Here is a 72,089-nt window from a genome sequence, read left to right on the forward strand (position 1 = left end):
TTCGGTGTAATAATGTGTTTAACTTTTAAAGTAATACTGTTTTTAAATAGGCCTACTACTCAAGTATAGTATATAGTTTCCATTTATTTTTACTAATATTATATGTATACATTTTTTCCCAAAAGAAAAAAGCATGTGCTAGGGCTCTGTGTTTTAAATGTGTCTACGTGATGACAGGTGAACTCCCTGTCCCTTATCCCTCTGGGGAGTTCTCCATGGCGGTGGATTAGTGTCCGCTAACCTGTCAAACACACAGAAAGGCAGCTTATTCCTGCATCACCGCTGGAGCTACGGCCAGGCACCCTGGCTGACTGACTGTTGATTGACTGAACACTAGGAAGGGCAAAAGCTTTAGAACAGAACATGACACAGTTCGGGGACGGAGGGCGAGGATGTCAAGGCCGCAGATGTCGGTCAATGCCGGGGGAGGGGGGGCGTGGTGGCTATGGTGAAGGGAGGTCAGGGTGCTTGCTGTGTCGGTTCATTGTGTTAGCTTGTTTGTTAATCGTTTAATAAATAACAAGAACCACTGCACCCATACCCAAATTCAAGAGAGGCATGTTAATGCGTGCATAAAAACGGGCACTGTTCTCCAGTGTAAGATGGAGCTGGAGTTGGAGCTAACGGCTAACAAGCTAACGGCTGTGCACTCGTTAAGACTCGCTGACTATTTCATTAACGAGAAGCCGTGCCAGATGGTTCAGTTTAAGGGTCGTGGTGGGACAAGAAAGGAACTTTTGAAATAAAGGAACTTTAAAGATGAGGACACACTGGGAACACAGCCTCGCACTTCATAATAGCGTTCGATTGTTTAGCACCTGCTGATGGAAACTGACATTTGATTCGCTTGGGTCACCGGCTGCTATATATTGCTGTAATTCACAGTTGTATGTGATTGGTTTTGGTTTAGTATTTTCAATTCTTGCGGTAGAAACACATAAAACTACATTTTATATTTATTTGAGATATTGGCTTGCTGATGGAGTTTGAAATTCCCGATGAACCCAGCAAGCTGCCTCTGGTTGATGCATTCAAACTCATTCCTACAAAAAGTTGATAAACATACGATTCCCAATTGCTGGCCTAGTCCTTTGGTTCTTTTGTTGTATAACTTGCAGAAACCTGTCCTGTGTGTGTGTTATTTCTAACCCCATTCAATACATCTGGTGTAGGGTTAGAGATATCCCGTCTTAAATGTTTTGAGAGGCAGATTGTGTTCACATCTCTATTGCTACATGAGGTTAAATTACTCAGATCCACAACACATTATTGACTCAGATCCTTCCTGTTGTAAGAGGTCAAGACGCTTAAACCATCCAATCAGCAGGAAGCTGGGTTTCTGTGAAGCTAGTAATGGTGGCATAATAATTGCATTCAGAATGTTAAACTTTACGCTGTAAAGTAACGCAAACCGTATATTTCCCCAGCAGAGATGACGTGCATACCTTTTAGACATTAAGCTGTCTGTTTATATGACTCTGCAGGGTTGGCGGTATCAAACTACCTAAAGCCAGTAACAGCATCTGTTTTAACACAGTTAATAAAAAATCCATTTCCAGGGAGGAAAGAGGGGTAGTGAGTCAGAGAATAATTGCATTTTGGGAGTAATTGGAGTCAAGGCTTTCGACTAAAAGCCCTTTTTTAATTGATTACCCTTGATGCTCAGTGAAGTAGCTTAAACACCCTCCTAAAATTAGCTCCGGATCTAGATCCAGAATTAGTCTCCGGATCACTATTTATATTCCCGCTTTCTCTTCTCTTATTATCTAAGATGGTTGCCATTAAATTGCCTCTCATACCTTCTCTCTCTCTCTCTCTCTCTCTCTCTCTACCCCTCTCCTTCTTCCCCTCTCTCTCTCTCGCTGCGCTCTTTCATCGCTCTCTCCCCGATTCTCCCTGTCTGCCTACCCCCCCTCCCTGTGAAATATCCCATTGATCAGTTCCCCCTCGATATACCAGAAGCCCAACCCCCCCGTGCCCCTCTCTTGCTAGGTGTTTTTCTCTGGCGATAGAAAGGTTGCTATAATGTATTGGATGGCTGGATGCTGGTGTGTCTGCAATGCTGCTGACACACTGAACTCTCTTTACTGATGTCTTAATTATCAGGGTAGCCCCCTCCCTACACACACACCCCTTCACTTACCTCTGCCTCTCTGCCCCGCTACTCGCTTGACTCTCTATCAACCCCCCCCACACACACACACACACACACACACACACACACATGGAAACTAAAACCCTGAAACCCTGAGACCCACTGACCCTCTTTAACTTGGAAGTAAAGTCCAGTAGCACTTGATTGAAGCCCGGTTCTCTCATGGTTCTGCTGTCCCTTGGGGATTAAATTTCCAATCTGCAATTGGCGGCAATGTTGGCAGTTTTTCACACCTTTTCCTGGTTTCATTCTCTTTGTCGCCCTACACCTGGCACGGCTTCCACTTTGGACGTTCCATTCATCATCATAACCAGTGTTGAGTGTACATTTATCACCTAGCATTAGGCCAGTGTTTTAGTGTTGCTCCTAATGCTGAGGGCACACACTTTTTAATGGCCCGCTATGCAGGCCCATGGTAATGAGATAAATAAGAACAAAAAAAGTGTGATGAAAGGAAAAACATAAGAAACTTGTCTGACATCTCCTGGCTCCGGCTTTTAAATTATTTTCAGACTCCAGCTGTGACTGAGGATGCCTAATACTGTAGGTGTAGTCTTTTCATTTTTTATTTTATATTGCTCTGTATAGCAAACCATAAATGCCATGCAGCATTGCAGGAATTTCCAATGCTAGAGCTATCTTCCGGGTGGGAAATATCATCTGTATTCATACTGTATTCTGTATAAAAGTTATCAGCTCTCACAAACTGGCACAGGCTCACTTGCTCTGCCCTCGCTTTCTGTCAGCTTAGCTCACTCTCTCAATCCTCTCTCTCATTCTGTTTATCAGGCGTTCCAACTATGATAATAAAAATGGTGAAACACAATTCCAACCAGCCTTATCTGTAATGCATCTGAACGTTGGAGCGTTTCGGGGGACAACAACGAATTTGGTTGGTTTTATAAATGGAACCGCCCTGTGTTTCACGAATGGATTTGGGTTCTGATAAATTAACAAGGTGCAAAGGTCTGCGTTTCTGTCACACTGAAGAATGAGACGCTCTGGAAGGTTGGCTGTGTGTAATTCCGCTCCCTCCATACTGACCGAGATGAAAAACTAGTCTAACAGGTTTGATGGAAAAGAGACCCAACCTGAGGAGCAGGGTGACTTCTCGAACAACTCTTGGAGCTGGAAGTGATTCAATTGTTACGAAAGGCTGGGCTCTCGTATTGTGCTGCAGTGTTTCCTTTGTTAATTGAATGCCCTGTGTGCATTGTGTCGTGTGATTATATGTTTTTTTGCCTGATATTCGGCTGTTTCATTCCATTCCGGCAATGTTTTGCAGATGAATTGTTGTATCTCGTTTCTGTGGGATTATAGATGTTTATTGCAGTGTGGGATGGCAAGGAAGATTAAATGGAAAAACTAAATCTTATTGTACTGTGCAATTTCACTGGCATGCATTATTGCCAACATTGCTGAAAGGGGGAATAGGGCCGTAACCTGGCATGTTATCTCACATAAAAACGCATTGTTATTTGAGCGATATATCATTAACCTTGTGATAAGATTGAACCCCTTTCATTGACCTGCTAGCAAATGGACGGCTATGATTACATCCACGCAACTCTGCGTGGGATTTCACGTCATTGGACAGAGACCCTCACATCCCCTTGAGTTTAGAGTAAAGTTGTAATCTGCCCTCCTTTTTTGGTGATGGATCCTAATGATTTTTGAGGTTCATGTCAATTATGAGAATCTTAATGTGTTTTTAATGTTTTAAATAAGGTCGCCTGACATGAGAGTTGGCGGAGAATTTTCCGACTTCTCCGACTATCAACACATTGAATCTCACTCTCGCTTCACCCTCTATATGGAAACAAAATACATTTCCATGGGTAACATGATGGGTACTCGTGTGTGTGTGTGTGTGTGTGTGCGTCTGTGTGTGTGTGTGTGTGTGTGTGTGTGTGTGTGTGTGTGTGTGTGTGTGTGTGTGTGTGTGCGTGCGTGCGTGCGTGCGTGCGTGCGTGCGTGCGTGCGTGCGTGCGTGCGTGCGTGCGTGCGTGCGTGCGTGCGTGCGTGCGTGCGTGCGTGCGTGCGTGGGTGTGAGTGTGGTCAGAAGTGTGAATGACGGATACGGGTTCAGAGTTAGACAACGCTGGAGGCCAAAAAGCCTTGCCTATGTACAGACTCTGCACCACTGCACCATACCTCTCTGTCTCTGTCTCTCTAAAAAGCGTACCGCTGGCCTGAGGCTGTTGCATGCACAGAAGCCGCTGCACCCAGGCGTTAGCATTAGCATACCAACATACAGTACATGCGTTCCCAATTAGTGTGCAAGTGTGTGTTGGGTTCACAGCCCATGGTTTGTGGTGTTAAGAAAACAAAAAACAATCTCACCATGGTGCTGCAACATAGCCTACAGAGGGGAGCAGAGCCCGTATCTCCATATGCTCCCCCCCCCCCCCCCCCCCCCCCCCCCCGGAGCATCGACTTATATTTAACAACATGGTTCTGATGAGCGTCAGATCAGCGGGGAACTTGTTGACTTCGGTTTAGTTCTCCAACATCTCTCTCTCTCTCTCTCTCTCTCTCTCTCTCTCTCTCTCTCTCTCTCTCTCTCTCTCTCTCTCTCTCTCTCTTCTCTCTCTCCCTCTCTCTCTCTCACTCAGATGATAGGAAGAAGTAGGGCACCCGTTGAGTTGTGTAGAAAGTTTCTCGCTGATTAGGCTTTGAAAGTGTTGAGTGAGATCCACCTGGACGTTGGGTGGGCCATGCCCGGATGAGGATAAACGACAGTAGCCTTTCTGAATGATCAAGGGTGCTCATAATGTCAATGAGGGAGGGAGGTACAGTAAAAAGCAAAAGGGCATATTCTGATTGACCTTCTTTCAATTGACATGGAATGCTGAGCTGAGTTTGAAAAGATCAGCCTATTCCTGTTCACCGTGTGCTTATTCATCCTGAGTCAGGGTGTCTGGTTGTGCATGAGAGCGATTGAAGCGCTATTTTCAGTTAATTACATTGCACATAGGCTTTAATATCATTAGTATTTAGATTGGGGATTAATCATACTGTGTTCATACGAGGCCATCATTACCACAAACGTGTTTCTATGTATTTGTCCCGGTTGGCTCCGTGAGAGAACCATGGGAAGCCCGGTTTTCCTCCGTCCCGGGTCCTCGTGGTTTTTTAACTTGAGCTAGAGCGCTCTGCTCTCTGCTCTCTGCTGATACACACCTCTCCTAATGCCTGGCTATCTCTACCAACCGGGCGGCTGGTCCTCCAGGCCTTATCGCCAGGCCTTCTGGCTCCGGCCGCAGATGATGGCGACTCCCGCGAGGCAGGGAGTTCTAGCTGACTGGGGTCTGGGGTACTTTGAACAAATGCCTTTCTGTGAGGACTCAGCGATGGCTGAGAGTTGAGGGAGGGTGGGAGAGGGAGAGGGAGAGAGGAGAGAGGAGAGAGAGGAGAGAGAGGAGAGAGAGGAGAGAGAGAGAGAGAGAGAGAGAGAGAGAGAGAGAGAGAGAGAGAGAGAGAGAGAGAGAGACTGTTTCTATACCTTTTATTACTTCTGTGTCGCTTATTTAAAGTGTGTGGATCTGATGCGCTCCGACACTGCAGTGGTGTTTTTTTTTGGGGGGGGGTTTCTTTAATCATTCAATGGTAACTGTTCAAAGACAGGTCACAGCAATTGGCATTGTTTACACAGTGTGCTTTGTGTGTCCTATTGGTGATGTGCTGGCTAGAATTAAAACATTTGTGAGTTGTGAGTTTAATTATAGGAAACGATTATATCGTAAAATGATGGGTGTTTGGAGTGATCCCATATTCTGGGACAATTCTTATTTTTATTCATGATGACAGCAATTAAACCTAGTCTTTATTATTTTATATATTTATATAGAAACAATAGCTCTTGAAATCTGAAGGGTAAACCACTTTCAAAGAGTCTGGATCTAAATTACATAGATGAAATTACTTTTCTTTTAATTTTAAAACAATATTTTGTGTGTCAGTCACATTAATATTTGTCAAATTAACCCTAACATAATTAGCTTGCTATTCTAAGCAGTCATCAGAATGAGAAGTTCTGTGTCGGTCTGTGTGTTTGTGAGAGAGAAAGAGAAGCTGTGATTGTCACGTGTGCATGTGTGTGATTGTGTTTGTCGCAGCATGGTAGGATATTGCTACTTGGGATTTGTACTCATTTTATAATCTATAATTATGTGTTTCAGAAAAAGTGGAATTGAGCTTTAAGATGATAAGCTTGTGATTGATATTGTTTGGAGACCAAACTTACATGCCCCACGCTGCATTTGAATCGGTGTAGGGAAAACCAGGTATGGGAACGATATACTGAGTTTAAAGAAAACTCATGTTACTAGGTTCAGGGAATTAACATGATAATGGCACCAACATCCCCACAAACGACTACACTGAAACTACACAAACCAAAAAAAACACATTTTGGACGAGAAATGGGAACAGCCTGACATTTATTTTTGGCATTTTCCCACCAATGGACCAAAGAATACCGGTGTGCCTTTAGGCAAGAATAGGCGAGCCATCAAATGATGTGGAATTGAACACTCATGAGTTACTAAGAAAATTGGTGCTATTTATGCAAGTGCCCTTAAGGAACCGTTGTCCATGTACAACAAATTGTGGGGCAACAAGTCTGTGTACAATCGATTTCTGGTCGGGATCGTGCATGGTGGGCCTTAACCCTAAAAGACTTGAAAGCCTAGTTTAGACTCCTAGTCAAAAGGTTGTGGGTTTAAACCCAAATGTCCGCAGTCTACACGTAGGCATGCTTGAACAAGGTGTCACCCCATACCTGCAACATAATGACATGTATCTAAAACACAATCTAAGTAACTTGGAGATAAGTTACATGGTAAAATAGTATACAGAGTTTCATAGTGAAAACATTTTTGATTAAGCCTACTAGACGAGATAGAAGGCATGAATCGTCAAATGGTGAAGGTAAACAATGGTCCTTTGGACACACTAATGCAGCACTTTGTAAAGACGCCTTGATGTGTTCCGATCTGCCTCTGAAAGAATAACATCTCCCTGCCGCTACTGGTTGATGGTTGCTCCTGGAGACCCAGACACGATGGCTTTAATAGCTGGAGGCTTTTTGTTTGTCCGTTTCCACATTGTATATCCAGTGGGCATATCGGCATGGATTTTTAAAGATGCTTTTGGAGTTGGTGAAGCAGGATCCATTTTGTACATGGAACAGCTGCTTTGTTTTCTAAAAAGATGTTCCCTAATAAGCTCTTTCCCTCCCTAACCTTCCTTTGATTGTGAATGAACAGAGCGAGGCAGCTTGTTGTGTGGTTCTTCTCCAGAAGTTTGAAGTGTTCAGACTCTGAAAGACAATGAGCCAATCAGCAAGCACATAACTGACAGACATAAGTGTTGGTTGGGGTAAAATTGAGCAACTGGCCTTAGTGTGTTTATATACTGACCACCAAAGTACCATAATGACTAGATACTTATGGGTTTACTTGCCAGGTTGTATTCATCGGTGCTTAAGTGGGGCAAGATAGTTCAGTATTTAGGGTGTTTGACTCCCAGCTGAAACATTCTCTTTGCAAACCCCAATGGTTAGGATAGCCTAGCCATTGGGGATAAAAGCTTATCTTAACGCTATGACAACATGATAATTTTGTTTATTCAGACAGACAGAATCAGAGTCAACCTTTTTTGTAGACATTACCCCTGAAAGAGATCGACAACAGGAATCTATAATTAACTTCTAATTATGTTGCTAAGGGTTATCAAGGTGTGTATTGAGCGTCAGAAAATAATGTTGCATTTTATCCATTGCAATCTCACGGAATTTAAATCTATCAATTTCCTTCTATTCCTTCAAGACGATTAAATGGGGTCTGTTTACCCTCCTGGTTATGTAGCCAAGCAGGTGACCAATTATCGTACACTTGCATGGCAAAGGCAGTGACTAATTACACTACACTCATATTACAACAAGAGTTCAGCTGAATTAAGCTACTGTGTTGCAGACTGAGAATGTACAAGTTACACAAAGCCCCTATAAACACAAGAGTTATTGGCTGACTTTGAGATATATTATTCAACTTTGAGACATATTCTTGATAATACTTGTGTTTCCCTTTGTAATATGTTCTGGTTATTTTTTGGGCCTTTAGATCCTGTTGACTTCTACCTCAGCATTCTACCTTTTAAGTCAGTGATCAATATGGTTGGAAGAAGAAGCGAATGGAATATCACAGAGAGAGCTCTAACAGCTCAAGAGATCAAGGGAGTAAAGTAGTGTCAGGAGAATCAAGCGATGGTACGGCACTTGGGAAGGGTTGTCAGCTGTGAACCATGGCTTGTGGATACAACAGGTGACACCCTGTCACCCAAATAATGACACAACTGGCCGTGGGCTATTAACGCTACAACTGGCATGATGCAAACAACGGTCTGTTTGGTTATATTTTCCAAAAGTATACACGTTTATTGAACATCATTTAATCTGATTAATAAAACAGGCAGTTGTCACAATAGAGTTAGGGTTAGTTTACCCATCTGTGTGTGCCTCTAGTAGCCAGATGAAAGGCTACTCGGTTTCATGAAAGTCATTCAGGCTCAGGTTAGAAATATATGAGCCCCTTAATCGTCCCAAGTTATGAATGCTTTGTGGTTGGGCCCCCGTTGTTGACTGTAGTCCCTTTTGGAGTCAAAATCACAGATGAATAATACAAATAATTCATCCTTTACCGAAATATAGAAGAAAAATAAATGGGTTTTCTGAAGCAGTTTATAATATCCTGGTTTATTTGGATTTGTGACATGGTCCAATAGAATATATTGAGATTGAAATTTTTTACTTCAATTGCCCAATAATAACTGTATAATTGTGACGCATTTCCTGTAATAAAACACACAATTTGTATTCTACCCCGGCTGAAGTTTTGAAATGAAAGTGATGTGAAGTTTTATAAACGTAACTGTATGCAAATATGCGCCCTAGAAAGTATCTTCGGGCCACATTTAACTTCTACTATTTCCTCAGTGAGTGCTCCTTTCATTTTTATTCCCTTTTAATTCTCGCCCTTGGAATGCCTGCATGCTAGCGATAGGTGCAATCCTCAGGGAACTTAACTTGAAGCCTCTCTCTCTCTCTCTCTCTCTTTCTCTCTTTCTCTCTCTGGGCAAATGCTTTTGTTGCCCCTCGTGCATTCTAGGGGTGATTAGATTAGCATCGATGTTCATTAACACCTGATGCACCACATGTGCATGTGCATGCGACCTGGCTCTGTGCCTCCATAGGAAATCAATGGCACTTTCATTCAACTAGTGCTGGGTCGGGGGAGACGGGCGGAAGGAGGGGACCGGTAGCTGAACAGTTATTACCAGGCCAGGAGAGCCTCGGTAACCCAGTGGCTATGAGGCAACGGCATACCATAACATGATACCGCACAACCCCGATATGATAGGTGTTTCACTAATGTTGTTCGCAAGGGGGCAGTTCTTACATGGATAATTTCTAGATGTATTGAAGAGATAGATGATAGATTAAACAATGTAAACTGAAATGAGGAGCCTGAAGCAGACGGACGGAGAGATGCAGAAGTTGATGACGAAGAGGATAGAGATGTCTCAGTATAGGCTACATGTCAAATAATTCCATTTATTTTTTGCCATAAAGTCCAACCTTTTTATTTCTCTTCTATTACTTATCAGTGAATCCGGGAAAAAAAGAAGATAAAAAAAGACGAGTAAGCCCATTTTCCAGAAACCCTAAGTGGACACCCTTGAAAGTGACGAATTGCTGGGTTAATTGTGCTGGGGTCATGGCCATTTGAGTGGAATGAGCCACTTTATTTGGAGGGAAAATCCATAGGCGGAGTTCATTCCCACTCCCTGCTTGGGAAGAGATGAGGGATGGCCGCAGCCCTCTGGGTGGATGTATACCGGGAAGACATGTACAGTAGATCGAATATATGACAGTGATTAAGGCCAGGCGGGTTTGGAAATCATCAGGGTTTTCCTCATTCCAGGGCCACCACATCAATATCAACCCCTCCCTCCCCCCTGTCAGGTGCATGATGGGAAAGATATATATACCTCATGTCTACTCTCAAGATCAATCCTGTGCTTCCTTATTTTTGTCGTCTTTTTGCATGACGGACGAGGCGAGGCAGACAACCTCATCAGGAAATTATCGAGTTATGGAATTGCAGGGTTTTAACGGATGCAGCACAACATCTGGCCAGCTGTGTCAGACCCTCCCTTGTTTGTCTTTAAGGCCCGTGTAGAATCTACAAAATCCCTATGTCCTTTACTGAAATGAAGCCACAAATGCAATCCACATTTAAATCTACACTGGTGCTGAACTGAACCACTTGTCAATCATGCAAAATAAGAGCATGTACGCCATGAATATATATATTCATATATTTTATATATATATATATAAAATAAACTGCTGGGCTGAATTGAACAGCTTGTTTTGGCATGGGGTCAGCCATCTCCATATTGGGATGCTTTTTATATTTTTTGGGGGGGCTGTTATGATGGATAGAGTGGTCTCTGTATTGCCACCGATGTCGCCCTGGCCCAATCATTTATGCCATTTGGAGATTAGAGGGGAAGAGTGCTTTATTTAACACAGCAGGCTCAACCTGTGATGCGACGGGGGCAGCGATACAGGGGAGGGAAGGAGGGAGAGAGGGAGGGCGGGAGGGAGAGAGGGAGGGAGGGAGGGAGAGAGAGAGGGCGGGAGGGAGGGAGAGAGGGCGGGAGGGAGGGAGGGATAGGGTAGACCTGATGTCTGCTGCCTTGCTGGCTTGTTTGTTTGTTTGATGGAGGTTTGAAAGATGGAGATAAGGAATCTTGTTGACATGGGACTCTTATCTGCAGCGGAAGAAAGAAGGATAAAAAGAAGATAGCGTGCCTTCTTTTTTGTCTTCAAGCGTACACTTCAAAGATGGTGGAGGTGCTGGTGGGGGGGGGGAGGGGAAGTTGATGCTGGAAGTGCGCAGGGGGGAACCCTCGCGGGACATTGGTTTTTGCATCTCCTATCTGCCTCGCGCTCTTCTTCCCCTCTCTCTATCTGTCTGTCTGCCTCTCTCCCTGGCTTTGTCTAGCTCAACCCCCCCACCCCCTCCCCCCAAGGAACCTCCGAGCCAGTGGAAGGTTGAGGAACATAATAATAATATAAAGGGGAGGCCAGGTGTGTGCGGGTGCGTAACTGGCCCTGAGGTGTGGCTCCGAGGTCAGACACACAGACACACAGACACACAGACACACAAGTGTGTGACAAAAGGAATAAGCTTCACTGGCTAATGACTCCCAATGGGTGGGCCATCTGCTCAGCTGTTGCTTGAGGTTTAGACACGCACCCGCAACGGGTTAGTGCAGACACACACACACACACACACACACACACACACACACAGAACCACACACGTTATATCTCTCTCTTTATCACTCACTAACACACACTCTCACACACACACAAACACACAAACATTTCTTCAATAAATCGAATGACACCAAACCACATCGTCATGCTCATAGATACGTTCTCGCAGCATCTCTTCTCTGCTATTCTTTTTCTCGGTTTGCTAGCAGCTCTCTCTCTCTGTCTTTTTCTCTCTTTACTCTCCTTAAATAACTAATTTTTATTCCTCACGTCGCCACCCCTATCTCTTTCTAAAACTTGTTGTGAAGGTGTCCTGTCCTCACACGGTGTCCTGGGAGACTGGAGAATGGCTGCAGGGTGTGCTCCGGCCCCTTCAGATGTTAAATCCCACCTTGCCAGTCACTGAGCTGAACAAGGGATTGTTTCGACCCAACAAAGCAGCAATCAATACAATATCTGGCCATAATCCATCTGCCGGGGCTGTCGAAGCAGAGCATCAGCAATGCATGTGAGCCCTCTAGTGTTGCAGTACAAGCCCTGCTGTTTTCTTTTTTTTTGAATCCGTCGGTGCGGGGGTGGTAATGTGGGAATGGGGATGACGATTTTCTGGGCATTTAAAATGCCACGCATGGAATCCCTGACAGCACAATATACAAATTACCTTTCATGACATTTGGCTGAGAGACATTGACAACATAGAATACCCAATCGTTTAGAATAAATAATCCAAATCTGAAATGAGCTTTAAGGCCCAGGCTATGCCCCATGAATAATGTGATATTTAGTTGATGTGACATTTAAAGCAGCGTTTTGAAATCCTAACATTGATCAAACGGCATGCGATAGGGATCACAACCGAAGTTAATGGCTTTCTCGGAGGTCCGTAGGTTCTCTAAAGCTCTCTGTACACATCTTCGGTACAGTATGTTCTACATTGACTTGTTCATCTGCCAGCCCCTGTGTGTAGTATGACCAACATCTTGATATATGGCAAAGAGGGGATTAGGCAAATCGTGCTTGCGTAATGTCGGTGTCCATCAAGCAGGTGGGGGGGGGGGGGGGGGGGGGGGGGGGGTATGGAATACATTGTTGGTTCCCGATGAATGTACTGCATACAGCATGATCTATCACTGCGATTTGAATTTTCTTTACGCCAGGCAGCTTTGTTGGTGCTCGGAAAAGGCAAAATGGATTATCAATTTGTGTGTCACAAGATTCAGCTGGTCTGTTGGAAAGCAATTACTCACATACATTTTTTTAGAATAAGTAGGCATGATGGATTCTGGTCTTTTATCGCACAAAAAAATTGAAATAGACAAGGTTTTAGATCACCCCGAATTCGCCCCATATCCCCCCTTCCATACCACATAAGAATGGGTTCGCCAGATTCATTCAAATTGTTGAGCAGGGAAACCCCGAAGGACCCTCTATCATCTCTGTGTTACGTTTAGTGTGCATCTCATGGATCAAAGGAATGTCAAAGAAAAAATGGATCCCTATACCCTCAAGACAAATTGCGTCGGTGAAACATGAAAGACGTATAAATAAAAGATGTGCGAAGATAAAAGTTGTTATGCGTTGCGTCGTTGGTCTGAGATACAGTGGCATATTATTTTACTGGGTCTAAAGTGCGCTGATCATTTTCAAGTGGTCCTCAAATCTTCAGAAGGCAAAGAGGGGCTGGAAATCTTTTGATAGAAGCCTCGTAATTATTTCAACTTTGTCTTGTAATTCTTAAGGCTCAGACTTACTTTTCGCACACCTGTGGCGCGGACACAGCCACAGTTCCATCCATTCTTCAAATTGAGGGTCTGCATTGCTTACTCCATGCTAGTTGGTGGTGGGAATGCAGTGTAGCGTTGTTTACATTAGCGTTTCCCAAGAGTTCAGCAACATTTGCCTGTCTGTATTATTTCGTAAATTCTATAAATGTGGGTAATGGCCAGTGGCGGTCTTACCATAGAGGCATAGGCCACGGCCACTTGGCGCCCCCATAGTAGGCAATGCAAATTGCAACCTCACTCACACATACAAGGTAAATTATTCATATTGGCAATTTTTGTGTATATGGCTGTTTGTGATGTTTTGCTAAGTATATGACTGTTGGTGGTGGTTTACCCTGACTACTTGTCTTGCTGGTTACATCGATATTGATTTGATCTTCAAAATAAGAATTAACAGTGCTAATTTTCCTGGCACTTTGGCAAAGACAAGTGTTATCTGAAACCTTATTCTCTTTTGCGTTCCATTGTGACTATTAGTTTGTGTATTGCTACACTTTGTGTGTTCTCTGCTTTCCATCTTCATTTTTGATTAAAGAAGTGTATGCAGTGTTTAAAGGAATTTTTTCTCATCTCCAACCTTTCTCTTTGTAAAACTTGCATCCATTTTGTTATGTGGAACATACAATGGGTTGCTATGCCTTCAGTCGACACAGTCACAATTTTGGGCTGCGCGAGGTAATCAACGTAGAGGTCCACTAGGGCCTCTATCTGACATGGTGGATGAGGTCATCTACGTCATGCCAACCAGTGCGTGAACGGAGAGTACGGATCTGTATATAATCCTCGATTCAACTTTAGGAATTTAAATCTGGACATCAAAGTGAAACACAGCATTTGTTTAGCAACGTTCACCATAATTTCCGTCTAATCAACTCACATCCACCATCATTTTCCAGGAATAATTAGATCATAATGCGCCCAGTTACTTTTTTAACGTTTATAGAAATAATATTGCTTATCCGCTGAGCCCCATTGGCAGAGCAGATTTTAAACCATAAAACTCCAACTGGTCCGTACTGCTCTGGTTGCCATGGGTGACCAGCTGCAGTACCAACAGCCTGACTAGTGTTAGTAGCTTTGCCAGGCCCTCCGCTGTGATTGGTTAGATGCGATGTGAATAAAAAAAGAAAGTGGCTCATCAGCATTCTATAGGAAATCCTCATAAAAGCCTCAACACCTCAAGGGTGAAGGCAGGAGGGTTGGACAGGAAAAAGTGTCAGCAAGGATGCATCCTAATGGAGCAATAAAGTATTAAGGTGTTTTCCCTTTTATAAGGTTCACCCTTCCTTCCTCATTTGCAATCCTAATCCACCCCCCTGTCCTCCATTGCACCCATTCTTTTTTATTTAGAATTGCTGGCTACAATGTTTGCAGTGATCAAGGCTAGCTATCTAGCCTCATCTTTCAAAGTTCTCCAGGTGAGCTCTCTGAACAATGAGTCGGTCTAGCTTGTTAAGTATTTTAAGCACATGTGCTACCATACGTAGCCACTAGGAAGTAGGATCGAACACATTAGCTGTAATTACTATACATAGCCACAAGGGGGGCACGACCCGACATATAAGCTGCAATAACTATTCCAGCCACAGATGACAGCACCTTTAGACAGGTGAGGAGGGCGAAACCAATACGTCACATAGGCCACGCCTACTCGGTATTAAAGCAGGGCCTGAAGCCAACGAGATCAGAAACATCCGGCAGTCTATACTAAGGAGTTAGATACAGAGGCCTGCTGTTTGTCGCTCACACGCGTGTCCATACAATTCCCCTCCTTTTGCTTCATAGTTACCATACCGAAATACTTTAACAAATAAAGTGAGTTAAAAGCGATCCGAATTAGACTACTTTCTTCAAGAACACAACAAGCTCACTAGCCTACATAAACAGCAAGCCAGCTGAGCTAACTTTGACAGCGAGACAGTTTAGCCTGTTTAAAAAGCATTTAAAAAATAATCATGCCCTGCTAACTAGAAAGCTTAAAAAGGCAAACCAGGCTAGTTGACTTTAAGAGTGGGTCAGTCTAGCCAAGGTTTTGCTGCCATAGTTTAATATTTTTGTGTCAATTCAACCTCTATCCCCACATTTTAGCCACCACAACAGCGTCTGGAATTGGTACAATCCTAGTGCTGTTGTCAGTGAATTCTGCCCACATCCCTCTCCATGGAGACGGGGCTGTTCTATGTCTCTCCGTGGCTCTTGACTAATACTGGCAGCAGGGAAGAGCACACCGATGTGGGTAGAGACATAACAGGCTACAATCCTCCAAATCCCACCAGGAAAGTCACTGCAAGATTAATGAGTATTGGAAAGCTGGCTTGCTGCAACGCTGGAGTCTCTGTAACGTACGAACACAAATCTACTTTAAAGGTTGGGTGGGGGGATTTAGTTTCTGCTCGACATCTAAGGGAAACACTTATATTGTTGTCACCAAAGGTGGATGTTTTTATTTCTGTTAATTTTGAACAAATCTAAGTGTCTGAAGTTTCAAAACACCTAAAGCATTTTTCATCTACATCGCTCTATTGTCAGAAGCATTAATGTTATTAACGAAGGGGTTGGCTTGGGAATGCACTTTGCACCATTAAATTTGTTTTGTTTTATCGCTCTGAGACGATCATGTTGCCGAGAATGACATTTATGATTTTAAAAACATATAATCCCCCCGGTAAGTTATCCAGACGGGCATCCTGTCAGTGGAAATGCAATATAGAAAACAGGGCAGAAGTGTCCGTCCAAGGGAATATGAACCGTGGTGTGTATTGCCTTTAGAAGATAATGCATTATGCTCCCAAATCTGTTTACCATATCTCACTCTCTCTCCTCTACCTTTCCCCCATTGCTTTAATACGGTAGTGACCTTTACCATGTGCACACATACACACTCAAATGGACTGAACTGAATCCAATAAGGAAGTCAACGCACTATGTGACACGACATCTCCAACTGAAGGACAGAGACTGTTGCAAAGGTGCTCTGAATAGAGCACAATTGTTATGTTTTGTATTAGGGTCCAGATCCATTCCCCACAAGTAGATCACCACACAGCAATTTATCATAGCTAGGAGGGTGACTTTTATGTGACCATTTTCTGTGCCATTCTGCTGTCATCTCCGTTCTGTCTCCCACAGCCTGTAGTGTGTCTGGAGTTCCCCTCCATCGGGGGCCTAATGGTACGATCCGCCCGCAGATGATGGTGCGATCCACAGGTCATTCAGCACAGCGCCTGAACAAAGCAGCCTCTCTCATGGCCCATTACAGCCGTCCTAACGACCAATATGATGACCCAAACCCTGCGGTCGGCTGTCCTCAAGTTGCCCATTGAGAAATAGTTAAATACATGTTCCTCCATTTGCCTCCGAAGGTTGTAGTCACGTTGTGAGGGGAACACCAATAAAAATGGTGGAGTTTGGATGATATTCAGCTTCATTTAAGGTTAATAATCTCTCTAAAAGGGCTCTTCTGTTACAAATTATGGATAATGATTCTAAGTTGCTCTTATTTTCTCAATTTTTATTTTACTGTGGACAAACTGTGTCACAACTATTTTTTTACTTCAGACTATCCATACGCCCACTCATGCAGACACACACACACACGCACGCACGCACGCACGCACGCACGCACGCACGCACACACACACACACAAAGACATGCATAGATCATGGCTATTGGAAGGATCTGTGTGCTTGTGTGTGTGTGTGTGTGTGTGTGTGTGTGCATGTATACGCGTGTGTGTGTGTGTGTGTGCCTGTGTGTGTGTGTGTGTGTGTGTGTGTGTGTGTGTGTGTGTGTGTGTGTGTGTGTGTGTGTGTGTGTGTGTGTGTGTGTGTGTGTGTGCCAGTGGGTGTGCATGTATGTCAGTGTGCAGGCCAGTAGAAGTTCAGCCCAGCTGTTCTTGCAACCTGAAGGGAGCCTATAGGGAAGGATGGATTAAGGCCATAACGGACCGACTGCAATGTCTGCTCTGATCTCTCCTTTGACAGCTCCTGGCGTATACAGTCACATCTATCCCTTAAAAGAGAATTGCATAACCGACTAAGTTGTTCTAAAAATAAATGCTTGTGTCATAATTTGTGAGGATTGATGTGCCCGTGTATATTTCTGAGTTTCACATTTGATCCGCATATTCCCAGGGGTTACATATAGTTACAGACAAACAGACACACACACACCCAATAAAGTAGATTGTCCCATACCAATTTGTGATGTGATGTTTTCAACTATGCATAACACTATGCAGAAAAAACACAAACCATTATGTTTCCATGAAATATGGTAGGATGTCTTGTAGCATTAGTAAAGCCACACACCCCAGCTCGATCCCTCCGCTCAACTACCTCAGCTGGACATCTGGTACCGCCATCGCTAAGAGCAAGCAAAGTTCGATCAACGAAGTCACAACTTTTCTCTGTTTTGGGACCTCAGTGGTGGAACAAACTCCCTGCCGATGTCAGGATCGCAGAGTCGCTCACCAGCTTCCGCAAAAGACTCAAAACTCACCTGTTCAGAGTTCACCTCGACTCTGCATAGAAACCAATGCACAGCCACAATTGAATGTTGTACGTCCTGGCACTTGTACATTGCACTTATTCAAGGTACTTAATTGTGTAGCATCTACAGTAGCTGCTATCATTGCTTTACACAGGGAATGGGTTAGCCTAGCGATTGTAATACTTGCACTTGGTTCTATGAACATCTTTACTGTACCGACAGCGATATATTGTTTCACTTCTTATGACAAATGTACTTATTGTAACAAATGCACATTGTAAGTCGCTTTGGATAAAAGCGTCTGCTAAATGCCCTAAATGTAAATGTAAATGTAAAATGTCTTGTGCATTTTATTAGCATTTTTATTATTTCATTACTATATGAGTATAAGGATGAAATACTGTTCATGAAGATATGCACGTACATGCCTGCACGTTCATTTGATAAGATCATACATTAATGATCGTAAATATTTTAATGATAAGGGGACATATGGGATGTGTGTGTGTGTGTGTGTGTGTGTGTAGGTGTGTGTGTATGTATGTGTGCTTTTCTTTCACAATTCTAACTTTTAATTAGATTTAAATCACAGTGGGAAGCAGTTTCTCAAAAAGCGGTCTGCTGATTGTTTTTCGGCCTCTAATAGGACTGCGCCTTTGTAAAAAATATAATTGTTAAAGTGTGGAGGTGGCAGCAGCGAGGAAAGACAGTCACCACTGTGACTGCGTAAAAGTTGCAGCCAAAGAAAGTTCACTAATAATGGGCAGATTCACAGCCAGCCAGATTCAACTGTAGCTTCTATGGTTCTCACACCATTGCTAGATGCATTTCATTTTTTTTTACACCTTTCTCCATGCGACCACAACCTTATTTTCTCTTTCTTATCTCTCTCTCTCTCTCTTTGTCAATCACACTCTCGCTAAAGCTCTCTCTCCCTCAATAGATCTGTCTCCTGCTAGCTACCAGGCTATTATGATATCCAGCCTTCTCTTGCGGTGACTGAAAATGACTGATGATCTCGTTGATTAAGTTATACAATCATAGACACAGGGTGTGGTGCGGGAGGCAAAGAGTGAGAGAGCGAGAGCGAGGGGGTGAGAGAGAGAGATAATTGAAGGGAAAAGATAAATAGATCGACTGACGTAGGAGAGTGAATGTGGTTATCTTAATTCACTGTGTTCTTCTCACCCCTCTTCCTCCCCCAAAATACTAATATTTATAGTTAACTTGTGTATAATTTAGTGGCATCAGTGGAAAAGACCTGGCAGAATTGGAATCTTATATTCGGAAGTATGTTTTTAATTAGTGTATAATCCCATGAAAATAGTAATAGTTGTGTTATCTTTACCTTAGAATGCAGCCTTTATATCTTGATAGAGAGCTGTTCCTCTTCCACAGAGCCCTCTATGTTGAACATCCATGTCTACAGTAGCCCAGACTCTTTCACCATAAGGAAAAACTAACAATGACATTCGCTATTTTACTTGCAAACTAACGTTTTACAGACTAGTATCTAAATGATATGTTTAAATCTATCAAGGAACATCATCACTTTTTTGGAAGTACCTACTGGCATCTTACAGGCCAATACAGGCCACCATTTTCCTACGTTATAGATGAGTAAAACTAAATCCTACACACAGCACCTTTAGACACCATCTGCAGTAATGGAGCAGGAATCCATGTCCGACCCCCACATTTTCGGTTTTTAATTCATGTAAAATTGTTTATGGGTGTGGTTGCGAACAATAATCCCCCATTGAAAACAGCCTCTGTTGTATTTTTGACTATGGTAATATGGCAAAAAAACGGAATGACAAACACACAGAAGCTTAATCTAAACCTATCTGGCTGTGGAAACCTCAGGGTGTGCAAACGGTTTACATGTTTTCCTGGAATGGACTCATTTCAGTGAATAATGAAGCGAAGGGCCCAGCCCCACCTTAAAAACCAATCCTGCCTCCAATATTTCTAAATATAATTCCGTGCAGGTACACTCTGTGAACCGGCAAAACAATTTGTGCCTGAACATTTATGTCTGGAATATTAAAATACAGTTTGACTCTGAACTCGGGGAACATGAGGTTCCTTATCCATCTTCAACCATTTTATTTTAATGTGTATCTATCTTTTTATTATTTTTTAACACACCCGTGTGTGCAAGGAGGAATGCATGGGCACTGTCTTTGGGCAACATGTAAGCCTACATATGCTTAAATTAACATATAAGTTCATTGATAACTTGTTGTTTGTTATATTTGTATTTAAATATTTTTTGTATTAGATATAAAATGCAACAATTTGAGAATGGAGTTTGAGATTGATTGACTGTTTTGGTACGCTAGACGGTCCATCAGTCGAAATCTGACCCTGAAGGATTTGTGTCCATTGGTGCACAATTTTTTGGACGACAATGATGAAAAAAATTCATAAATATGTCAAAACAAAAGACCCCATGTTGTAGTCTGGTATTTATAAGGATGTGTGTTTTGTTTTGTTTTTGTTTTCCTTCATGTCCAATGGGGTTGTGTTGTGTTGTATAATTGTAAGCAGGTTGAGGTAATTGTGTGTGTGTTCAATTGACCACACCCACATTCAAGTTTTATTTGGAGTAGCTATTTGGGGCCACAAGCGGGCCTGTGAGACTCTTATGTCCCACCCCAGGAAGCCAGCCCAGTTCCAGTTTCTATCACTTTCATGATTAAAGGATTAGTTTGTAATTAAGAACCCAATGTTCAATTCATGGATTCCTTGTTGTGATACCTTCAAATGGAGAACATCAACTCTAACCCTTGAATGCTACAGTTTGGTTGCGGCTTAAAACTAAGCAGCAGTGAAACCTATTGGTATACTTAAGTGTATTCATACCGGTGTCAATATGTTGTACAGAAAGAAGAGATGGACACAAATAAAATTAGCAGATGTGTTCTTCGACAGTTGCATCTCTCTGCTATTCAGTTACTCTGCTTGCACGCAGGGTTTTTTTTCTCTGGGAGGGGGAATAGTATATTTTTTATAAAAGTGAACGCTTGCTATCCAGTAACTCTTTTTGTTTATCAGTTGTATCAATCTTTTAGTCACATAACAGTTTGAAGAACTGAACTTTAAAATTGCAACCGAATGCCGACCAAACCTGTGCTGTGTCCAAAGATTAATCTGGATCTTCTTGGGCGGGTGCAACAGAACACATGGACTTTCAGGCATTTATAAACCGGGCAGTTGAAGAGACCTTTTATCACAACCCCCAAATAAACTGTAAAAAACCTATGCCTGTGGATCAAAAGGTAATCTATTTGTAAAGTAAGTGGACCCAGCTAGCTGTGTTGGGTAATGGCAGTTGTACAGAAGGCCTTTTGGAGCTTTATCTCTGATGCCATCTGAATGGGTAGCCTCTCTGACTACCGAAACACCTGATGTATATTTATATTGCGCCCTAAAGGTTCTATCCTATTGGCTTTTATGAACTCTGCTTCTCGTGTTACAAAGTAAGCAGCAAGTATGACATGGGGGTTATAGTGTGTCTATTACCAATAGCCTTCGAACTAGACTATTGGAGTGTAATTTCATTAGAGCTAGTAACATATTGGATATCCGTTGTCTTCTATAACAACCCGACAATGCAGACTGGTTGCCTGCTCTGTGGTGGTGCCGTTGACACTGAAGTGGGAGAGGCTACCATGGATGGTTCTTCCCAGCTGCATAGTGTGAGCCATCAGAGAGAGATCCCCTTTCCCCATGGCACAGTACAGTGGTCCCAAGGAGGCAGAGCGGGCGGCATGTGAAATGCTCTAACTTGTTAGAAACCCTCCCAACAGCATAGTGAACCAACTTCAAGTAGAGCAACGGCAGACGCTTTGCAACACTGTGACAGAGTTGAACCTTTCCTCAAGTTGACTATAGCTTATGTAAACATTCATGACACATAATGCCGCTTTTAGCATATGTAATTATAATTCTAATGATTTTTTATATTTGTATCCAGTTGTATTTGACTCCTTAGACTCCTTTGACTCCAAGCTGGGTTTTTCTATTTATTAAAGCAATTAAAACAGAATGTTTATTCTGAAAAAGCAACATATTTGATACAATTTATTCACAAGAACATTACAAGCACAGTAATGGGAAGTAATAGGAAATAAAATGAATGTGCACCTATTATGCTCCCGGCTATCAGCCATCTTCTTCAACATCACCCTTGAATCTTAAGCGTCTTTTGTCCTCTACTTGTTGCTCAGGTGAATGTGGCAAAATATAATGTAAGGAGGGCTTGGGGGAGCAGCACTTGGGAGTCTGGATCGTAGAACTTAACACTCTTGTGCCATCCTCTGCTGAGGACCCGTTCCACCAGGTCTGTCCGCAGGGCTTGTGAGTTGGCCTCATAAAAACCAAGTCTTTAGTTTGCTTCGGAAAGACATTCTCCCTTAGATCGCCAGAGGAGGAGACACCGTGCAACAAAAAAGGTCCCAAAAGTTATAATATTACATAATAATGTTCTAGGTGTACACACCAAATTGTCAATAACACAGAATGTTCTTATCATACCCTGCTTGAATGAAATCCTGATGCCTGCCAACTGTCGTTGTTCAGAATGGTGAGCTGTGCGTGGGCCCACATACTGGGCTACTTGAAAAAGAGTCACTTTTGTGCATATTTCAGAATCACACTACGGTCGACGTCAAATGCACTTATTCAGATAGTTATGCATAATAATTACCTATTGCAAGAAAGCTCTGATCACTCAGGTTTGAAATACATCAGTTTATCTTTATATGCAAGAAGTGTGTTTGAAATGTGACGGAATGAGGTCTAGGAGGAATATCTTGTCCAAGATAAATGACAGCAAAGCCATGTTTGTGAAATGTATTCAATGCCATCCTCCTGCCAGCAATAGAACCCACAGATGTGGTGAATAAGAAAAGTCCCCCCAGAATTTCTGCTATTACAAAATACAAATGCTGGAACTGATATTACCTGGAATATACAGGGTTTTTTTTTAAAAAAAGCCGAAGCTTTTATCACGATTTTCTGAAAAAAAATCCATTGCGGACTATACTATGGCGAAGGTTATTTGTGGTATTTTTAAGCATACAACCCCAAATTACCCCCAAAATTGTTGTAAACCCATAATTGCATATATGAATTAACTGGATAGCTATCTAATTGCAGCTGAGTCTGTTATCAAGTTGTCTAAACATTACCTTACAATTATTTCTAAAGCAGCACCACTGCCCCAAAACAGTTCTACCTGTAATGCACCAACACTTCAACGCTATAGAAGGTAGTACTTGATTTGGAAGAAAATAGGTCTGATTGTCCAAGAACAAATCGGCCGATTTACTTCTCTGTTTGGGGAATTTTTTTTATACCTCCATAGCAACCTATTTTGAGGCTGCAATGGAGACACAACTGTGGAAAAGCTTAACTGGAGCAATCTGAGTTCATGTTCTCAATTTGTAGGTATTACGACAGGCAGATTAGAACCAAGGGTTCTAAATAAAGAACAAGTCCTTTTAATACCTAGTAGGAACACAGCAGATTCTAGGTATTTCAGAATCAGACATTCAGACCAATTAGAGAAGGTGAAAATAGTATGTTTGCACTCAATAGACTTGAAAGCCGATTCAGATATTTGAACGTGGTTGTGATATACTTGGTAGTGATTTTCTCCAAAGGCAAGTACATGTGATACACACTTTAAGAAGTTGTGATGAGAATCAGCCTTCTTCTGTCATATTAAACATCAAGTGTCTTGACCTAATCTAACCTTCTTTTTCTTCCAGAATAACGTTGTAAGAAGGCAACCCTTGTCGTACACCTACCAGGGCCTCTCTAATTAAGTCACTATAGGAAATCTTTCTAGAGTTCCCTATTGGGAGTAGATGGTTCAGGGCTGGAACCAAGACAGGGATTGATCATGAATTACACCACAGTCTACTTCCTACCTTCCACTTCTTTATCAGGTTAAGAGGCCTGCTCTTAAGGGGAGCTTAGCATAAGTGTATCCGGGCCAGAGCTTAATTGAATTGATGGCTCTTGACCAATTTTGGCTGCAATAATGAGGGACTGGATGAGTGGAATGGGGTAGAGGGCAAAGAGGTAAGGGCAGGGTGTTATTATTCTGGGATGGCCCTTGCTAAAAATCTCCAAATGCCCACGATGACAATGCACCTCAGACTCCCGTAGATTCACATTTATGAATGTACAATAAATACTGGGGAGTTGTTAAGGATGCAAGGATGAAAAATGTGTGGGTTAATTGTCTTCTGCTAATAAACAGTTACACGGTTCCTGACAAGGTAACCTTGCAGTATCTGTAATGCAACATTTTGAATTCCTTTTACAGAATTACAAATCTATGAATGATTTCAAAAACTGAAGCATCTACAGGAGCATTTTTTATCCCGGCACTATAAACTATAAATTTGGCTTAATTTGCCACTATTTTAGGTTGTTTGTGCGTAAAAAGAACAGCCTACAAATCACAGCCTGCAAATTACTCTATATAAGTCCACTATGGATGCTAGTATTTTTACAGACTGAGCATTGTAGCATCATGCTACAATTCTTGGTCTGTAAAAAAGTGTTGTTATGGCTGGACTAGACACCGGAAATATATGAAGCACAAAAACGCAGAAGATGAAGCAACCTTTATGACAACTGTTTATTAAGCTTGCTCTAGCCAGCCGAGACGATTTCAATAGTCTCACTTGTGTTCCGGAAAGTGTTGAATGTGTTTGAAAGTGAGCCAAGCTGTGTATGATTCAGGCATTTGAAACCTCTCATCATTTTATAGTTATTCACTGCTACATCTGACAATACTTTACCTTGAAAAAAAAACCTTAGTCTCTCTCTCCCTCTCTGTTTGTGTTAATCCCTCTGTTTTTCTGTCTCTCTGTTTGTCTTTCTCACTCTCCCACCGTGTTTCTCTCCTGTCTGTTTGAATATATAAATATATATATATGTTTTTTTGTCTCTCTCTCTGTCTGACTCTCTGTCTCTCTTCTGTGTGCATGTCTCTCTCTGTCTCTCTCTCTGACTCACACTCTGTCTCTCTGTGTGTCTCCCTGCCTCACCCCCTCTGTGTCTCTGTCTGTTCCCTTGAAGCCCCAGGTGAGGAGTTGGCCTGGTTTCCTTCCACTTGGCAGCTTCCTGGCGCGCAGAGCGGCGCGGCTGATGGTTTGATCTCCTCGCTGGGAGTTCGCACACTTGCCAACCCAACCCATGGGTGCCTGCACAGGGTCTGGGCGGGCACCCGTAGTCGTTTGTCGTATGGGTGTGTTGGTTTTGGGGTGATGGTGAGAGAGAGGGAGAGAGAGTTGTATTCGTGTTCTGAGATCTCCTCAGGATAAGCAATGCCACACTGCTCACTGTTGATGTATGTGTATGTGTTTTTGCATGTGTGTCTGTGTGTGTGATTTTTTTCCATTCCCGGCCACAGCAAAGACTGTGAAAACAAAGAAAAATTTGTGACTAACTCCGGGCTTATTGGTCTTTTTATTGGCCTGTGTTTGTGTTATCTTAGCTGTATGTGTATGCGTGTGTTTGTGTCGATATACAAACATATGGCCGCTGATCAGTTGCAGAAGTGATATAACCATCTCCTCACTCAATCTCAACGAATACTTTTAAGGGCATATAAAAACTGCTAACTAAGCAGAGCCTTCCTGAAGTTGGCTTCAGCTGTTCTTTCCTGTGGATCTCTTTCATTTAGTGGTAAAGTTGAATGAGAGTTGAAGCTGGTGTTACAAAATGGCAGTCATGGCAGCAACGCACCTCACCATCCTTGACACCGATCAAAAATCCAAAACGACAACTTGGAATGCGTCAAGGCCGGCACCGTTCCTGATCACTGACAAAATACCTTTCGTCAGGGATCAGAATGAGCGGAAGAAGACATTTGTATTCCCGATGGAAAAACACAGTGACCTTGTGTGAATTGGTGTGATTTTCTGATCTTTCTGACAAGAAACCGAGTGGGATTCATCAACGTTGTTATACTTGGGGAAAACAAGCCAAGATAGTCATTCAGTTCAGACAGAAAGGAAATAAAATTGATCTGATCAAAAAAAAGGAAATGAAGAAGTGTGTGTTTGTGTTTGCGTGCGCTCTGAACTTTAAAGAGAACTCCGAAAACCCCTTTGGAGATTAAGTATTTGAAGTGCAATGAATAATGTATCTACAATGTTCAGAATATCCCCAAATATAGTCCTCACTTTTCCCCTCCCCCCCATCCAAAAACACACACTTAAACACATTCGACACCACTTTTGAGGCTTACCCATTCAGTGATCTGCTGTATTTGACCATCAGGTGAAAGGAACCTCTTTCAAGTCCACCCCCACTGTAAGCGGTCTAATCACACTGTCTACAACACTGTGCCCGAGGGGTAGAGAACGTGGTGACTTTAGAAAAGGAAAGCCGCAGAAGAAGAATGAGAGGGAAAACAAAAAGGGCCAGTCCCTGCATGATTTATTAGGATTTTCATCAGTGATGAGTGCGGAAGAGATAAGGAAAATAGCAAGAAAAAAAATAGTCTAAGAGGTGTGGGTGTGTGTTTGTGTGTGTGTTTGTGTGTTCATGTGTTGGGTTGCTTAATGTCTGCATTGTGTGTAGAGTGTGGCTAGAGCGGCCATAATGCATTATGGATATGCAGAATATTTGTGCGGATCTGGAGTGTGTGTGTGTGTGTGTGTGTGTGTGTGTGTGTGTGTGTGTGTGTGTGTGGTATGTGCACTTAGGATTTTTGTAGACATGCATAAACAATGCGAGAGCAGCACACCTGAGATGGAGTCAACAAGGGGACCAGCAGAGAGGCGGCGAGAAAGCGGGCGGCAGAGAGGTTAACATGATAAATCATGTGGAAAAAAAAGCCAGGGCTACCCATCCATCGTCCTTATCGTTCACTTTGTTTTTTGGTTTATTTTTGGTCAACTTTGTCCATAGAGTTTCACTATAGTCACATGCTCTCTCCATATCCCTCCATTATCCGGTATTGCCTATGAAAGTTACAATAAGGCGGGTTCCAAGACATTTGGTATGGCTTGTATGTTTCTAAAAATGCTGGTTCTGATATTTGATGAGGGCATAGTTCAGTGTCATTAAATTAAAAGTTAGAAAAAGGAGAGAAATTAGAGAAAAGTGATAAGAACAAAACGGTATACCTTGTTGTGCCAAATCTACAATAACTACTATTCCCATGGTACAGCTGAACTACCTTCAACTACATCATATAAGCCTTTGTAAATGTAGACGCTGTCTTGCATTTTTGTGGTTGATTGTAGGAAATTAAATAGTGAGGGGGGAAGTGTTATGTACTTGACTGTAACCAAACCGCTTCGGTATCGAGATCTGCTTCGTTTTGTGTCGCTTTCACACATCTTTCAGAGTCTAAAAGTTGTTTTATTGTGATTGGTCGTGCAAGGGGGCTCTTGTTGTACTAGATATCATGGAGAAAGTGAACATTACAATATAAAGTATGCATTCTTAACATCTTACAAATTCAAAATATCTACATTTGTCGGTGGTAAGAAAGAAAGAATGAAAGAATATTTTCCCTTTTCAACGATTGTGAATCTACATGATCGTTTGACCGTAATTACTGACTGGATTTTCAAATGGGATTTAACACAGTGGCACATCAGGGTCAGACCACACTGCCTATACAAATTACAGCTTCTCAAAGGTGAAATATATATATATATATATATATATATATATATATATAATTGTTCGTAATACAAAGACAGTACTTAAAAAAAAAACATTGACTATTGCTTTAAAAGTGCTGTGTGGGGAAAGAGAGTAAAGGAAACAAGTGAGAGTGAAAATCAAGTGGGATTTCACACACACCTTTAGTTCATCTGAGGAAAGCCCTTGGGTGTTTTTCGATGGACAGTTTTTGAACACGGCTGCAGGATCCCAATGTGAGTCCAGTTATATTTCTTTCCTAACATTAGGACCAAACCCTCCAGAGTGTGAGAGGACAGACTTCTGAATAAGACATAGGACCATTAATAATGTATCTTGGCAAACTTCCTCTCTCTGTCTCTCTCTCTCTCTCTCTCTCTCTCTCTCTCTCTCTCTCTCTCTCTCTCTCTCTCTCTCTTAACATCCCGGTGCATGGTCGGATGATTTTTTTAGGGCCCACCAGTTTAATTACTCATGATAAAATTAAATATTGAACCCCCCCCCCCTCCCCGCCTAATATCCTGATTGCCACAGCGCTAGCGTTAGCACTGAGTTAGCAAGTTTACAAAATGAGATCACGGTGGTGAAGAAGACAGGAGGAAAAAGAGCAGACTGAGGATAACTCACAATGAGGAAGGGACCAGGTATGTGAATAAAAAAAAAATATGGACGCATTGTGGCATTGCAAGGCAGGCACGCTCCGAATATAAATCTCTCACCCTCTTGACACCCTAAAAAAGGGAGTCAAGAAGCATCGGGGGGGCTTAGTACACACTGTTCCCACCCATGATGGATGTCACTCCCAGACCCGGGGTCCATTCGTCACTCGGACCATAAATCCCCCCCCCCGACACACACCCCTATACACGACGGCACGCAGTGGAGTGGGGGGTGTTAGGGTGGTTGTGGTATACCTAACTCTGCATATGACAACTCCCTTCACTGGGACAAGTTGGAGAGTGAGAACCCCCCAAGCCTCCCCCACCATCCCCCATCTTACCTCCCCCGTCATGCGGGCCCCCGAAGAAGGTGTGACAGATTGCGGCGGACATGATCGACTACTTTGCATGACGTGCAAATCCGATAAAACCGCCATCGCTCTGCGCCTATCACGTCATAAATCACCAACGCAGATATGAAGGGAATATGTAGACTCTTTCCCCCATAAATCACCCTTATTCCTCATCTGAGAGTCAATTATCTAATGTGCATGAGATGGTTCGCCAATAACCTTGAAGGCAGTGGGGGTTACGTGCAACTAGGCTACTGTGTTAATTTTCCACATTTGCATGGTAGCTTTAAAAAACTTTTTCTTAATATATTTAGTCCAAACAAACTATTACACCCAGTGGCAATGCCTTTTCTGTGTTCTGGCATAATCTGCAAATGGATCTGTTTATTCCATTTTAGCCCTCATTTGGATGATTACGTTTGCAACGCACAACAGGCAATTGACCCGTTGTTTCGGGAAGAGCTAAGATTAGAATGAAAGGAATTCAAGAAACAAGGAGACACATTTTTGGACAACGCTGGGTCTGTCATCTGCCAGGAAACCATGATCTCATGAAAACCCTTCTTATGTTTGACATTGAAACAAAAAGAGAACGTTTAAAATGGACAAACCCTAACCCTAACCCTAACCCTAACCCTAACCCTAAAGGATTAAGGTAAAGGATAGTGTTATTATGAATTGCTTTAATAATTTAGGTAATAAACGTGGCTGATTCAAAATATTCCACAAAATAGTTATCTAATATACCAACAACATTACTCAAAACAAAGATCACTGAAGTGTTGGCTGAACAAATAACTGATAATAACAGCTTAATAAAAAAACTTTCCAAAGAAACAAAGCCAATCAACAACAGCCGAGTGACCTCAGGCGATTTCAGGTCATTCTCTGTCCGAACAAGGGCGGCCAATAATTGCCGGCGTACAAAAAGGGGTCAGAGTCCAAGCTGGTTCCTTTAGTGCCAGCTCATCGCCGCCGCCGTCTCGTATGAACTTCACAGCGTATGTCGGTCGCCAAGTCTTCCAACGGCGCCTGGCCATAATTGGGTGCTTTAGGCCCCTGTGAACATATGAGCAGGGGGGGAAGGGTGAAGTCCAAAGGCCTTTGGAGATGAAGAAAAGCAACTCAACTCCAGAGTCAATAGGCTGAGGCTGAGGCTTTATTGCTTTATTCCAGCTCTAAATATTGATTCGGCGGATCACACATAGTGCAATGTGAAGGGGTCTGTACTCTTTTGGATCGTCTGTACTTTATGCAGGATTTGGTCGTATTCAGATGGAGCGTATATCTTGTTGGGATGCAAGGGGGCCAAATGACTTGGTCTTTCTTTCAACACTGTGGAAAAAAAGCTAGAAAGGTTTTTAAAGCATCCACTTTTAAAAGTGGAGTAATGTTGAATGATCATATAAAAGAGCTAGTGGGATTTAAGATATGGCTGGCCCTCTTCCAGAGGCACAGGTAAAGATGTCTTTATAGCTAAACACATCGCGTCTCATTCTATTGCTCAAAGATTGCGGGACTCAGAATAATAAGGGGGCAAACATATGTGGGACAAAGCGCAAAGTAGGTTCAGAAGGTTCAGAATCTTAGAAGTAGTTGATACGCTTGGCAGATTGAACCACAGTCTATCTGAGATGAGAGCTGTTGAAAAAAGACCTTGCCAAAATGTGCCGCAGTATAGCTCTGATGAACTGTTGATAACAACGAGAGAAATGTGTTGGTGAGAACAAATTGTTCTTTGTCGTTTGTTGCAAAAAGCTTGTTTGTTTTTTGGACCAAACTGCTGCAATACTTAAGTCCAACAACTCATTTGATTTTCAAATGTTTAAGTGATGGTTACTTAAGCATCGGGGACTGCAAAAGCAAAAGCACCACACTATGATAATCCAATCTGGCATGCCAATTATAAGAAGGCCTTGTTAAATCAGATGTTCATGTATACTTAACTAAATCAATGCTATTTTTAAACACTAGTCATTTTTTATATGGGATTAATTCATCACTGTCTGCCAGGGGGCACACCATGAGATAGCAAGCAAATTATTATTTGTTCTTTGTTTATCTGATAACACATCATGATTTTTTTTATTGTATATCCAATGGTGGCTACATTGTACTTATATTCCCTTCCAACCGTTGCAAATACTCTCCCTTTTGCTCTATAGCAGACTATAAACACAATGTTGCCCTTCGGATAAAAACGTTCAGGAGGATTTCTCACTTAAAGGGTAATTCCGGTGTAAAATGGATTTTGGATATGTTTTGTATGATAATGAGTTGAAACGTTCATTTTGGAGCACAAAAACTGCATATAGACACTTTCTTCAGTTGGCTGTTCTTAGCCGATTCTATCAAAACGCTATAAACTTGGAACGATGGGGGCATTTGTTATGGTAAAAACTTAATCGCTATTTTAAACCACTTAAAAGGCTAAAAGTAGCCCGACACTTCTTTGGTAGTATAATAAGGGTCTTAACATATAAAACGAGGCATTGAGAACTTTGTAAGTGTACAGATTGTTCATTAAAAATGACATTTTATACACAAAATACCGTCAGTAGATCACTGACGGTATTTTGTGTATAAAAATACCGTCAGTGTATCGACGCCATTTTGTTTTTAAGACTCGATAAGTAGATTGGCGAACACAGAGCTTGCGTGTTGCTGACGGATGTCACAATCTCTGTGTTCGTCAATCAACCTATCGAGTCTTAAAAAAAAAATGGCGTCGACGGGTGATCTACTGATGGTATTGTGTGTATAAAATGTATTTTTTAATAAACAATCTGTACACTTACAAAGTTCTCAATGCCTCGTTTTATATGTTAAGACCCTTATTATACTACGACAGACGTGTCGGGCTACTTTTAGCCTTTTAAGTGGTTTAAAATAGCGATTTAGTATTTACCTTAACCAGTGCCCCCATCGTTCTAAGTTTATAGTGTTTTGATAGAATCGGCTATAAACAGCCAACTGAAGAAAGCTTCTATATACGTTTTTTGTGCTCCAAAACGAACGTTTCAACTCGTTATCATACAAAACATATCCCAAATCCATTTTACACCGGAATTACCCTTTAAGGGAAGGGTTCGGATTATTGCCTTTCAGTTGTTGTTGATACATTTGCAATAGTGTGACAAGCAGCTCTCTAAACTTATGAACCCTGAGGGTAAAAAAGAGAGGGGAAAGCAGGAAATAAACTTGGTGGGAGGTGTGTTGTTAACATTCCCTCTGGCTGTTTTTTGTGAACGCACATAGAAGCTTGTTTATTAAGTTTTCATTTATTTGGCGGCTTTGTATATATTTTGTAATATATTTATATACGGCCAAAGCAAGAAATTGTAAGCATGCAATTTAGTTTTTTTTTTTTTTTCAAAAGCAAACCATCCTATTTGTATAGGTCAGAAAGCACCCAGACGACTCTTTAAACATAAATAACCGCTTGAAAAGATTGTTGGCTCACTCCAAAGCATTTTGCATTTCCTTTTCTTCTCCTCCATTTTATTATTATCTCATTCTATACACATGGCTTCTATTTGTCCTCTCCCTGCGACCCTCATTTAGAGCCTTTTTCTGTGCTGTTTACCTTCTGTTTCAGTGGTTTCTCGTCAACAGATCTGCATGCTGGAAATTCTCATATCCTCTCGGACAGGTCTCTACTACTCTCCGGATAAAAATCTCCCTTCCACCCGTTGCAAATAGTTTCTTTCATGGAAGTTTATCACAGATCTCTCTCTCTGATGTACTCTACATTCAAAATAAATAAAAGGAATTCTGCTGCTGCCAGGTTATTACAGTAAGCTGTCATTGGACATCAGTGACCTTCCCATCACTTATGTTATCTGACAAATGACTTTGGTCCTACCTGATGTTTTCAAGTGCGTCTTTCTTTACCTCAGGGAAGCGGGAGACAGATAATACACAATCTTTTAAGTCGACAGGAAGCCGGTACAGGATTTAACAGATATATATGAACAATGTACGGGAAGGCGAGGCCGCGCTTTAAATAGAACAGAGATGTGGAACACCCCACCCCCCCCTGTCAAGATGGTTTGTGGGAAACGTCGGTGAGGGAATGTAGAAAGGCACAGTAGGGTGGCCATGTCATGCACCAGTGAAGTGGGAAATTGTGGGATTGTTGTGTGGCATACAGATGGTGTGCTAGCACCTTCACTGGGTTCCGTGTTCATCCATTCCCCCTGCTCCGGAGCAGCAGAGCCATCCAACATGGTGACTGGACCGCACAACACAGCCCTACTTTACCTACTCTCCCTTTTGCAGCCAAACTCTGGGTCTCTGGGAGTTTGTTTTCTGAACTCCCCCGGTGTTCAGAGAACAGAGGTGGTGGATGGAAACCCCCGAAGTGTGTGTAGATCGACACTGAAGAAGTGGAGTTCTCTTAGCCCTTGTGACGAGCCGACCGAAGACATGACGATTCATTATTGTTGTTTTGTACGTTTTTTCCTGTCCAGCGGACCACAACCACACTCAATCAATACCCAGGTTCTGGATTTGGTGCATGTGGAGTTGCTCCTTGCAGACTTTGAATAGGATAGTAGCATAGGTGCTATGTGTAAATATGGTAGGAAGGGTATTGCTGGGTACACACACCAGGATAATTTCCCCCCTCTGACTCTGCTCTGCAATGCCCCAATTAGTTGATGGTTCTACTGATTTTGATTTGCCAGATTATCCTGTGGTGTGAGGTATGTTAAGATCTTTTTGAACGAGCGGGGCCTCACCGATTTAAATTCCCAAATATTAAATATGTTCAATATTTATGATATCCGATATCCTGTAGTGTTGTGTATTGTGGGGGGAACATCCGAAAGACGATAGCTAATTGGAAGCCGAGCTGATTTAACGCAATACAAACAATTCATTAAGTAATCATAACAGAAGACAAATAAAAGCAAAAGCAAAAATGAGGGTGGTCTTAAGTAATTGAGGAACAGCTTGTAGAGTAAAAAAATATTAAAAGAAATTAGGCAAAAGCCAGCATCCCTATTTATGCTCCATGTCGTAAGCCATATTTGTTTAAACTAAAGGCAATGTTAGGCAGCGAGAGATGGGCGAGTTTTCCAGTTTTGAAAATGGACTGGGTTGTTCAGGACTGGCATGTTAGTGTGTGTGCTGTGTGCTGTGATGGCAAAACCATTTCCTTCAACACACTGAAAGACCAAAACAGTTAAATGTATCTAAATCTATCATAAGCTGTTTAGTCTTTCTCACGTTTTTTAAATTTAACTGTGTAATATGTACTGAGTTACAGCTATATACTTATTGTTTATATGTATTTTATATAATTGGAAAAATAATTGACATTTTTAAAACCTGCATTGTGCATTAACGAAATCCAGGATCAATCCATACCACTACCGTGAAACCCTATGCATCATTTTTTAATCTAAAATCAGATTTGGTAAAGAAAACCAAAACCAATCGCAACATTCCATTAAGGAACTAATTTCCTTTTTAACTAAACTTTTCACAATCCAGATGGCTTACCCTAAAACCCCCCTCCACAAAAAAAAGTGAATAGCCTTCGACAGAAAAAACAAGAGAAATAAACACCTCCGTCCACATAACAAATCTCGGCTCCTCGTCGTATTAACGGCGGGCCCATGGCCGACACGCACTAAGCTCCAAAGCCACTCCTTCCCCCGCTGTCTCGCTTGCTCTCAAGATTCCTCCGCAGCCAAACCACAAATCCAAAGGGGGGCGGTCGATCGTGTTTGCGATTTGAATGGCTCCCCGAGCAGCGGGAGATTTACAGTAAACATCTCTTTTTACTGCCCTGCCGTCGCATCTGCTCCGCCTGGCGTCTCACACCTTGTTACCACCCGCCTCCTGGAGGTGTGGTAAAGTGGTTTCCCCGGCAACCTCCCCTGCAGCTTTAACTGTGCATTGCCCACTGGTGAATATGGATTTTATCGTAAACATTACAAAAAGTGATTCCCTCCCATAAAAGACACACAACTTTGCAGTGAAATTGGGGGTGAAATTTGAAAATGTTTCGCAAGATGAGTCAACACAAAATATTTTTTATTCTTTCGACACATAAAGGGACCTAGGATGTCAAACAAACAAGCTGCCTGTAGAAGATCAATAGCCTTTATTCATTTATTTAACATTCACTTCAAACATTTGCACCACTGCAAGATATAGCTTTAAGAAATTGTATTCACTGTCAAGTGAATACAACTCACATAAGATAATTGTGTTTCTGTTTGTAGTGCATACTGTTCTTGATGTCCTACCCCCCAAAAAACAATCAGCCATGTGACCTCAACCTTGGACAGCCTTTCTAGAACCACAACCGTGGTACCCTGTCGGCATCCATAGCAGCTACAACAGGCCAATTACTCCTGCTACCACTGTCCACGGGTCCAGTCGTCTGGATCCCAAGCCCTACAGCCTCCGAGAAGGTGTCTCATCAGGCCTCGGTATGGGGGTAGATGTGGAGTGTTTGTCTGTGTGTAGCTGTGTCTAGTCGTGCACATACTTGGGGAGGCGGGGGGGTGAGGCGGGGGGTGAAGGCATAAAGGTGAATGATTCTGAAAATATCTCCGGGGTGTAAGAGAAATGGCGGTGTTGTGTTGACGGAGTAACGGATGCGCGTTGATGGAGGGACTTCCCGATCGAAAGGTGGTGTGATGACATTCCCCCTCACCACTCGCCCTCCCCCTCCCACCCTGGTTAAAGCAGTCCTGTATCTGAGGAGGGTTGGCTGTGCGTTGGGGATGGGTCGTTGGGGGGGAGGGGGTTGATGAAATGGGGGGTCTCCTGGAGTCCAGGTCAAAGACTGAACTCCCAAAGCACCCATTTGATCATGACATGTCAAGGATGGGGGGAGGGTGGGAGAGAAAGAGAGAAGTGAGAGAGAGAGAGAGAGAGAGAGAGAGAGAGAGAGAGAGAGAGCGACAGGAACAAAATGCTCATCTGTTTGCACCAGATGGATTGACCCACGGGGAGGAACCAGAAGAGGTGAGCGCAAAATGGTGTATGTGTGTGTGTGTGTGTGTGTGTGTGTGTGTGTGTGTGTGTGTGTGTGTGTGTGTGTGTGTGTGTGTTTTTGTGTGTGCTCGTGTGCGTGCTCCAGCACATGTGCTCACCTCCAGTTGGTGCAGCGCCTCTCACCCATCACTCCTTATGGGCAGGTGGGTGTATTGCTTGGCCCACGGATTTGACGGACGGCACATCCACGGAGCCATATCGATCGATCTGCAATGGCGGCGGGGGGTGGGGGTTGGGGGGGTTGAGGTGGATGTCACAGACAGACAGATGGAGGACAGTATCAGCCATGCAATCTCGCAGACAGGAACCCCGGGCGTGTAGCCGCGGGTCCTTGGGGCCATCCATCTCCCTGCATTACCCTCAGCCACGAGGACATTAAGCCTGGATGGGGCTGGGATGGAGGGGGGGAGGGTTGTAGGGTAAGGCGGGGTGAGCGGCATGTCTCAGGGGTAGGGGAGGGGTGTTTAAAGCTTTGCCTCCTTATCGTCTCTATGAGGACCGCGTAAGGGCAGCTGTGGTGGTGGAGAGGGAGGGGGTCGCCCCTTCGGGATCAGATCCTCATCCTGTGAGAGTGCAGGCGGGGGGAAATGGGGGTTGAGGTGTATTCACGACGGAAATATTAAATCAGATCGGGGGTAATAGAATAACAAAAAAATAGGGGAAAATAGCAACGTGTCCAAAAGCCAGACTTCCACCGTCCAGGAAAGGGAGCGAATGAATATACAATAAGTTCCAGCAGCGGTATTTCCAATGTATCTCCGTGTGTGTATTTATGTGTGTATGTGTGTGTGTGTGTTTGTGTGTGATTGTGACATGTCTAGTGTTTGGATGGCACATGAGAGGGCTCGTTGTGCAATCGATGGCTGATGAATGGGAGCGTTTGGAGAAGAGGATGAGGCTGTATGGAAGAAAGCCGCGCAACACAGCTTCACAAACACTGAAGATGGAGCCTACTTTGTGGAGCTCACTGTGCTTCTGAGATAAACCGAGAAGAGAGTTCCGGCCGCTGTAAAAGTCACAGAAGATGTTTGATCACCAGTGAGAAAGAACGAAAGATGACTTAGACAACAGAAAGTACTTCGGTGAAGTGTCTTTTCATTTTTTTTTGTGGTCAATCAGCAGTTATGGCAGTGAACCGTCAGAGGAACACTGGTGGTAATTCAGCTCTGCAGAAAGCATTCTCAACCACAAAAATGACTTGTGTCTGTGTGGCTTTGTTTGTGAGTTTGCTGCGATAGTTTTATCGTGCGAATCTGAAAAGATTGGTTGGCCACTGACGTGCATATCCCTTTTAGTTGGGCCAAAGAAAAACACAACAACAACACAATAATAATCATCATCATCATCATCCTTCTAGTAAATCAGACAACGATGTCCCGGCGGGCACGGAGGGCTGTGGAAACAAACACCAAACAACGGAGTGACAGATTGGCTGCAAACCATTCTGGTGGGGTTTCATGGCTCACCTGTCAGGATAAGGGGAAGAGATTAAAAAACGTCCCCAACGGGGCACTAAGGAGCCTCTCGGTGAGACGGTGGCATGATAACGCTGGGGCTGGGATGTTTTTTTGGGGCTTTTTTTTACCACCACACTGAAACGTCCACTTGCCAGCCATTGTCTAGGGACATTGAACAAGCAGCTGCAAATCACAATGCCGAGGTGAGGGGGGTTTCGTTTCCAGCTGTCCACATCGAGGATCGAACGATTCAAAGTTGGTTGAACTCTCCGGATTTATGCGGCTGCGTTATTTCATGTTGGATTCCACCCCATCAATCATGCTCACTGATTTTGTACTCTCTTTTTTTCCCCTCGTTTTAACCTGAATTTGTATTCCGGCCGTCAGTGCGAAATTAATGGCCCATCGTGTCACCGCTATCTCCCAGTTAAGTGCTTGCTCCCAGTTTGATCAAAGTAATTTGAATAATCCTGGCATCATCATTCCCGTGATAAAAATCAAGTCTTGGTTTCCGAGTGAAAGCAAGAGCAGCCACACAAACAGCAGCAATATGGAGCGTACATATGGAGCAACTTCATTGACCCAATTAACAAAAAGTTGTGGTGTCTTTAAGATACAGCAGATGCTCATTCCAGGTTAATTGTTATCATAAAATGTGGCCTGTGTTGAAAAGCGGGCAGATTAATGTGTTTATGTGAATAACAATGAAAGTGGGAGTGAAACACTTGGGATTTCACTCGCACCCACCCAAGTCTGTTTGAGTGGGTGGGTGAAGTAAACTTTTGGAAGATTTTTGAGGCATCTCAAGCTCCTGTTTTCTCCAGCTTGAGTTTTTTCTGCTCCCCTGGTCGAACCTTACAGCCGCAAGATGGCCGCCGCCTTAACGAGCGGTTTCCCAAAAATCTCAACAACGTGAATCGCACTGGCCCCGATTGGCTCCCAGCATGCATCTCTCATCTTGAAGAGGGATCCAGGCTTTAACAAGGTGCATGTGTGTGCATGTGTGTGTGTGTCTGTAAGCGTGCGTAGTTGTTTTTGACTTCCATCTTATCTAGTGGTACAGCGCCATCCTATGTGGCAGAATACAACCAAACCACTCTGAAAATAAACTTTCTGTGACACAGATGGGAACATGAAAATTCTCCCTCCTCCTCTTTATCTATAACCCCTCCCCCCCCCCCCCCCCCCCCACACACACACACACACACACACACACACACACACACACACACACACACACACACACACAAACACGCATATCCTCTAGCCACCCCAGTGCACTCTCATTAAAGGCAGACCAGAGACAGCTATCCATCCATTCAATTTCATGGTGGATTCTACCAACTGTGAAGATGACTCAGTGTTGTTTGGATGGCTTTGTGTGTGTGCATTTATGTTTGTCTTTGTTTATGTGCAAGTGTGTGTGTAGGGGTTTGTGGGGGTTTTGTTTTGTGTCTGAGATCGGATCAGTTCAGTGCACCCACTGTGTGTATTTACTGGCATCACACTGTGGTGATATATACACATTTACACACAGATACACCAACACCACACACACACACACACACACACACACACACACGAAGACACACCCACACACACATATACCCATACACACATACATACATACACAGAGCTGCCTATAATGAATATATAACTCAAAATGAGCTCAGTCTTAAAGTCTTAAAATGGCGCTTTATGGTTCAATATCCACAGCAACACCAACAGGTCTACTTTAGAAATCTGAATAAATGGTGGTTGTATGCCATAGCTGAACCACATCCCTGTGTTGGTTTTTCCACATTTGCCATCTCGGAACACACAGGGGGCTCAGCAACAACGAGAGCTGCCAAGTTTTTAATGGGAATATAATCTCCCATTTATTTGTTCTTTCTTTGTGATCTTAACTACGCCAATTTCTTGTTTGCTCCAGCAAAAAAAGGAGAATTAAATTATAACAAATGTAAAGGGAAAATGTGCTTACTTGTGTCTTACAAAATGTTCTACTAATAAGCAAAATCTGCCACCATTGTAATCCCTGAATTATAAAATGCGTATCATTACATTTTTCCTTCCTTTTTCCATTCTGTCTTTTAATTGTATTCATTCTTTGTAGATTTAATTTTTTGTCTTCTCTTCCATGCAATATTGAAGCCAACTGATATGTCATAGGGAATGACTCCTAACCTTCTCCCTCTCTCTTCTCCTCTCTTGCCGGCAGGAGAGCAAAGACCTCTCTGCCAGCTGATAATAACTTCCCCAAAAGGAAGGGGACAGACAGGGAGACAGAGCGATAGGAAGAGATAAAAAGAGGGGGTGGAGTACAGGGAGAAACAGTGTGGGGGTTGGGGGGGAAGAGAGAGAGAGTGAGATAGAGAGACCCTATGTGGGATGGGGGGAGATATTTGTGCTGATAAGGAAGAAAGGCGGTAAGGGCGCATGGACGAGTGCCCAGTCTTTTCTGTGATTAATAATGTCCTACAGTGAGTGGCCATTCTTCCTCCTCTGTTTCGTTTTCCATTCTAGTACCATGGATACACCTCCATCTACTGAAGCTGTGTGTGTGTGCTGGTACATGTGTGATTTGACGCATGTGTGGATAGTTGTGACGTCGGTCTATTAGTGTGTGCATGTGTAGGAGTGTGTGGGCACGGATGTATGATTACGTATGTGCATATATGTATGTGTGTGATTGTGTGTGTGTGTGTGTGTGTGTGTGTGTGTGTGTGTGTGTGTGTGTGTGTGTTGTGTGTATGTGTGTGTGTGTGTGTGTGTGTGTGTGTGCACCTGTGGGTAGGTGCAACGTGTGTCCGTATATTTGTGTTTGTGTGTGCAGCTGTGGAGTCTAGTCACATGCACACACACATGCACACACACACACACACACACACACACACACACACACACACACACACAACAGACTAACCACCGGCTACCACTCCCATCTAGCCAGGAAGCTTTGTCAAACCCGTTGACACTATCTCCATGCTTTTAATGGCTTTAACAGCCCTGGAATTGAACACTCAACGCAACCATTCTACTGGGAGGCGGCGGAGAGGGGTGAGGGGGCGTGAGTCTTTTTCTTTATGGTGGGCGGCCCACCTAGAGCCATCATAGCAGAGACGGGGCAGCCTCTGTATAGAAGGAGAAAAAGAAAAAGAAAAATCTAGCCCTTAGCTGACACCTGGAATTGAGAGGTGATGTACTAGACAAGATAGAGAGGCAGAGCAAGAAGGTAATGGCTTGGAGTTGTAATTTCCAACTCCCGGGGCAGAGACGGAGGCTTTCATATGTCTTCTTTGGCGCCGTCCTTAATATTAATGCCAGGACACTGGGACAAGTGGTTTGAGGCGGTCGCACCGAGGGGGTTGGGGGGGAGACATGACGGACACAGAGAATGGATGGCACCTGCTTTAGGGGGTGTGGGTGGTGGATGGGTGGGTGGGTGGGGGGCTCCTGAGCAGGGATAGGCACTGGAGGTCCGATGGCATGTTTAATGTTGTACATACTGGCACGGGGCTGAGCTGCAGAGCACACAGTGTGCAAAATAGTGGGGGTTCTGGGGGGACTCAAACACCCCTGATTTACCCATGAGACCCCCTGAAAGCCTCAAAAGCAACATTTGAAGGGTTCTCAATTTTTGCTCAAAGATAATATGTATATTTTATTTTCACTAATGGTCACTTAAATGGTCAATCACCATGTCCAGTATTCAGATTTATAACCACATTATATATCACTCGGGTGTTGAGGGGTGAGGCGGGGAGCTGGGTGGCTTTGGGGGGTGAGAATAGTGGTGAATGGTTAAACCCTGCTGAAAGGTGCCATCTCCTCTGTTATCGCTTTGTCTGTGTTTCTCGCAGAGCCGTTGACCCCACATTTGCTCTGTGTTAAAAAGTGCATGCACACACATTGTGAAACATAATTCCAGTGGAACCTTCTCCGGAATAATGTGGTGGCAACCTGTTGGTCTGTTTGCATTTATTTCATTCAAGTAAAACTGTCAACCGTTTTCCTGTATTGGTCTCAATGATTTGCATATTTATCATATCCCCAAGTTCTGGTGTAGTTGATATTGTTTTATTTTGTGTGTTTTTTTGTGAGGCAAGGGCCTCACATTTTGCGGATGTGTGAATCCAAGAGCCAAGGCAAAAACCAAGATAGCTTTATCTTCTTCCGGCCCTTATCTCGTCTGCTAGATAGTTCACTCTTAGGTCCCTGGTTTATTTATGCCTTTTTTGTGACAGCAGGAATACCAACCGTCTCGTGGCTAGGCTGTTGTTTTTTGGGGTTCACCCACAGACTACAGATAACTGCTATTTCTCACACAGCTTCTCCAAACATTGAAAATAACCTCAACCCAAGCTCAGAATAGCAGCGATATCTTTTTTTTCTTCCTCTGTTGGTCTTTAGAACACCATGGAAACATATCATTTACTTCCTAGATTTGAGAGCAGTGATTTGCTCTGTCTGGAAATGTCCGGATGATTTGGAGGGAACAACGTTGATGCCAGACATCCGGCTCCAGTTTTTTTTATTTGAGGGGCTTCCGCACAAAAAGCACCCAAATGTTACCTGTGAAAATGGCCATTTCATTTATTACTATATGTTGTAAATGTTGCATTCCCTTACATTAAGTTTGTGCAAGTTTGTGTTTGTGTTTTTGTGTGTGTGTGCATGTGTGAGTGTGCAAAGAAATATGCCATGCTGCTCATTGTTAAAGTAATGACTTTACTTAATTTGACTTGTGCTATAACTCTCTGATCTTAAACTTTATCCTGGATTCACTGTCCTGATCCCATCCGTACCTTGTTGCTAATATAATGAAGTGGCATCTTCCTAGCACAGAATCGAAAACATTTGATGGCAGCTGAAGATTACTTATTGGGCATTTCCCAAAGGCTATACTTTGCTTACACGTGCAAGAGAGATGAGATGCCACTCTAACAAGGCCCTGTGTATCACCAAATGTTTTAATTGTCTGTTGTTTCTGTGTTTTCCACCAGCTTGATGCTTCATCCTGGGAGATTTGTCTTTTTACACAAGCCAAGCTGCCTAGAAAATGTCGTTGAAGCCGTTCCCATAGTACTCATGTCACCGCCAGACGAATTAGACAAAGAAGAGAAGAAAAGGGACGTTGTATCTGAAATATATGTTAGGTAGCAGACAAAGCTGTGCTCTGTGTTGAGCTTCAGGCGGTGTGGGATATTAAAGAGCTTTGAGTGGCAGAACCTAGCACGGCTCTTGCAAGTGACAGCACAAATTATTTCATGTCCCTCGACACCAACTCAATATGCACTTATTAGGTCAAACAGAGAACAAAGTCTGTACTGAATACAAGAAGACCTCACACTGGGAAGTGATGAAGGAAAAAGTTTAATCTATTTTTATGAACTAATGTGCTGTGTCACTCCGTGATGCCTTGCACTGTGAAGCAGGACTAGCATCAAAAAGATGCTGCTAAGATTAGCAAATGATGAATAGATAACAACTCTTCTAATGTGCCTTTGTGGTATTCTACACCGTTCTGCCTGTGTATGTAAATTGACTGCGTCAAAGGTTGAGAGTCATGCTACACTCTTACACTTTGTATTTGCGCACACTTAGTTGTAAGCCATTGAAGCATGGTGGCTGCTCTCTGTAGTATCTCTCTTTCTCTCCCTTGCTCGCTCGCTGATTGACGCAGTGGCGAGAGACTTCAAAGCGGGCCCGAAAGTATAGCTCAGAGTTGGAAGCCATAGTCTTCAGGCAGAGTTTAGGTTTACCTGACAAGCCTCTTAGAACACCTAATCCTGTTAATTCAGAATGTAAGTCTGCTTGCTGTGCAGTTCTCATCCCCCTTCCGACTCAAAGCTCAGCTCTTGCAGAGTTTGTCTGAGACAGGTTAAGCCGGAAAGCGTACAGTCCAAACTGTATCCGCTGCACGCGCGTGCGTGTGTGTGTGATTTTGGTTCAATGTGTTGCGTCTATTTCCGCACACTGCTCATGCTGGTGTGTGAGCGCGAGACTTTTGAGGAAAGATCTTTTAATAAAAATATCAGAACTGTAGACCCAAATCGTCAAGTATCACCTTGCAAAGGGAAGCCACCTATGAGCTTCCAGACTCTCTACAGACTCTTCTTTTTCGTTTTACTTTGTTGTGTTGCTTTTTTGATTTATTGTTGTTGTATCAAAAGATGATAATGGAAGGCCAAAAAAAAGTCTTTACCTTTACTATCAGTCACAGCGTTTTGGCTCCAAAAATGTCCTTTTCAGTGTCCAAACACTGGGTGGCTAGTCAGTACAGCGAGAATAAATGATGGGAAGGTGAAGGTAATATCCTGTATCAAACATAAATGTTTCCTGTTTTCTCACCACAGGTAGCCATTTATCACAGTGTGAATGTGAACCACGGGCTCCTTCCCTGCTCACCCCCTTCTGTCTGTCGGATCGGAACAAATCACTCAGTCATGGCGGGCCCAGTGTTTTCAGCACGGTGTACATATGGGTGTGTGTTTAAAATCCAGGCTATTTCCTGGATTTTAAAAAAATCTTTTCAGAATTTCTATTTATAAAAAAATGGGCAGTGTGATTTGATTAAATATGAGTATCCCTCCTTTCAGGGATTGGTTAGGAGTGCAATGGGTGCTGTAATTGACATTTCTTGGTGTTACAAATGAACATTTTAAGATTTCAAATGAGCATTGCACATGGTGATTGGGTGCTGGCTGGTGAGCAAGCTGCCCTCAGTCAGGTGGGTTGGCCAGGCGTCCAGTCAGGATCACAGCAACACACTAAAACAGTGACAGCAGGCATGGCTAGGCTGGTGTTGGCTAACAGGTCAATTTAGCTGTAATGAGAGCTGAGGGACATTGAAAGGAGCCAAATGAGGGAGTGAAGAGGACGATTTGTAGTTTGAATTCAAATCCTTCAGCCCAGCCTGCCTTCCTGATTACAGGGGGAACACGGGTCCACCGATACTACGCTAGATTAGAGAACGTGTATCCAGCAAATTTATTTTTATCGTTTGGAATTGATAGACGGCTAGCTCCCGGTGACCGGAGGGGCCGAGAAGGACAATAGGGAATAATGAGGTCCTTCAGGTAGGATGTTATTACTCCATAAAGGATTGTTTAGGTAAGTAACGGCCGTAAAAATCGAACCTGCCATCAATCGAAAGCCAGTGGAGGGAGGGGTGATTAGGAGTAACTAGCTGATTATTCTGGTTCTACCTAGGAGTCAAGCGGCAGTCTTCTGCAAAAGCAGGATCCTTCTCTACACACTTGTGAGATAAAAAGAGCGAGCGAAAGAGTGTGTTTGTGTGTCGGTATGTGTGTGTGTGTGAGTGCGTGTGTGTGTTTGCCTTCCTTTCTACCCGATTGTATTCAAGAAGCAGTCCACCAAGGGTACTTCATAACTGTATCACTGCAGGCCCCTGCCATGAGTTATGGAGCAGAGTGATTCATTGAGCGACTCTGATGAGGTTATGAACGAGCCAAGGACAAAGTTATCTCTCCTTTCAACACAAACATAGAGTGTATTAGCCTTCAAATCAATAGATTTCCACTTGTTTCCCCCCCCGCCTTCATCTATAAGCCCGTGCACACTCTCCACCCACACTTTACCACCGTGTGCTGCCCACCCATTGGCTAGCAGCACAGCACTGCTCAGCGCAGCCCAGCTATTCGGTGGAGAGAAGGCCCATTTTTACGTTGCCTCGGGCTGGGACCCTGAGAAGCTTGACTGTGCAATGGAGCCTGGTCAACTGCAAAGGGTCTTTTTCACTCCCAATCAGAGCTACATTAGCGAGAGGGAGATAGAGGGAGGGGATGGGAGGGGTTGTGGCTTATGGAAAGAGGGATGAGTCCCCTCTTTGCAGAAAAATAAAGTGAATTACAGAATTAGGAGCAATTTATAGGTGTGTGTGTGTGTTTGTGTGTGTTTGTGTGTGTGTGTGTGTGTGTGTGTGTGTGTGTGTCTGGGGGGGGGGAGTGTTTGTTTCACTAGCTTTAGGCCACAAGCCTAGCTTTTTGCCTCTAATTGAATCACTAGGTTGCCTACTGTGGTATTATTCCATCTGAACCCTGGAGATACAAGGTTGTGGGTGTGTGTGTGTGTGTGTGTATGTGTTGACGCATTCTTTACGCAGCAGCCACTACCACCACCGCCCCCTTGGTTGATGGAAAGCACAATAACGGTATTCCGCAGAGCTGTCCAGTAATGTAGATCGCTATCGTGCCCCCCAAACCCAAAATAGACTTGCATGTAGTTCCTCCTACGTTTAGCTAACATACACACACAAACATGCACACACACACACACACACACACACACGCACACACGCACACACGCGCACACACACACACACACACACACACACACACACACACACACACACACACACACACACACACACACACATCTTTACGCAGTCAAAATACCACCACTATCTTGCTTTACCACCTGTCCTAAATCTCTTCCTCTCTTCCTCTGTCTCTCTGTCCCTCTCTCTCCACCTCTCCCTCCCTCACCCTGGTCTCTTACTCAAGGGTAACAATTACCACACACACCATCATGTCTCAGAGGAGGCCAGGGTGCTATATTCTCGACCCAGGTACTCCTCTTTGGGACTAGGGATGAGGGTTGAGCCGCAGTGGGCGGAGTCGGTGGTGTGCTGCCTTCAATTAGAGGGAGTAAGCCTCGGTGGCTGGCAGTCAGGTCTTCATTCAGGCTCTATCGTAGACTTAACTAGCATTTGCGTAGGCATTCTCCCTGTGTAGTAATAATATGCATTCTCTTGGCAGTGGAAGTCATTAAGCAGCATCTCATTGCGAAGGGATGATATTTATTTTCAGCCTAGGCGTTGGCGAGATGCTATTGTCCTAGTTGTTTATTCTGCACGCATGTTATGAGTTCCATTAGCCATTATTCACATGTTTGCTGTGCACTTGTTGCGTGATTCAGCTTTGAGTCCGGGTTTAATAATTATGTTTTTTCTGGTCATTAAATATGGAATTAAGAGCAGAAAGATAGGTATAATTGTAAATCCCTGAAGTGCATGAGGTTTTATTGAATTTGTTCATGAAGGATTTGCATAACCTTTTATTATATATTTTGTAATATTACATTTTTACAATTATTCATCACCATGGTGTGTTTATTGTAATTGTATTATCATTGGTGCTCAGAATGTAGGGATGCAGTTATAGTGGTTATGCTGGCAGTATTGCTGAAGTCAAACTTTTCAAGCAAAACTTCCTGTTGGTCTCTTGTTTCTTGTCGTTATCAGGGGAACAATGGGTTCAGCCTGTGTCAGGTCATTAGGTTTGTAAGAACAGAGACAGACACGATCCCCGGAGGCCAATGTCTCTTGTATTACAAGGCTGATGGGAGACTCATACAGCAAACAAAGTTGTCTAGCAACAAAAAGTACAGCACACATCTTATGACCCTAAACTATGAGAAATCCGTATGCCTAATTATAGTTTTACAAAAGGCTGGTTACATGACAGCAATACTGATGGAGTCACCGCACACAGAAACACACACGCATGCACAGTTGCACACACACACACACACACACACACACACACACACACACACAAACACACACACACACACCCACACATGCACACACACACACACACACACACACACACACACACACACACACACACACACACACAGACAAACGCTCAGGGACACGCAAACTCTCACAAACACATGCTTACACCCACATTGCAAATGTGGGCACACACACAAACTCACACACACACACGCACAGAACTTAATGACTTATCTGCCCAATCTCTTCATCACCGTGACAGTCGGACCGGAAGACTGATGCAACTTCAGGGAAGGGACAAACAAACACATACAGAGCATGTACATTCAACACTCTCAGACACACACGCACACACTCACAAACACGCTGACGAGGCTTGCACGTGCTCGCCAACACACACACACACACACACACGCGCGCACGCACCATGGTCCTGTCGGTACTTCCTCTTCCGTGCCTCTCTACGCCCGTTTGCCCCAGGACAGCGAGGGGAGCGTTCTCCGCTGTCTGGCTTATGAACTCATCGCTTTGCCTCAGACAGGCGGCACAGATGAGGACATTCATGGTGTGTGTGTCAAGTATATGGTCATCATTTTCAAACGTAAGTGATCTGCTGTAGGATGTTCCCATCGGCCATCACCTCCCCCCGTCCTCGCCCTCCTGCCGTGAGACGTGACCTCTCTTGCGGCCATCTTTTTTAAAATGTTTTTATGTCTTTCCCATTGGCCTTGTAACGGAGTGCTTTTATTTATTTATTTTGGCTCCCAGAAGGTTTCTATTGAAGATGTTATTCAGTCATGTTAAGAAATACTATGAATAAAAAGGTTAATAAATGCATGTGCTGAATGTGTTCATTAGCGAGTATTAGCCAAGGGAAAACATGTGCCTGTATGAAAAGGTCATGCAGATGTACGCTACTGAGTTGAGTGAGTGTGTGTAGCAAGATCCATAATGCAACAGCCAACAGATGGGTGATTCGCCCTCTAATTACCTTCCTCCATGGAGGTGTTTGAGACGGGGATGGACAGAAGGAGGTAGCAGCGTCCAACACCACATAATATAATAGTTTCTGTAATAACGTTAACATTTGTCAGCAGGAAGAAGGGGAACTCAATCATTTGGGCAGAAATGGTTTATAGGTAAAAATAAATTTGTTGGACCCTAGTTGTTTTGGGGCAGGGAAAGGTTTTCTTTTTGACTCAGAACATAACGGCAAATGTTCAGATGAAAAGACGAGTGTGCTATCGAGTTTTGACAAATTTTCGTCAGTGGGGAATTCATTGGAGCCATAAATACTGCGTTATAACACAGAAGGCCATGAACTTCAGTTCAGTAACACAATAAAAGCGCTTGGTGTTGCAGAGTCAAGTGGGCTCTCCTCCTCAGTCTTCCTACCACTCCTCATAGAACCTACTGCTACACACTAAATCTGCCCCGTCGTGATTCATTAATTTATTCATAATCTCAATGCACTCAGCCATTGCTTTTTGAGAATCAACGGAGCTCTGAAAAACCCTAAGCTAAAGTACATTGTTTCCCACCCCCTCACCTGTCATCAGGAATATGGATCCTAAGGGACTTCCCGACCCATAAACTACATGGATAGCAAGCCCATCGCAGATAGTGTGGTGGGAAGGTTCTCCCTAGTTGAGGCACAGTTGGTAGTTTGGTGGGGTAATCTGTGTCAGGCATATTAAATGTAGGCTGTCTTTAAGATATTTCGTCATTACTGCAGTGTAAAATCATGAAGCGCAGATTCAAACACTAAGGGAATATTTTATTTGAGGATCACTTCAATTGCCATGTTTGCCAAACAGGCAATGTACAAAGTAGTAAATTTGCATTCACCCTCCTTTGAGGGGCCAAGAAACCATCAATGCATGATTCAGAAAAAAGTTTTGGGTGGGGGAAGAGGGAACTCAGTGGCCGTGTCAAAATCCAGCGAAGACGATGGCTTTTAAATGGCTTTAAATGTAATCTTTGATTCAACATCAAATCTGAGCTGGAGCATTGCAATCTTCTTCAGGTTTCATTCCAGCTGAGTACAATATGTAGTGAACAAGGTTTGGTTGCCTTCAGTTTTATTTTTTTATGTGTTTATCTATCTGTGTGCTTTCCTCGCCCACCTTTCGCCTCCCCTCTGTCTCCATGCCTCTGCATTGTGTTCCAAGCAGGGTGGTGATTCATTAGGTTTGTCAGACAGTGAAGACTTTCCAACATAACTCAAAAAGTAGAACACAAGTCTATAATTTAACACATAGGCACACACAGTGACTGAGCAAGCTCAAAACATAAATAGACTTTTTAAAAGTTATTCTGCATCCTGTTTTTCATTACTTTTTCATTGTCTACTCGGCCTATCGATGGACACAGACAAACACACACACACAGCATACGGGTTTGAAGTTAATCCCGTCCTGATTTACCTGCTTCGACCTTCATAGTGCTGTGGATAAATCCATGTGCCTAATGGACTCGCCACTCATTGATGTGTTGTCATTCATTACCAAGCCCCCAGGTTACACAGGGTTACATTAGAAGCCCCCCGAAGACACATGATCTCATGCCATGGTAGTCCCTCATGGATTAGGCACTGGCCCCCAGTGCGGAGGAGGGTGGATGAAACCCACAGCATTGCAATAATTCTGGGACATCACATGACTAAAAATAAACAATATTGTCTTGGGGCCACAGATTGAATGTTACTTTGACGGGTTCGGACTGACGTGAAAGGACCACAACAAGAGGAACCATGTTGTTGTATTGCAGAATAAGCGACGCCCCCTCCCCTAACCATCCTGCCCCCCCACCCCACCCCACGACCGCTCCATCTGCTCCGCCCATCAGATGGAGATGCATACAGGAAGTGATAGTAATGAAATTGTTATATTAGGAAAATGTCATCTGAAAGGTTATGTGTGTGTGATGCATGTGTGTGGCAGGGGGGGTATGAGCGAGAGCAGGTGTGTAACCGTGGTGTGACATAATAGTGGGGGGGATGGTGGTGCTAACCAGGCAGCTGTTTATCATTCAAATGAAGGGGGGTCCCACGCATGTGCGCCGCTGGGGAGGACAATCATTCGTGAGGGCGCCCGCGCGAGCGCCTGGCGACAACGTCTCCATTTCCGGTCGCTCCGCCTTGAGCTGCCCAGACAATAAGTCACGTGTCACACGCAGGTCTGCCTGGCGGACGCTGCAATTTGTCACTTTTGATGCTATTCTACAGAAGGCCCAACCCCTGACATGCATCCATCATTATTGTTGTCTTTATTATGGGACACACCTGCCTATTCATTAGTACTGTTTTTAAGAATAATTAATTATTAAGTAATAATATTTTTTTTTATTATTTTAGTAATTTTAGATTTTTTTACTACTCTATAAGAGTAGTCACACAATCATAGTTAAACCACATTTTAACATGGCTGATTCTTCATTCAAAAAAAATCCTTTTACCCTAAAGTCCATTATGGGTCTTTTAAGTGCTTGAAGTTAAATCTAATTAATTCTTGAGGTAATTATATTATCTTTTATTATAATATTTAATATATCACAGAGCAATAATTCATTTCAGTGGTGTATTGAAAAAAATGGTTATGACCAGCGATAAAGTTAATGACAAATAAACTGTCTCTGCTCCTTTATGATCCCAGCTCTACCTGCCCAATCTCCACAAGTAGCATGGATCTAAGGGGTCAGGATAGTGTAGTAGAAGGTCCCATCCTCAATGTACTAATGCCTAAAATATAGATGCCTAACCCTTACCTTTTTCTAAATGTCATGTATCTGAATTCACAGGAAGACACTTTGGAAATAAGCCACTGCTAAATGATTAAATAGTAAATCTCAGTGGTTGGACCGGTCACGCCATCCATTCCCTGACATTGACATTTTATTTCTGCCTTATTACACTTAATCAAAAGTCCACCAGTCCACCACTCTTAGTCTAATCTACAGCCTAAATAAAAACAATATTCATATTAAATCATTCACAATTGCAACAAATATGGGGAACAAAATTACCAATATGCTCAGTTTTTCTATTTCATAATATAAATCAGAATTTCCAAAAATTCTAGATGAAATCACGGTAGCAACCACAATGCCAATGTCAAGATATCCCCATTGGCATTATGTACTGAGAGTGTGTGCCTCATTTAGTGACTGATCAGTCCTCGTATTATAAACAGAATCTTTCCATCCGATTGTGTTTGTGAAGTAGACTCTTGTTAGGTAGACTCTGCTTTACATGTTATTGCACCATTTGGAGAATAGTAGACATGAGAAACAATATAGCCGGGCAGGCTAGTGCTAGCACCCCACAGCCACTCTTCATACAAGCCTTGCTTGAACCGTATTACAACTGTGTCCATTTTTTAAGTGCTCATCTTGACCTCAATTTCTTTTACTATTTCTTATTTATTTAGAAAAATATAACAAGCTGAAGTTTCTACAATTTTGCACAGTCATGGTCCTTTTGTTAATTTGCTACAAGGCAAGTTCAAAACAAACCACGACTTTCTTTCTTTAGCGCCTATGGCATATGGCCAGCACATCCACTAAACACGCTAGGTGCACACGCTTGTGACAATGCACACTCCGGTGCATTCCACTCAAACACTGTGATAGCCAGTGTAGGAACAGAGATCTGGTGCTTACCCTGCTTAGACAATAACATTGATCTGTTGTTTCCACGAGATATCCACTGATTGGGCTGTAGTTGGACCATTGCGCCACTCACCAGGTTACTGGTGAAGAAATGTTTGCCATTTGTTTCTGAAAAAGGTGCCTTCCCTGCCTACCCCCTGAATGTTCCACTTTGCTCTGAACAGTTGCAGGGTTTTCTTCTGAACAATGGGTATTTTATTAAGAAAGAAAAAAAGGCATTTACGTATCCAGTTCATAACATCACAGTAGCGGAATTATTCAGGATGATTGAAAATGTGGGTAGTGTTGAGGGAGAGAGGATCCTGTAACCTCCACAAAAGTAAGGAGGGAAGGGATTAGCAACAAATGCTGGTAATGGCAGCCAGCGGGGAAGCTGCCCCTCCTATGGATTAGCACATGAGTGATCTCCGCAGTATTAGCGCTGCGGCTATGGAGTCTGATCAATGCAAGCTAATCTAAGACGTCGCTAAGCTACCACACTATAATATCAACTACACCACAGGTGGGAGTGGGGGGTGAGAAGGCCAAAAGATGCAAGTTGAGAGCAAAATCACCTGCTACTGTTCCGATCAGTGCAGATTTGCATACATAAAAGGTTCTTTCTTGATGAAGGAACTATAAACACCTTCATTACCCCCCCCCCCCGCCCCCCTCCCACCCCCTTTCTCTCCCTCTTTAATTTTTCCACTCACCACTGCAGTCATACTTTTTCTGAAAGTAAGCCCAGCATTGGCCCGGAAGTGTAGTTCCATGTATTTCCATTTGTGCTGTGATTTTCAAAGTGAAACGATTGCATCAAAGCAGACCACCCTCTGCTCTTGACAACTTCTACGTCTGTAAAACTCCAACCCACCAACAGAGAGGCAGTATTGGCGCTGGATCTACTTCAATGTAGTAAAATGCCCACCCCTCCCAAAAAAAAACAACAAAGTCATTATCCTCAAACGGGCAGGGTATATGCATTGTGTGTGTGTGTTTGTGTGTGTGTTTGTTTTTGCGCGTCTGCCAACCAACCAGGGGCCTGTGATGTCAGCGAAACGCTTGTTGTGAAGGTTGTTGCTGCCAACTTGTGATCGGAAAAGAGGAAAACAATTTTGGGACGGCTTTGAAAGACGGAAAGGAATCAAAACAAAAATAGCAACATTTCAAGAATCTTGCCTCTCATTAAATTGGGACCAAGAGCAACGACCTTCCCATGCTTATTTTTATTAGTGGTGACGACGGAGGAGGGTTATTGATGGGTTTGACGAATCCAAAGAAAGGAAAGCGAGTCTATATCGCAGGAGGAAAAAGCTTTGGTTTTGAAAGTGGAAGGGGCAACGCTGAAGGCAGCCAAGCTCCACTCATGGGCTGTAGGTCAGCCTATCGATTGTGAGTTAATGGTAATTGAACATGACTGGGCTCGGTTGTAGAGAAGGGACAGGAGCCCGAGGCCTGCCTTGGACACAACGAGTATCGCGGCTCTGTGGCCATCGAAGGAAAACATACAATAAAAACGCGCTTCAAAACAAATCCGGAATACAGATTATCTGTCGATTGTCTTTCGTACATGAGCGTAGCTAGTTCTGGAGGGACACTCTAGTCATGGGGCCCCTATCAGCTGACGGCTCACACAGACCACATCAACTGCGTGTACACTGATAGGCGGTTGATTTAAGACCTTCCATCTTAAACATCTTTCAAAAGTAAGTGTGCTGACCAGAATTTCGCTCTGGCTTTGGCTCTGTATCCCATATAACCTACACAATGGGTTGAGATATCTGTACCCCACGTGGGATTGTATAGTGCACCCTGTTGTCAAAGTTTGGTATGCTGTTAGTATTCTGTATCTGGCATATGTATGGCCTGCTTTAAATCTTACAGAAGAGAGCACAAGAAAATAGTAGAACGATACTGCAGAACTAAACTATATTACCATTTCATGCAATAAATGGTTAAATCTAGGAGTCATTCTTGACAGAATATGCTTCTTGAGTTTTCATCTCACAAAGCTTGCTTTTTATTTCAAGACGGATATGAAAAAGAGGAAATGGTATTGTTGTCACCATAAAAGGAAAAAATGACTTTCATTTAGTTCATATTCACAGTGATTTTATTCACACATATTTGATAGTATATGCCAACACTATAATTACAAGACTTTTCTTCCTCTACGGCTGGCGAGACTCACAAATTGGCACAAGCCAGTCAAACCGCATAGGATCAAATCATCTTCCTCTAATACGTTTTTTTCCCCGCTAATCACCAGTTTCCATTGGAACTGAGATGCAATTTAGGGTTTCACTGTAAACTGGGTGTCACTTCTTCTCTAACTATTCCCTTAAGGTCAGGTTTGTTGCCTACTTTGAGCCAACTCATTTTACCCCCCTGTTTAAAGATTGATCTTCAAAGCCTTGAAGATCAGGCTCTCTTTCAACGCTGCCCCCATGCCGGTACGATGTGACCGCATGATGAGATCAAAGCTCCCCACAGATAGAAAGTTTCCCTTCAAAGAAATGTTGACAGAAGCGTATGTCAACTTTGTACGGAAAACCTGAATTATTAGCATGAATTAGCACTCAATGGGAGATTGACGATGCTGGACAATCATTACGGGTTAGCATCAAGACTTGTTTTAAATAGGACTGGTACAAATGATTGCCCTAATCGACTGTGTCACTCATGAGACATTAGATCAGGTCAAATTCGATAAACAATATTGATTGGCTAACATTTTTTAAGTTGATACTCACAGTGCTTAGCTGCTCTGAAGCCTTTCAAGCAACACAGTACACACAATCTTATAGTGGGTGCTCAGGGAAATATGCAACCAAAAAAAAGGCTGAAGTGAGTAAGTATAAGTCACATAAGTGGAATGATTCTGTGAAAAATGGGTAACACTTCATAATAAGGTTCTATAATAAATAGCAAACTAGTCATTAGCTAACCCTTTGTTAATATTTGTTAATTGGTAATAAAAAATCTCTTTTTGGCTAAGTTAATAGTTTTTTTTCAATGACCACAGAGTTTCGCTGGTTAGGGTTAGGGTTAGGGTTAGGGCCGTGTGTTAGTGTTAGTGTTAGGGTTAGGGTTAGGGTTAGGGCCGTGTGTTAGGGTTAGGGCCGTGTGTTAGTGTTAGGGTTAGGGTTAGGGTTAGGGCCGTGTGTTAGGGTTAGGGTTAGGGTTAGGGTTATATTTTAGTAACAATTAACAAATATTAACAAAGGTTAGGTAATGACTAGTTTGCTATTTATTATGGCACCTTATAAAGTGTTACCGAAAAATGTGTTGAACACCTTAAACGATATAATGCTGCGCTGTTGTAATATTTCTTACTGTATAATTGGGCAGGTCTCTCTCCTGCTGATAAATTCAATTTAATTAAATGATCTCTTTGCGGCATGTTACTGCCAATGAAGTAATTACAGTAATGTATCCTCCATAGCTTAAACTGTGGACATTATAATTTTTACCGGTCATATTTATTGTCATGAAAACACTACCTGACTCATCGCACCGCCTTTATGGATCAGTACGGAATTAAAAGCAGTCATGTGGTACGGATGGGCCTCAAAAGGCGGAACACACTGAGACACACACACACACACACACACACACACATACACACACACACACACACCTTTTCAGCTGGCACTGTATGAAATGGCATGGTACGGAAAAATAGATAGCCGCAGAGAACTTTGAAATGATAAACAAGTCCCTACACTTTTATACAGTCTATGGTCCATACGCACACTCAACTTTTTATCATGTGTCCCCTGTGCCTACCTGCTGATCAGAGAGGTTGCGAGTGCACCTCATATTGTTGCCTTTAATAATGTAACAGGTGCTGTTTGGCAGATATTGCAAACCGTCATGACACCCCCTGCTCTTTCAGTTATTCATCTCTCACTCTGATCTTTTTTCATCTATATTTCTTATTCTCATACAGCCTTTTTCCCCCTTGAGTCAGACCTCAAGGGATCTTTCCTCACCTAAAGTCCCCATGATGCTCCTGCAGCAGGCATTACCGGGCTGTGTGTGTGTATGTGCGTGTGAGTGTGGAAGTGTGTGTGATTGAATTTTCCATGGATTTCTGTCCGGCAAACTCAAAATGATTAGCATGCCGAGGGTGACTGACACTGCCAAGTGAAATGGAAAGCAGGTGAAAGTGACAGCATGGGTAGAAAGACGAGGAGGGAAATAAGTCAGGAAATAGCAAACGGGACTTATAGTTCCAGATTGATTAAAGCTGGGGAAGGCCATTTGGAACACTGGTAAGAACTGACCATATTTACATTTAAATCTTTTGGCATTTAGCAAAAGTTTTTATCCAAAGCGGCTTACAATAAGAACAGTTGTTAGAAGAAAGAGAAATAATTTATCGCTGTCGGTACAGTAAGGATAATAGATAATAGAACCTAGTGCCAAGCACTAACAATTGTTAGGTTAACCCATTCCCCGGTTACAACAAAGATGGATAGAATAAGCTGCTACAAAATGCCCTAGTATTATTTTTAAGTGCAAGGACGTACACATACAATCAGTGCGTACATTAAGTGCCAAGAAATACAACATACAGTAAGTGCGTACATTAAGTGCCAGGACGTACAACATACAATAATTGTGTACATTAGGTGCCAGGACATACAACATATAATAATTGTGTACATTAAGTGTGAGGACGTTGAGGTGTGTGGAGGGGGCGGGATGGGGAGGGGTAAGGGGGAAGGCTATGCAGAGTCTAAGTGAACTCTCAACAAGTGATTCTTGAGTCTTTTGCTGAAGCTGGTTAGTGAATCTGCAGTCCTGACATCGGCAGGGAACTCGTTCCGGCACTGCGGGGCCAAAACAGAGAGGAGTTGTGACTTTGATGATCGACTGATCGTCGATATTGCAGCAGAAACTAATGGAAACAAAATAACAATTGAATAATGGGTTCAAAAATTTGCCATAGCTTTGTTGTTTTAAATTGTATATATTCAATGCAAAAAAAGCCAATCTACTGTTGAATGTGCTCTTAGTTAGTGGCAATACAATTCACTACTGACTTTAATTAAAGAAGATGACAGGGAGGCCTCTCTGTTTTTTTTTTAACACATTGTGTCAGCGAGGGTTTCTACAAAATGCTTTTTTTATGAAAATAAAGTGATAATTAAAGCATATACAAACAGGTAAAAATACAATTGTTTTGCAGATTTTTTTTTTTACAACTAATGGAGTCACACTGCATGTCATTCTTTATCTTCCTAAGGATCAATCTGTGTTGTATTTCCACTAGTGCATGTGGGATACCCCTGTCTAACTGAATGTAATATACATAGAACTCTAGGTGGACTTTAAATTAATTGTTTGTTGTCTGTTTTTTGCAGTTGTTCCACTTCGTCTTCTCAAGTCAACAGGCGGGTCGATATTGTTGAGTTGACCTTCTCACGTGACGTCTGAATAGTGACAGAGCCACGCTCGCTGAGTGTGTGTGTGTGTGTGTGTGTGTGTGTGTGTGTGTCACTACACTTATTAGACACAGAGTGTCTAATAAGTGTAGTGAAGCTGCAACAATGTCAATTTTTGACTTTTGTTGGTCAGCTGCTGGAGTGTAATTACAACATGATTTATTAATTAGAGAATCCTGCCACTTGTGAAATATTAAAAGCTATCTGATAGCCTCGTGTCAGGGGAATAGAGCTGCCTTAATTGGAAGAGCACTCTGAGTGGTAATAGTGACCATAAAAGCAGTGTATGAAAATTACTCAAAAAATATTTATCTTCTTTGGGTGTTGCACCCCCTGCCACCTCCTCTTCCTCCTCCCCCCTCGGGCCTTCTCCTTTATTAATCTAATAAAGTACTAACACTTAACTTGTTCAAGACATTGTGTGTAGAAAAAACAGCATAAGAGCTTATCCATTATAAATCCCAGATGAAAGTAAGACACAATTGCTAAATGAAGGGATGAACCGGTAAGAAACTTAAAGCTGTGTTGCAAATCTTGTGAACACTATCAGGAGCATTTATGAAAATAACTGAACCCTTAGCAGTTTGCTCCATCCTATTGTTCCAATTCCACAGTAGGCCTTGTTGAGCTCAATCATTGAACAAAAGTTGTTTTGCCCAAACTTTTGGTTTTATAACCATGTCACAAGGACATACCTCTTTTTCAAACTCAGGACATCACGAAAGTGAAGTGACTCAATACAACATTGAAACATTTTGCAGAAGTTCAGGGTAATGGGACCAGAAATCAATCGCCTGATGGCCTCCTCATTTAAAAATATGTGTACAGCGGTATTTGTTAAAGTGAAAAATTGTGCAGTTTTAATGCTCAAAGGGGACACATGTGTTGCCACCAACCAAAACTCTGTGGACTGGCAACTTTAGATAATACATGGCCTTGAAATACACCAAACCATTTAAAGAAATGTGTTCAGTATTTTTAAATCAATTATCTCTTGCTGCTATAACTACCATCACATCTAGCCTGTAGGGGAATGCAATCGACTGGCTCTTTCAAATACTTACACATTTCCTGTTCGACAACATTTGTCCGGTCCTCCAAACATTTCCTTCTATTTTGATGGTCAAATTATAAATATTTCAGACATTGAATTTCATACCCTCCTCCCCTTCTACCCATGAACTACCAAGATGTATACGATACAATATTGCATTGATTTCTGCTGGAGATATTGTGATTCTGTAAATATATTGCCATGACATTTCGTTTTTTTATATGATCTTATCTTTCGGGGTTCGGACTCTACAAGCCTGAAGTGGACCGCCATTGTTTTTATATGAATGAAGCTGAACAAAGTTTGATGCAAATCACGTATAGGCAAATACACTATAGAGCCATGTGTAGGAAAGAAGCATATATATGTGCCCTCTAAGATTCGAAAAACTATGACTAAACTATAAATATATAAATCATATCAAGTAATCAATTCAGGTATTGCAGAAGCGAATAGTCCCAATACTCACATTAATCGATTCCCCTCCCCCACCCCACCTCTAACATAAATGTGTTACATCCTAATTCAGATTATTCAAGGAAATTTGGAGTAGAGCCACAAGTTTTTTTGCACGATAACTTGCAGGAACTCAGACAGAAGGTAAAGGCCAAGGCAGCCGCTGACACATGAAACAAATTTCTCCATCGTCGTAGCTTTCCTCTTGTTCCCAGGGACAAGGAGACACGTTTTCATGGCCCGTTGGCCTGATCTAATTTGGTGGAAGAGAACACTCTATGTCTAAATTTGTCACTGCATCCACCAAGGTTGGCACCAAAGGATGGATCACTGAGCATGCGGCCCTGTTTCCCATATCAATTCCACAGCAAACTCTAAAAATACACTCAATTATAACGAGGAAGGGGGGACGTTAGCACCTATTGCGGGCTTCATGCCAGATGACCCTACCGTGTGTTTTCTATGAGAGAGAAAGAGAGAGAGAGAGAGAGAGAGAGAGATATGTCATCAGAAGGCCATTTAATACCACCTCGAAAAGTAGGAAATATGTTTGAAGACAGAGAGCTGAATGAATCTGAGCAAAACGTGAAACTTCAGCAGCTGCACCGGTTGCCTATTTGTGCTTTCCCTTAATCAAATCAATGTTTATTCATGTGTCTGCGTGAAGTGGAAAAAACAAATCAGGACCTTCATGTGACAAATATTGACTAAGACAACATCAACAACCTGTAGAGCCTCAGCCACAACGCATTGCTCATGCATGGTTGATACAGGCGTTGGTTTCCTTTTGCAGTTCTTTCTCCTCAAGCAAAGTGCTGTGTCCTCTGTCAATAGGCAGCAATTCAACACTGTCAAATCAGACTGCTAATTGGCTAGTAACAAAAACAATCGTTAATTAGCCTTCCCTGGAGTGAGCAATTAATTAGTGATTGATAATGACCCCCCCCCCCCCCCCCCGCTCCACACACACACTCACACTTACACACACACAAACACGCACATAAGCTTACAAACACACACATAACCACACGCCAACACACACACACACAAACATACACACACACAGACACACACACACACAAACACACATGCACACGCACATACGCCCGCATGCACGCACTCCCACAAGCCCACACAGACTCACATACCCATCCATTTATCTGCCAATGATTTGGTTCTAAAATAAAATAATGCATTTTTAATAAACTTGTATTAACTCTAAAACATAAGCAGAAAAGTCCATCATTAAAGCAAATGGAGGTGACTCTGGCTCAGGGCAATTCAAAGGAGAAAGCTGATTGAGGAACTTACATGTACGTAGGTAAATAAAAGGCGAAGAATAATTAGGGATTGGCAGAAGAAGAAAAAAAGGTATTCTGCCAAGAATTATCTTGACTCGTCTATACTCTGTTCTTACATTCTCTCTCGCTCTCCTCCTTGGCAGTCACCCTCCCTTTTGTATTGTGTATGTGCGTATTTGCAGGTGTGTTTGGGTGTGTGCGTGTGTTTCTGTGTTCTTACTTGCTACAGTAACAGCCTGTGCTTTCGCGTGATGTTATTATTATTACTATTATTAGATTTTTATGTCTCTCCTATATATATACAGGAGAGACGGGCTGTAATTCTAGGTCTAGTTTTCCCTGCGTTAAATCCATCAGTCTTCATTCCTTTATAGAGCGGGATGGTATTGGCCCATACATACAAGTCTTAAAAGCTTGAAACAGTGAGACTGACAGATATGTCTTGTAATTTGTTTTAGATATTCTTCTTCAAACTTCAAATATTCTAAGTTAGCCTGCTGTGTGGGTCCAAATACAATGAAAAACCAAGAGATTAATACAAACACTTCTGTTGCCTCAAGCCTTTTGCGCTCCTGCCAAAGTTGAAAAGCTAAAGAGCCAATTACATCTTTATGTTATTTTAATGCCATTGATTTAGTTTTTGTCGGTGTGCTCACCAGCGGTATTGCATCCAAGACCTTCCTATTGGCTGAACACGTTTTCTCATCCCCTAATATTGGCCAATCGTAAGAGAGATGTTGATGAGACCTCTGAGATGACAAAGGAAAAATGAACAATGATGCATTTACCAATGATGCATTTAGAGAGAAAGAGAGAGAGAGAGATAGAGAGAGAGAGATAGAGAGCGAAAGAGAGAGAGAGAGATAGAGAGAGAGAGAGAGAGAGAGAGAGAGAGAGAGAGAGAGAGAGAGAATAGACCAAGGCAGCACAGAAACTAAATAAAAACAGGGAGAGTGAAAGAGAGAGCCCCAAAGGACGGATCACTTGGAGAGACAGGGGGAGACAGGAAGTGGCAGGCAGAGGAGACGAGCGAGGAGAGAGAGCGAGACCAGGTGAGCTTTGAGCACCCCCTCACCACCTCTCCCTGCCTCCCTCCCTCCCTCCCTCCCTCCCTCCCTCCCTCCCATCCTTCCTACCCTCCCCTCCCTCTCCGCCACTGTCAGAATAAAATAAACCCAGGGGCCCCGGGGACCCTACCGGATCAGGACGCCGGCCCTTCAGCTGTCCTGTTAACGCGTCAAAACAAACAAACAAATAGAAAAAAAGACAAAAGGAAGAAACCGACACACACACACATAGTGAGACGAGTGGGAAAGGCAGAGGTATCACCGCGCTGGACGGAGGAAGACGGAGCCTGTGCATGGAGAGGCTGTGCTGCAGAGTCCTGCAGACCTATCATTAGTCACTGCTCCCGGTTCCACGCCTCTCCTCTCCTCCCTGTCTCTCTCTCTCTTTATCTCAAGCTTCTTTTTTTGGTACTTTTTCTCATTTTTGGGGGGGCGGGCGCGGTGGTGGGGGTGGAAAAACCTGGGCTACATTTAGGAAAAGAACAAAGGGGTCTTGAACCGCCACATTCTGGGACGGCGAAGATGAAGAGGAAGTTGACCTTGACTTTAACAACGTCATTGACTTTTAATGGCAAGACTAGGTTAGCATCAGATAGGTTTAAGTACAATTGTTATCTTTGCCATGTGATGTGTTGGTTGTCCTCAACACATGGTCATTGAAGTCAGCGCCTCATCGAAGTGGGTCACAGTCAGCCCCAAATGACAGGGAAAGTAACTCCGCCCCTTCTCATCTGGCGTCTCACTTGCTACAGAGAGAAGGGCATACGGAGTGGGCAGAGGGTGGGGTGGGGAAGTCTTGGAAGCATGTGGGGTTGGGAGGGAAGGCAGGGGGGGGGGGGGGGGGTTGCTGTGGACTATTGAAGCCTCAATAAGCCGAAATGCAGATCGTCTATTTGTTTATATGCTTTTTGGATTCTTAATCTTGTCAAGTTGGTTATAGAGCACAGCTGTTGATATGCAAAACCAGTAGGAGGGCTGCAATCCAATACATTGTAGACTTTTTTTCCCCTTCTCCTTCCCCTAACTCACTCTCTTCCTGTTCCGCTCTCTTCCGTTTATGGCGGATGGATCTACAGTGCCCCCTGGTGGTCGTTTGCATTGCTGATCGCAGAACACTAGAGGGATGCTGGGGACGTCTTTAATCCTTGACCTACTTCCTCCTCTTCTGCATGCAAAATCGTGCAGGCAGCAGAGACGAGCGCCCGTCCTTGCCTCTTCACATTGATGGAAGTTATGAATTATACTTAAGAGATTGATCTCGCTCAGTTCTTTCTCAGAAGCACTTTTATGCAGATCTTCGGTGTCATGGATAACAACCCCCATTTGATGTTGGCGCCCTCGATGGCTTGTATAGGACAAAAACACCCAGGGAATCCATTTTATACGTCGCAGAATATGTGCATTTCATTCAATGGCGAGGCTATGACAAAATGTTTAATGACGTGTCTTGCGTTAACTGCATCACCCTCATCTCAGCCGGGGAAGACCCAGTTAACAGAGACCAGATCCAGGGTGGCTGCCAAGCCCCTGCAGCTCTGGGATGATTAGGATGAACAATCTAGCAGCATTTTGGAGTGCTAGTCCTGCCTGTTCTCCCTCCCCGACTCATCTTCATCTTCATCCCCTTTTTTCTCCCTAAAAACGTGGACATTGTGGGCATGTTGTATATGGTGCAAATCCCAATAGTAGATAGCTTTCTATTTGACAGATATCAATTTCATGCTTTTCTGTACTATTATCAGACCAAGCGGGGAGAAGATGGGCAATTTCAATTCATCAGGTCATAAAGCCGGATGGGGCAATTTATACCAATTTGCAGCAGCAGCACACCGACCGAAAAGCCACGCTTGCAAACGCAGGAATTACCAAAAATACGACCAAGAACCTTTCTGAACCGCTACCATGTCCCTCATTAAAAAGAGGCACTCCTCCCACAGATTGTCCACTGGCCACCTCCCAGCTCCCTGAAAAAATGTAAAGTGCATGAACAATTGACTTTGGACCTTTCACAAGCGCAGACTTAAAGTAAACAAGAATCCTGGATTGTTAACTAAACCATGCTCTATATGGCTCCTACACACACACACGTGCAAATGTATCCACTTACTCGTGTGTGCGTGCTCACCCCCCCCCCCCCCCCCCCCCCCCCACACACACACACACACACACACACACACACACACAAACACATGCTCACACACACGCACATACACACATCGAAGTACGCACACACACACAAATGCAAACCTGACCAATAATAAATAACTACTTGGGTAATTTATAGGTGGTGGTGATTAAGTGCTCTCCTGGTTCAGATTTGGGCAGGGTAAAGGCATAGGGCCTGTGTAGTGGAGGAGAGCTTGATGAAGGGCCCCAGCTCCTGACAACTTATTTTCGGCAGGTTTATCCGTCAGCCATGTTGATTCCAACAGCACCGTATCCTGACAGTGCCAGCAGCGGCTTGGGCTCTGGGCCCTATCCGTCTCCCATCACTCTCCCCCACTCACACATACGCACACACACAAACACATATACACACACGCGCACGCACAAACACACTTCTGAAAAAGAAAGATGGAGAGTGCAGAAAAGACAGATTGATAGAGAGGGAAACACAGAGGGGGAAGAAGGAGAATGAGGAACATATCTAGAGCATGTGAGTACCCTCTCTCACTCAGCCTCTCCTGCAACGCCTCCCCCACCACAATCTGGTTTCATACAACAGGCTCCGGCTGACAGCGAGGCAATGAGAAGGCTAACTGAATTTTCACATTGTATTGCAGTGTCGATACGGAACGTATGCTGGGAAAAAACGAAATTAGTGTCAAAACTAAGGAGCTTGTGACATGCACATCATTGCTAAATTACATCTAGTCTGGGCCTATTTCATGATTTCTGTCTCTAATTGGAAACGAGAACAAAGCGTAATAAGCCTGACAATCATGAGACTCATTCAAAAGATTATGTACTCAAGATAATGACGATTACAGTGATCTTTCGGAAAGAAGAGATAATTATTGTGGTAAATGCTCAAACCACTCATTTCATCATTGGCAATGCCTGATTGGGCTCGGTAGCACTGTAATATGGTCTTTGTGTGCGGGACTGAGTTTTTAAAGATGACAAAGGTTGTTGGTGTTTTTTTTCCTTTTTAATCCCGTTATCTTTTTCGAACCACGCGGATATCTGCTGCTCATTTGCTGTTCGGACCATCCAAATTCAATCCCCCAGAAACCCATCCTAAAAAGACATTTTGTGGCCAGTGACTCATCGGTTCATGTGATATCTGTCCCATTTTGCTGCGGCTGAATAGAATCTGTGGAACGGGAATGGGGCCAGGCTGCCGTTTTTCATCTTCGAGCTAAAAACTCATATTTTCGCCTTTCCCGCCATACCTCTCTCTGTGACGGCTGCTCGAATTCAAGTCTCTTGTTTTTTTGAAATTAGATATTTCCTTAGGGTAGAGCTTTTTTCCTCTTTCTTGCTGTAAGCCATCACCAACCATGCCATCTCATTATGGCCACTTCGCCTCAATGAGATAGTTCTGTCTCCTAGACCCCAGACACTGTTGGCCAGTTACCGCCACCTGCGTTTTAACGACAAATACGTGGTTAAGGAACTGGGAAGTCTGTTTTTATGTCAGTTTTTTATGGAATTTGTTAATATTAATGTTCTGCTACTAACATCTTACTAGCGCAACACACTTCAGGCCACAAACTTCTGCTTCAAACAACGTTTTAGTACCCTTTTTCAATCACTCTCACGTGGCCAGCCGATTTCATACGAGTTAACCATAACAGCGAAGACTCATCTCGGGTAAACCAATGAGAAAACCCAGAGGAAAAAGGTAGTGGTATTGGAACAGACTGAAAGCTCAAGCCCACAGTCCAGCTCAGCCCAACGACCTTACTTACATACTATGTCTGATGGAGACATGACTTACCCAGCTGGTGCCAGGAAGAGTCAAAAGCCAAACTGAGTCGTTCGCTGTTCACCTTGTGGACAGAACGGAAGAGTCCGGTAAATCCAAAGGGTGGGTTTCATGACTGACAGCAACTAGTGCAACCCCAAGGACATCAGGAGGCTTTCTAGTTCCTGCTTGTCGAAACCCTGGAGCATCTGACAATCTACTTCCGTCCATTCTACCTTCCTGAGAAGGTCAGCCATCTCAGTCGTCATCACAGCCGAGTACCAAACAGAGGCTGACATGGACGTGTCACTATCAGACCTCCATGATGTGTTATGCCGGCATCAGAACAGACATCCTGACCCGGCTATGGTGTTGGCTGTGAACTAATGGGGCAAACCTTGAAAAGGTTATGCTTTGCCTCCATCGACACATTACGTGTGCCACCAAGGTGTAAAGAACTTTGGACAACTGTTATATACTATTCAAGAGAGGTTTTAAAGGATGTATCTCTTCCAGCATTCGGCAAATCAAAAAATGCCACCATTTTCAGCTCAGTGGTGTCATGCTTTGAGAGACTCATCAAGAATTTACCCCTTTGTCTTCCTGCCTTTTACAATCAACCCACTGCAGTACACATATCGGCCATCTCTCAGGTGCTGCACACCACCCACTCAGTCTTATCATTACAGCTGGAAGGGATGCTATGTGAGACTGCTGTTCATTGATTTCAGTTCAGCTTTCAACAGTGTAGTTCCCACCAGACTGGCTGGCAAGCTGATTAAGCAGGGACTGAACATCCCCCTGTGTGTCTGGATCCTGGACTTCCTGACCGCCAGGCCCCAGGTGGCCAAGGATTGCAAACACACCTCGACCCCCCGTACCCTGAACACAGTATCCCCACCTCTGAGGGTTAGTTTCCTCAGCCCCCTACTGGACTGAGGGTCCACGTTTGGCTCCATCATCAACAGGTTTGCAGATGATACAGTGGTGGTGGGCCTGATCTCCACAACGATGAGAAGGTCTGCCTGGAGGAAGAGACTGACCTGTCCCTCTGTTGCCAGGACGACAGCATCCTCATGAATGTCCCCAAAAACGAGGAGCTGATGGGGGCCTTTAGGAGGGCACCCCAATAGAGGCAACACACTACTGTGGATTAACAGGACTACTGTGGAGAGGGTGAGAAGTTAGAAACACCTGGCCGTCCACATCACAGAGGATCTGACATGGTCAACACACAAAGACTTTTACCACCTCAGGCAGGTCTCCTGCGGATCATTCAGTCCTGCTACTCTGGAGCTGCAGAGAGCATCAGACCGGAAGCATCACTGCCTGGTCTGGCCACAGCTCCACTCAGGAGCACTACGCTCTGCAGAGAGTAGTGCCCTCGAATGAATGCACTATTTGGACTACACTCCCCTGCTTGCAGGAGTTAATACACAGGAGGATGCAGAACCAGAGCCTGCAGGGAAACCCATAGGAACCCTTCTGAAGGATCCTCTCCACCCCAACAACAGACTGTTTCATCTGCTGCTGTCAGGCAAGCGCTGCAAGCTGTCAGGCAACAGTCAAGCTGTTAAAACAGAGAGACCGAGACTGAGTTTCTTTCCCCAGGTCATCAGCACTGTGAACATTGATCTCACCAGGGCCCCCAAGTTCCATACGTTTCCCCGCTTATGCGCATACACACACACACGCACGCACACACGCATGCACACACGCACGCACACACGCACGCACACACACACGCACACACACACGCACACACACACACACACACACACACACACACACACACACACACACACAAAAACACACATACATAAATACACATACTGCGACTGCACATTTTATACAGGTCCTTTGTTCATATTAACCACTATGCAGTTGCAGTGAAATGAGCTTCATCAATTAACACCTGCCTGAGACTTAGTTTAACCCACTGACTAAGGTCATTTAGATAAAGGCGAGGTTATTCTTTCTTTAACTGTAAATATTGCTACTGTTGTGGTTTTTGAACAAACCTGTAAACATTGCGACTTTCATTTTTACTATAATCCTGCATGAGTATGAGAGAAATAAATGTATTGACCCTTGCAAAGAGAAATATCATTCATTTGGGTGACAATGGATTTGACCATGACTAAAACTCTCTTGTGTCTTTCATATTTTTTCATTCCTTCAAGCTTGTGCCGAAACAAGCCAGGCTGGAAGGAGCTTGGCTCAAAGTCAGCATTTGACAGACCAATTTGTATGACGCCCTAGAACTCATTAGCAAGCCAAAGCTAATTAAAGCTTTCTGAATGGTTCCCTGACCTGTGAAATCTGCAGAACAGGCAACCAGCGGTTAGAAGACTGAACAAAGTAGAAATCTTGATTAAAACTCAATAGGAAATCTGTTTCCCAAATGGATTGTTTGAGCTGAGAACAGAGCATTGGGAGGTTGTGCTTTTGAAGGCCCTTTCTGCCACATTGGAGCATAAACGATCAAATTGGACGGACTGAAAATAACATCAGAAAGACGAAAGCACAATCAGTGGTATGGACTAAGCACTAATTACAGGGGAATTGGTTGGAGGATGAAATCTTCTATATGGATAGAAAACCGTGTGTCCTAGTTGATTATGTTTATTTTTTCCCAGACCTTTATTTGATCAGAAAACCGTTGAGAAATCATTGAGAAATACTGAAATTGAGAGATTTTTGAGATTGTTGATTGCTCTTGAACTCCCCCAAAATTGTGTGTGTGTGTGTGTGTGTGTGTGTGTGTGTGTGTGTGTGTGTGTGTCTGTGTGTGTCTGTGTGTGTCTGTGTGTGTGTGCGTGTGTGTGCGTGTGTGTGTGGGGGGGCGGGAGGGATAGGTTCTTACGTCAGTTTCCTATCCAGGTCTTTCCCCGAATGTCAGGTGCTGGTGCATGGGTCGCTACTCCAAAGTATCCATTAAGGATTCCTTTCAGCGAAGTTCACCCCGAGGTAACTCCCACCCCAATCGCCACGGCAACGGACCCCTATATTTTATTCATCCGCGGCCCGGCTCTCCCGACATATTTAAAAGCCAAGGGAGGTGTGGGATGTATGCCGGGAGGGTGGGTGTGCATGTCGAGAGGGGCCCCTGATGGAAATCGGTGCAGGGCCATCCACAAATTTCCATAGTCTGACACTAGCAATGTGGCTCAAGCCTCCAGAGCAGACTCAAAGCAGACTCACACCTGGAACAGGGAAGGGGTTGAGGGAAAGGGAAGGAGCGATAGAGATGATGAGGGAGAGGGAGGTGGATGGATGGGTGATGTGTGTGTGGGTGACAGAAGAGAGATGGTTGTATAAACGGCTGAGAGTCTCCTTGACCTTGTCTCGCTACGGCCGGGTGATGTAAGGAAAACATAATTAGAAAAGAAGGAAGTGAGCAGAGTTTTTTTCTTAAAGCTTACAGGGTTTTTTTTTTTATTTTTTGGAGCTGAATCCCACAGGTGCTTCTCTAGTCTGACCTCCACAAAACGAAAGCAAAATGAGTGGAACTCTGGCCAGCCGGCCTTCTGAGGAAGTTCGAGGTCAAAGGAGAAGATTGTGAGGGTACGACGGAAGAGCTTAGTTTCAGGCCTCTCGTGGCAGATCCTAACTCACTTGTCTTGGAAAACGCATTAGAATGAAATTGCGGTGAAATGAGCTTTATCAATTAACACCTGCCGGAGATTGAGTTTACAACCTGACTGAGATCATTTCGATAAAGGCGAGCTTATTAAGTAGGGAATTGCAATTTGGTAATGCTGCATCTGTGAGCTCACATATTGAACAACAGGCATGCAGACAGCCCCCCCCCCCCCCCACACACACACACACACATACACACACTCACTTATAGCAGTTACGTTCAGTTATGTTTAAGCACATAACTGAAAAAGTATTTGTTGTAAAACACAGGAAAGTTAACCACATAAATCCCATGGTGAATCAAGGCTTAAAGTCAAATTCAATTAAATAACTTTATTCCACTTTCTCTTCATCCATTTTTCCTTGCCCATTTACTCTGTTGGTCGTATTTCGGGCTGACTCATTCCCATCTCAGTCTGTGTCCGACTCGCTCTTATCTCTCCCACTGGCTCCATCCCCGCTCTCTACACTCTCTCTCTCTCTCTCTCTCTCTCTCTCTCTCTCTCTCTCTCTCTCTCTCTCTCTCTCTCTCTCTCTCTCTCTCTCTCTCTCTCTCTCTCTCTCTCCAGTCAGGATCGAGATCATCTTTATTCCGGGGGCTGGTGGATGGCTTTAATGCAGTCCCGGGGTCTAGATGTACCTATAAATCAAGGTACTGTAGTACGGCTCCAAAACGGCCCAATCCAATGGCTCCCAGCATCGCACCCCGAATCGTTTGAGAAGGTCTGAGGCTGTCCTTGGTAAAATAGCGAGTTTGGTAATCGGAGAAGGTTACTCGCTGTCGTGCCTCTTTTGAGTGAGTTTTCTTTGGTTTCCATTGTTGGCCTGCTCGTCAAGACATCTAGTTCCTTGCGTGCAGTGCTTTTGTTGGGAAACAAAACATCATGAATGTGTTTAGGTTGATGACAATGTGTCCAACGCCTCTATATTTTGACATTGTGGTAGCCTTGACAGCTAAACCTGCACACACACACTGCACGCACGGACGCACACGCACACACGCACGCAACTAACACACACAAACAGAGGCAAGCATACAACTATAGCTAACCTAATAAACATCAGTCCTTGCAGACACACACATAGACACACACAAACGACAACATAAACAGGGTGACACATGCGTAAACTCTTTCTTGAATTACTTATTCCAAAATGTGCTCAATGCTGGCATTAAGTACTGATCCAGTCGACTAAACACAGCTGGCGTGCTGACTTTATTTTTTTGGACAGGAAATAGACAACTTAATGACAATCAATTGCAGGAGGCAAGATTAAGCAATGGGTAACTGATGGGTACTTATGTTTGCTCTGTTGTTCATGCTTTTGGGCTTTTTGAAAAAGAAATACATAGTTACATAGCAGTATGTTTATGAATCATGAACACAGGCCATCTGTGGATCGATCCACCTATCTATCCATCCCATGTCAATCCATTTCATCTGGGACTTACAAAGTATCTTACCTTCATACCTCCCTTGATGGGTCAAGCGAGGGATGATCAATCATCTATCTGTCTAATTGTACGTCTGTCTGTCCGTCTGTCTGTCTGTGTGTCTAACTCTGTATATTTTGTCTGTATATTTTGATGGTGTGGTGGAGCTTCCTCCTCAAACAAGTAGTGTTTGAGGAGGATGAAGTCAGGGGGAGGATGAAGCTTTGCGGCATGACTAATACTTGTGAACCAGCAGCAGCTGTTTGTGAGCACCCAACCACCCACCCACACACACACACACACACACACACACACACACACACACACACACACACACACACACACACACACACACACACACACACACACACACAGGCTCAAACTGCTTTGATGGTCTATCAAGTGGAATTGAAGAGTGAAATGTGTCCACATATTTACTTTTCTACAGCTGTAAGCCATTATTTGATTTGGTTTTCTCAATTAATTGCACTCGTATTTGGCCAAGCAGAGCACCTTGTTCCGGTGAGTTCTACATGGGGCAACACAAACAGCAGGGTCAAGTAGATAGAGATGTCAAATGTGTGTTTATGTCTCTGCCAGTGTGTACATTTGAGTGCAGGCATTGGTATGTTTGTGTGTATGTGTGTGTGTGTGTGTGTGTTTGAGTCTTTAGTTATTTGTGCGTGTGTGTGTGTGTGTGTGTGTGTGTGTGTGTGTGTGTCTGTGTGTGTGTGTAGGCGTGTGTGTGTTTGTCTGTGCTTTTGCTTGTGTGTGTCTATGTTTGTGTCTTTGCATGTGTTTTATCTTATCTTCATCCCTAAGACACACGTGTATTTATGTGTGTGTGTGTGTGTGTGTGTGTGTGTGTGGGGGGGGGGGGGTGTGTGTGTGTGTGTATATGAGTGTGTGTTATTTTCTCTTCATATGAGTTCATGTGTGTGCAGGTATGCTTGTGAGTCTTCATCTGTGTCTTTCCATGTGTGTGTGTGTGTGCTGGCATGTGTGTGGTTTTGTCAGTCTGTGTGTGTGTGTGTGTGTGTGTGTATGTTTTATGTGTTTGGGACTCTGTGTGTGTCTGCTTCTCTTCTTTTGTGTGTGCTCCTGGTTATAGTTACAGAAGGGTAAAGAGATATGCCAGCAGTGGAATAATGGTTTGGCATGTGTGAAAATGAACACAGTGATTGGGATTAATGACCTTATGGGAGCCTAAAGTGGACATAATGAGCTGGAAAAGGCATATTCTCAATATAACCACCGCAATGCTAATGGAACAAACTGCCGCAGCGAAGCTGCTCGTGTTGAGGGACACATTGAGGCAAAATTCATATCCCGGGGGGGAAAAGAATTTCAGGAATTTTTAACATTTCATCTCAACACGCTGTAAGAGTGATTGGCGAGCACTCTTGGCCTGGCCTTTGGCATATATTTTCTCTAAGCATTTTATGTGCTGTTGCTGGACTTTAATAAAGCTTCACTCCCTCCAGTGGCGTAAAATAAAGTGACGTGAAGTGTAACTTACTAGGTAATAAAGACTCATGTCTACCCTGGTGCTGTAACGCGTCAACGCAGTGCCTCCAGTCCATTATATCGAAGTCGGTCGTGCATTCGAAGAATTTCTTTCAAATGAAAGCTATTAACCTAACATAGAGTCATCTAGGTTCTATCACTCATCAGCCAAGAGTTAATATCTCTCTTTTTATTTCATTCCCTTGTTGCTCAACGTCTTGACTCTCACCCGCTTCGGGGCTCCTGGGAGCAGATGTCTCTGACATGCACAACGTCGCTGTGACCTGGGGAGCCGAGAACAGGGCTGAGATGGAGCCAAGAGACGGATGGATGGGTGTGGATGGGCTGATGTGATGCATGATGGACGGATGGACAGATTGAAGCAGAAGAATGTGAAGCGGTGGAATAACTAGATCAGGGAAGCGCTGGGGCTGTCACAAAGGAGAGAAGGAGTGCACTTGAGCAAAGCCACCAGTTGGAGATATTTTTCTTAGTTTGGCCAACATGTGTCCTCCACATCTGGTTCCTTGGAGCCATGCTTTGGAGCCATGCTTTTTTCTTTTGGTTGGGGGTGGGGCATTAAAGCCACAACTCCAGACATTGCATCCCAGAAAGCATTGGAACCTGGAGTACGTGTGTGAGTACTTCATTACCATTGAGCAGACACTAAAGTAAATTACAGCCAGTTAAGTAGAAAGAACAGATAGAGGTCATTAAGTGGTGTTGTTTTCAGTGTGCCTGCCATCAAACTGAACGCACACACACGCACGCGCCAAAACATACATACACACATATACGCATACGCACACACATCCACCTGCACAAGCACCACCCTCCATCACCACCTGCACTGCACTGATTGCCAGTGTCCCACCGCGGCACTAATCACTTTTAACGACCGTCCGTGTGTACGGTCCCTCTGGGACCGGCCCGGGGGGGATTTATGTGGGCACGGGGGGGCTGGGAGCAGCAGAGGCAAGTCGCTCCTGGGACTGAATGAGTGAAATGCTGCTGGGTTGAGGTAGAGCCTCCGTCTTCCCGATGGTCCACTTGATCACAGCCTTCACCACCAATTACCACCAGGAGCACCACCAGCATCATCAGCACCGCCCACA

This window comes from Pollachius pollachius (genome assembly GCF_949987615.1).
Source record: "Pollachius pollachius genome assembly, chromosome: 13".
Lineage (NCBI taxonomy): Eukaryota > Metazoa > Chordata > Actinopteri > Gadiformes > Gadidae > Pollachius > Pollachius pollachius.